Here is a 71,334-nt window from a genome sequence, read left to right as displayed (position 1 = left end):
AGAGTATAATAAGAGAGTGTGCTCATGTTGGATTTAGATGTTGAATTGAGTGCTAGATGTGTTTCTATTGGCTATGAGCTCCCGCCTTCAAACCTCTCTCCCTATGAGTTCTAGAAAGTTCACTTGTGGACAAGTAAAAGAACAAGTTTGGGGGAGTTGATATCTTGCATATTTCCATTGTGTTATCCATTCACCCATGTGCATTTTGATCATATAGACTAGGATTTAGCCATGTTTAGGTTGCATTTTGCATACATGAGTCTTTATTAGGTATTGGAGTACCACAAGGAGTTCTTGGAGACATTTGGGTGCATTTGGAGCTCAAAAAAGGTGATAAAGGTGATCATTGGACGAGCAGTGCATGGGAGCGACCCTACCGGAGCGACGCCATGAACTCGCTGTGCCCTACCTCTCAGAGCGACCTTACCAGAGCGACCTCACGAGGTCGCTCGCCATTTCATCGTTTTGGAGTGCAAAAATAGACCCGGAGCGACCTCCTAGAGCGACAACACGAAGTCGCTCCAGCTCCAGAGCGAGGTCACCACAGCGACACCCCGAGGTCGCCCGGGTTTGTGTTGATTTGAGACACGAAAAACAAGCCGGGAGCGACCTCCCGGAGCGACGTGCCGAGGTCGCTGCGCTTCAATTATTTGGTCGAACTTATGATTAATCAAGGGGCTTTTGGTCATTTGTTATGCACGTTTTACACTTGCTAAACCTATGTTTAAGTACCTTTTGTAAGCCATTGGAGGCGGATTATCTTTTATCTTAAGAAAACCACCAAAAACCTCTTGGAAAGTTCATCTCTTTGATTCAATTGATCATTTTTGTTATTGCAATCCTGTTGTTTTCATATCGATTCTCTGTATTTCTCTACATGATTAATCTGAAATCCAATATGGGTTTAAGAGGAATCATGGAGATTAGTGAGTAATCACCTTTTGAATTCATGGGTTAGGGAGATTAAGGGTAATTAGGTTAGAGCTAGGATGGCTTAGTGTAGACCATTCTTAGTCCTTGCTAGTAGAGTATTCATAATGCATCTTCTGAGTTGGCCTCTCAAAAGTTGATCTTTAGGCATTTTCCACCCAAAAGGTGGTTGATGAAATGCCTGAGACAACTCTTCTAAGCTTTTAGCATACTTTGCCAAAGACATTTGTTGTTAGAGGTGCTAAGATAGCTATTAGACTTGTTAGTAATAATTGCTTTCATATTATTCAACCAAAGACATTTGATGTTTGAAATGTGTTAGTAAATGAACATTCATCTAGACATAGAGCTTGTTTAGAACTGTGTCTAAGCTTAAGGTTGATAGTTTGATTGATCGTTTGCCATCCTTAGTTCGAAACTTGATCACCCAAGGTCTAATCCCTATGCCCATGAGTTCTCTTTTTCCTTAGTCAAGAAAGTTACTTCATTTATCGCTTTTATTATTCTGCAACTGTATTAGCATTTATCATTAGTTTAGAAATCTTTTAAATCACCGGTTGCACTTAGATTAAGTGAGTACTTGCATTCTCAGTGCTATGAAATCTCTTAGAATTGGTTCGACAATCTTTTATACTACATCATTTGTCTTAGGAGCCTTGAAAACTCCTAACATCATGGATCAAAGAATTGTTGAGTGAAATACTAAGTAAAGAAGGCGAGAAGGTCAAGCTTAGGATCGACAACAAAACAGCCATTGCTCTAACGAAGAATCCAATTTTCCATGGAAGGAGTAAGCATGTAGTCAAGAAGTATCACTTCATTTGTGAGTGTGTGGAGAACGGGCAAATCGATGTGGAGCATGTGTCGGGTGTTGAGCAGAAGGCTGACATCCTTACCAAGCCATTAGCAAGGATATGTTCAAGCAAATGATGAGCTTAATCGGAGTTCAAGAAATTGATCTTACTAATTCAAGTTGAAATTAAGGGGGTGAATGTTGGATAATTCTATGGAAACTTAACATATTATTAGATGTTTAATATGTTAAGATAAACACAATAAGGAAACCTAGAAATAGGAAAATGAATTTTTCTATTTAGGTTAAGTTTGTGTTTTCCATATCCCACATGTTAAAGGGAATTGTCTTTCATATAAATATAAGTCTAATGGAGAGGTATTCCATAAGATCTAAGAGTGAAACATTGACAGTTTTAGTTTTGAATAGTTTCTAAAGCTAATAAGAAAAGTTGTTCTTATAATTATTGTGTTTCTGGAGATTTGATTATCTCTTTACTAACCAAAAAGAAAACGGGTCAGATTCAGTAGGAAGGTTAATGAAAATCAATGTTCTAATAAAAAATTTTAAAAAATCGTTCATAAACAAAATGATTCTTAAACGATTTTTTAAAATCGGTTTAGGTGTTTATTTAGACATTTAATCCACTATAAATGCTTAATTAACACATAGTTATTTGTTGAACATTAATGAAATATTCATTGGACCAGTAAACATGGAATAATGATAACATAGGAAGGTTGGCACTTTTTTTGTTAGGATTGAACATGTGAGGAGAAGTGCACGTGAACTCAACCCGGCCTAGCTCTTCGCCTCGCCATTCAAGGATGTGACCGTCTGTGACTCCTAAATAAAGGCATTCACCTTGTAAATCAAACTCTAAACTCTAAACTCTAAACTCTAAACTCTTTCGTCCACGGCAGGACAAGAATTGTCCCTTTTTTTTGTCACGAGGAGTACGTCTTTCGTGCCCTTTAGGTGGTCTAACACAATGATTGATGGCCAGAAGAAAAAGCAAACGATGGATAAGACAACTGGAACTGCTGCAACCTGTTTCAGAACTCTCTGGCTAATCGGCATCCTCTCTTGTCTCTTAGTAACTAATTATATGGTTATATAATGACTCATTTTTAATAGAATAGATTTGTCATTTTATCAAAAGAAATACACAGAAATTCTCTATACAGTTTTTACATCACTCGACAATCGAGCTTTATATGTAAACTTAAGGAAAATTTAGAATATAGTTATCAAAATAGAAAAAAATACTTATATAATACGCTGACAAAAAAAAATTATGCTTATACAAATTCTCTCTCATATAAAATTTTAAATGCAAAATGATGCAAACCAAAGAGAAGACAACGTAAAATATCTTTTTGACAACCTACACGTATGATTAGACTCTTTTTTTTCTGGCAACCTACACGTATGATTAGTCAGAAATACTGCGCTTCTATAGCTACTATATTATTTTGAGAATTAATCATGCAAAATAATTAAAGCTCGGAAAGGGTAAAGGGGAAAGGGCTGGTGCTCCTATTAGATTATCAATTGGTAATCTGATAGCTCCCTCATTCCACATGATGATTACATCACCGAATCCTCGGACATCTTTTACAGACGAGAATCACATTAAAGTAAGAAAGAAATCTTTCTCCACTCACTACAGGTTTACAGCTAGACAAGTGGCCATTTTCATTGTTAATTACAATTTGTTTGGTTTTTGATATATATATATATATATTAATCCTTCTGTACTAGAAATATATTTTTTAAATGGCCTATAAAAATATGTTTTATGCTTTTATATATTTTATTAGTTAATTATGATAAGTTACAAACTTAAAAAATATTAATTATACTTATTAGCACTATTGATTAAAAATAATAATTACATAAAATAAGATATTTAGTATTAAAATTTAATCTATTTTTAGTATTTATAAAATCAATTAAACATACATCTTTTAAAAATAGATAATAGCTAAATCAGTCTAAAAATAGGAACATTTTTCAACATACAAATATTTCACTGTTATCTTTTATCCAGAGACTATTATATTAAACGGGACATAATTACTTCAAGTCACCGCCATAATCTTTTCGCAACTGATATCTCAACTAACAGTATTCACTTTTTCAGACGATGCATATTTCAAGCAAAGAAGTAAAGATAACAAAAGTTGGTTTTTGTGTTCACGACTTTCCTACCGAGAAAATGCTGAAAAACAACATTTTAAATAAAAAGATTAACAATTCCTTCGAAATAGGTATACAATATAAGCCTCATATCAAGTCAACAAATATAACTTTACTTGTGAAGAAGGATAATTGGTATGTAGTTGGGTGCACGAACAAGAAGCTTACAAACACTAGATACCAATCACCATTCATACGCCGAATGTTTAATTGGCCAGTTAACATTGATCTTTACAACCACTTTTGAGATGTAATCAGAAGAGCACATAAGGAAAACAGACAAAATCAGTTCAAGTATGCACATTCATAAAAAAGTTAGAGACACAACAAACCATCAGAAAAATTGCCGGAAAAATCACCAGAGATAGTTCGACCGTCAGACCAACCACTGATTATGTTGCACCAAGCACTAAAATTAATAACTAATTCTTTTGAATGTATTTTTTTCTTTCACTGATTATGTATTTTGAAAAAACAAAAATATGAGATAGGCTTTAGCATTTAGCAGAACTTTTTTTTTGCTAACTTTTGGTGGTGCATTAAATTTAAAAAGTGGCAGGAGCTTAAGTTACATTTTAAACTCTAGTACAAATTCACATTTAGAAGGTTAATCAAAACAAACTTCAGATCAGGAACCAGTGTAGTGCTTAATTATAGGATGCAAGCCAAAAAGTAAAACTAACCCAGAACCCTAACTAGATGTATATCATAAATCATCGTAAATCATTATATGAAAAAAACGTTAAACAGATTAATAATTAGAATATTGTTTAACCAATATATTAATTAATTCAAGTAAAGTCAAATCAAATATACCAATTCGGACCCTGGGGAACGGGGAAAAGAATCAATTCTAACCTCAACAATTTCCGTCGTGCCACTTTCTACCTGGATTTTGTTACCGTGCTTATTTCATCCCAGACTAATATTTGTTTCAAATAAACTATATGAATTATCAAATTCAAACCAAAATCAAACCTGGCGAAAATGATTTCGGTCAAATATCTATAAATATAAAAAGAAAAACAAAATACAAACAAAAATATATAAATACCCAAAAACCTAAAATAATACCCAAAACCACAAGAAAAACTTTAAATACCCAAAACCTCAAAACTATACTTAAAACCTCGAGAAATCTATAAATTATTAAAACTAAAATATATTCAAATAACCAGAATATTTAAATATATTAAATACTAAAATATACTCAAAACCTAAAATATACGAGAAACCCCAAGAAAGCAAAAATAATTTGAGATTTTAAAATCTATTGTGACACCAAAAATAATAATAAATTAAATTATGTATGTATTCGATCTAGTTTTGGTTTTTGGATATATTTTGCGATGTTGGATATTTATAGTTTATTACAGATTTTTGGGTATATTTTGATTTTGTGTATAGTTTTGGTACTAATTTTTTAATGTTTCCAAATTATGAGAAAGTATTTTGTTTTTTTTAATATATATTTATAGATGGTTGACCAAAATTTTTTCAGTAAAAATTGATTTCGGCTTTAATTTGATAGTTGAGATAGTTTTTTTGAAATAATTGTTCGTCTTGGATGAAATAGGACCCTTATAAAGTTCATGCATGAGAAAAAGCTATAGAAATTGTTGAGGTTGGAAGCGACTACCGATTGTTATCAAGACTAGTAATTCTTGGGTATCTTGTCACCCTTGTCGTCGAGTTTATATACTTGTCAAAGTTTCTCGAAGACATAGTCATGCCGGACAAACACAATTTTCTTTTTAATCACCTGACAAAATTTATAAAATCCCACAAAACTCCATTAAACAACTCAACTCAACTCAACCAAATTACTTCAGAATCAAAGTCCACTCACACAACAACAAGAAAATACAAAAGAAGATGCATGTCTTCTAACAAGTTAAAAAGAAGATCATACCATCAAATTACTACTTTTCGCTAGCTCATTTGAGACCGTAAACAGATTTATCAAGAACCCAAACGGCCGGCCAATACACAGACCCAATCCATAACTTGCCATCTTCTCTCTCATATGCTTCACTAACATACTTCATCGTCTTCCCTTCTGTCCTCAAGTATCTCAAGAATCTCTCCTGTCTCTCCAGAGAGTTTCACAACAATTCGATGAGGTTTCCCACCATTAAATTAAGCGTTTTGATGAAAAACTTTCCAACAAAAGAGTGACTTAGAAACACACGAGTAAACAAACTGTCTTTGGAGTGCAATGCCACCCAAAAATCTCCTGTCGGCGTGCGTCGGATATCGTCCATAGGACCCGGAATCTTGGCGAAAACCTCGTTGGTCCCGGCTTTAGGACCCTTGACCCATATTCTATGGATAGTATTTGTACCACTTTCGCAGGTGAGTACAAAGGATCCGTCCTTGCTTAGAGCTAAACCATTAGGTAAATGAAGTTTGTCCATTATAACTGTGGCCTCTTTCTTCTTCATATCGTATTTAATTACTCTTCCTGTCTTCTCCCCTGACATATACACGTAGAACACTTGCCTGTCCAACAAAACAAACATAATACATACTCAAGTTGGTTACAACTTACAAGTATATATGTTTGTTTGATATAATATATATACGATCACTTTTTAGATTTATTGGCTATGTTACACATTCTATTAATCTATTCTATATATAGATTATTTATTATTCAATTTATTTATGTTTTCATTTTCCATGTTTTGCTAATGTTACCAACAAGATAAAAAATATTAAGACCGTGAATCTAAATTAACGAAGATGTAATTTTTTAATTACTCGAAGTGGTATTTATCGCTGATTGAAGTAGAAAGCGTCTTCCTCTTGGTCTATATCCATTTGGTTCGCAAACATGACTTTGCGACCTTCGGCTTCATCAACAACTAACTCGGCCAAGCCTCCCTCTGGTCCGGCCTTCATGACTCCAAAGTAACCATCACAAAAGTACAGATCTCCTGTTTTCTTATGGAAGCTAAGTCCCAATGGTCTCCCACAACTTGGAACTACTTTATGCCTTGAACAGTTATCTCTTCACTCACCAAAAAAAAGGGGAGGAGGTCAGATTCATTAGCAAGGTTAATGTGAATCAATGTTCTAATAAAGGGATGCCTTCTTTACACCCCCCAAACTACTTAAACCCACACCAAACCCCCCTAAACTTTTAGGCTCATTAAGAAACCCCATAAACTAATCTGCTTCATTAGTTTTCTCCCTAAAGTATTTTTCCTGAATTAATTCCACATATCGTATGATTTCGACGTGATTGCGTTTAGTTTCATAAAACGCGATCAGACAAATCACGTTGACCATAAAACTACCCGATAATCTCCCCACCCAACCGTATGACCCGACTTAAGTTAAAAGACCCGAATATGAAACTCTCGACATAATTTCGCCCTCAATTGCTCTGAAACTAGGGTTCATACTTCATCTCTATGAAAAGAAGCTTAAGGAAGCTTCATAGAGATTGTTTTTTAGTTTAAGATTTGAATCTTACTTACAACGTAAAAGAGAGCAACGATCTACAATATTCTTTTTCTTTTTTTTATGAACACGATCTAAGGTATTCTATGTAAGTTTTCTTATATGTTTTTTGCTTTGGATTATTTGTGGTTTGGTGGATGTTTCAGTTCCCTTTTGTTCCAGGACCTATGTCTAAAGCTATATATTACCGAAGAACTTTAGTTACAAGCTCCAAGAAATTTTTATTCAATGCAAGTGGCAGATGAACCCGGGATGGTCTTAAAGGCTAGAGTTAGGGCGCTACAAGCTGCAACCACGTCAAGAAAAATTCTTCTTCTTTTGTGACTTTTACTATTGAATTTTTGAGATTGCACATTATTCTGTCCAGAGTTCTATAATCTCCATCGGGCTGTGTTCTGTGTGTTAGAAAATTTTGTTGCTTACTTATTTCCCATAAAACAAGAGAAAAGAGACAAAGGGATCATCTTGTTCTCGTTTGTAAGGAGCCACTTTGTTGTAGTGACATAGTTTGTTTTATATACATAAACATTTGTAAACTTGATTATGTTAAACGTAAGCCATCACAGTCATCACAATAACTTGAAGATTATTAGTCTATGTTTGTCTGAGAACAACAAAAGTGTCAATTGTCAAACAACATGTTCGCATGTCATCATCTGGATTCAGCGTAGACAACGTCTAATATAATTTTTCCTATAAAGGAAAATATTCAAAGTCAACACAAGGAAAAATGGTTTACTAAAAATTCTCAGAAAACATCATTTATAGGATCACAAAGTTATTAAAATAACCATAAGACGCAAAACTAAACAAGAATTATTAAAACTCCCAAAGGTCATCATTCATAGATTTGGTTTGTTATAAGAACATTCATAAATCACCATCCTTCCTTAGTTTATGCGTGCCTCATTCTCCATCTTTAATAAATAGAACCTTCACCTAGTAGCTCTGTCTTTCTCCAATTCGATACATGTGCTTTACGAGAGTGGCGTAAGGTTGTTTAAGGTGTACGTGTAAGGTAGGGTTTGTTAGCATAGGTTTTTTCTATTAACGTGTCGGGTCTTTTTGTGTGGATCATGGATCCAAAAAAAATTATTGGATCGGATAAAGAGTAATCGCTATTTTTAAACGTTTTTTTAATTTCTAAACGCATGTACTCTTATATAAGAAAAAAATGTGTAATTAACTTGAAATAAATAGTTTAGGTGGATATTTGATGAATCATTTAATTTTGTGGGGTTAGGAGAAGAGCTTAAAAGTCTAGGGGGATTGACTGTGGTTTTAAGTAGTTTGCGGGGCGTAGAGAAGTCAACCCTCTAATAAATCTGTCATAAATAAATTAGCCTTAAGCGAAACGATATTTATGAACTATTTTTCAAAATCGGCTTAGATAGCCTGTAGGCGTCCCATCTATACAAGTACAACTAATCCCCTATAAAACGTTTAATTACTACCTAATGATTTTTTGAACATTGATCAAAATCTATTAAACGACTAAATAGAACAATGAAAACATAGGAAGGTTAGCATTTTTTTGTTAAGATTGAACCTGTGAGGAGAAGAGTGGGCGAACTCAACCCAGCCTAGCTCTTCGCCGCGCCATTTGAGGATGCGACCGTCAGTGACGCCAACGTAAGGGCCTTCACCTTGTGAATCGAATTCTAAGCTCTCTGGTCCATCGCCAGGGAGAGGAATGGTCTTAGCCACTTGGAGAACGTTCTTCGTGCCCTTTAGGAGGTCCGGCGCGTTGATTGATGGCAAGAAGAAATAGCAAACGATGGCTAAAACAACCGGAAAGGCTGCAACCTGCTTCAGAACTCTCTGGCTAATCGGCATCTCTCTTGTCTCTGAGGAGAAGTTGTTATGTGAATGATGATGTGCACTTGATTACTCTATTAAATAGATAAAACTGATATTCTTTTTCAAGTGCTTTGGACACAACACACGTCACACACGTTGAACAGGTACATATTAGTGTTCTCTTTAACCAAAAAGGCTTATATGTATCAATCAGTGTTCTACCTTTTGTCTTTATACTGTTTCTTTTCTGAACAAAACTTTCTTGATCTTTGACCCATACAATGTTTTCTAGGCCACTAGTCTCGATGATACTAAACTATTCTTTCTCAGAAAAACACTCAGAACAAGGGACCAATGACAAGGGACCAATGACAAGGGACCAGTGACTCGTTTTTGTTACTGTACCAATAGAAAACACCACCGACAATTAATGGGGACGCAGATCAAAAAAATATACGGATCAAACATACGATGCATATCAAATAGAACAAATACCGATTAAATAAATTCGCAGAATAAATATAGATCGAACTAGTTAAACTAATTTACTGAATTATTATATTTAAACGAATTTAAAAAATATAAGTAAAATATTTAAAATAAAATTACAAATTCTTATATATAAACAGTAAATGTTATTATTTTATTAAATATGATCAAAATTTAAACATTATATAAAATAAATACAATTACAACATACAATTAAATTGAAAAAGTTAATAGAGAGTATTTTTGTTTGTGCATAAAATATTTGCAATAATTTCTCTAATGTTAGTTATAAGTTTTCCTTGTCGAAACTCCAAATATCTTATTTTTAACATATTAAAAATTTTATAATTCACTTAAGAAACAAATTGAAAATGTACTTTTATTTTTCAATTATTTTTGGGGTATATATAACCTGAAATATGAAAAACCAGTTAAAGAAAGGATAAAAATACATGAATGTCTCATAATATATGTATGTATGACACAAAAAAAGAAATTATATACAATATTTCATTGTCTAAAATATGAATGATAATAAAATAACTATTTAAATTTATAAATATAATCAATCAATAAAATGCATGAATTCATTTAACTGATTTCTATAAAAATCTTATAAGATGAAATAAAACCAACCATATATGTTTTCTATTTATTTAAATATTATATAAGATTATTTAGTGTAGCTAAATAAATATTTATGCAGAAAATTATGTTAAATTTATGAATATGTCAAGTAAAAAAATATATAAGTGTTTACAAAAAAATTATAGAATTTGTTTTGTTTATTAATGAAATAAATTAAGATGGGTGTAGTATTTATAAGAAAAAGAAGAAGAAAATTACCTATTGGGCCTCTATTTTTGGCCATCTTCTTTTTTTTGCTATGTTTGCGGGACAATTTTTTTCTTACATATAAAATTATTTACAAACAGTTTACTAAATATTATATTATTTTCTTTTTGTTCTGCATATTAATGATGAATAGACAAAAAGTGCATATAAAACTGAAGACTATTTCTCCTGTGTTTCTTCTGCTTTTGTACTGCATCATATTCATAGCCTTACATTTGGTTTGAGGGGGAATTTCATGTTTACCACTTTCATGGTACTATTATTTATCTTTACTACCACTAAAGAGACATTTTCAGAATTATTTTTTTCATTAAGTGGCAAAAGACTCTTATAACCATGTTATATATATATATAATAAATAATTATTTAAATAAAATATTAAAAATTAAAAAATAAAAATAAATTTTTATTTTTTATGTTTTCGAATTATACTTTTTCAAATTCGAACTTTTTATAAAAAAAAATTCAAATTGTTTTTTCAAAATTTCTTTTTGAAAATCAAAAATTATGTTTGAAATTTTTTTTTTATATTTTTTAAGGATTTATTTATATATTTATTAGAATCCTAAATTTCACATTCCAATAACCATATCCCACCTCTCAACTTTAAACCCTAATTCTAGATTAGTTAATTCTAAGGGTATAAATGTCTTTTACCCTTCATTAAAAGTGAGAGTAAAAGTGGTACTATGAATGTGATATTTGTGGCAATTTCCCTTGGTTTGAAAACATCACTTTATATTAACAATTATATATATATTTTATTTAATTATTACAACATATTTTAAATTAATATATTAATGTTTTATCCAAAATAATGTTTTAAATCTGTAAAAGTAAAACTAAGAAATTAAAAGATTTATAAAATAGTATAAATTTAAAGAAATTAAAAGATTCATAAAATAGTATAAATTTAATGTTTTAATTAAAATTTTGATCTTTAAACTAATAGTATATTTATTAATAAATATTTATAAAAGAATTATGTCCGCATGTGCGGTCAAAACACCTAGTATAGTATAAGAATAAAAATAAATCCCTGATAATTTTTGATATTTTCACAATTCAGTAGTATTCAAGTGTATGTACAACACCTAGCGAAATTTCGGAACAAGAGTATATTACCAGTAATGTTGAGTCGAAGTAAATAAAAAGAATTAAAAATTTAATTCTGTAATATTATTTGCATAGTAAACCGAAACAACTCAATTACAATGCTTAGGGATCAAGAATGTTCGATGTTGAAGAGAAAGGAACGACATAACTAAAAGAAACCAACCAAGTTATCTTCTAAAGAAACAAAATCCTCTGACTTAATTCTGTGCAATCCATCTTGTAATCAATATATCCCATTTGAAGATGCAAAGTGTAGAAAAGCCTTTCACCATGAGACCTTGGCGATGAAACATCCACAAGAACAAAACCCATCTTCTTCTAACCCACTTAACACATTAGATATCCAAAAGCTATGAATCTTGGACGATGAGATTTGGACCATCACTTCGTTGTCTCCAAGCCTAGTCACAGACACAGTCGAGACATAACGCACAACCACCTTTGGTTGCTGCTTAACGTGATGTTCAATGTCTCTTTGACCCGATACTCGCACCAAAAGTTCTTCCTTCTTTTGTATTAGCTTCTTCACTTCCTCTTGCAGCTCTGGTATGTACTTCAAGCTCCTCGAAACCGTTTAGGAATACTTAACTTCTTCTGCAAGAAAGTAAAGAAAAAAGTGTTAGTTTTATATTCTTCCTCTAAATAATATAGAGACATATATGATTTATCAGAGTAGCTACTTACCGATTGATCAGAGGCTGGAAGACAGGAACGCAGAGATGAGAACAAAGAGTTGATCTTCTTCTGACGGTCACGCTCGCTTGCATTGTGTTTAAGCTTCTTGGTTACAACCGGGTTCTTGTCTATTCCAATTACTTCTGACGAAACAGAAACCCCTAAGCACGTTCTGTTGATGAACCACTCCAAAAGTCTCCGGAAAATAAAAAAATGTGCCGTTGGTGAGGTACTCTCCACTACCGTAGTAGCTCTCGTACTCTCTCGTAGCTCTCGTACACTGGAGGGACCAATGCACACATTTTCTTTGCTTAATTAGAGACAAGTTTATAGCTTATGTTTTCTATCGAAGCTGTACTTTGGCTGGAATAAAAGTGTCTCCCGATTATATAGCGGATAAAGGATTTAAGAAAAAAATCTACGTTGTTAGATATTAATCTACAAACTATATAATAAAGATTTTTCAAAAAAAAAAACCTATATAATAAAGTTGTAATTTGATTCGTTCAGACTATATAGTTATGCGTTATATATACTTATATTTACTACAATGATAAATATGTAGGTCTTGGTAGCGGTAGGACACAGTTTGGCACGTTCGGGAGCTTATGTTCCACGCATGCACTAGGTCCAGTCATCCTTCCTTGGATATAATGTATAGGAATTGAAGAGGCATATGAAAACTATAATAACATTATTATTTACATACTGAAATATGTTAAAACACGTTTTTAATATGATGGTCGGAGGAGTGGACGGTGATGGCATGGACGGTGATGTTAGGTGGCTGAAATTATTGACGTTGGTTTTGTCAAAGATTGTGAGCTCACCAAACACCTTCTTCATGCTTATAAAATGAGAGATATGGTGAACCATTTCATTCATCCCAAAAATCAAAATCACAGAGAGAAGTGAGGAAGAAGAAGAACGTGAGAGAGAAAAAAAAAAAAATTTCTTACGGGTATTTGGGATCGGGTTGAGAGAAAATTATTTAGAGAGTTTTGGTATTTTCTCCTATTATAACGAGAAAATTATTAATCGATTTCTCCGTTATAATTGAGAGGTTGTAACTCCTATTATTTTTCTCGTAATAAATTCTTCTACCTTGTCCGTAGTTTTTACCCTTTGGGGTTTTCCACGTTAAATCCGGTGTTCCATTTATTACACTATTTCTCAAATTATTAGCTGTGATCCTGCTCTATCCGGTCCAGTTTTACAACAAGTGGTATCAGAGCATAGGTTCTGGAAGAAGCAATGGCGGCAAAATTTGAGATCGAAAAATTCAACGGCAGTAACTTTGCGCTGTGGAAGTTGAAGATGAAGGCTATCTTGAGAAAAGATGGTTGTTTAGCGGCCATTAGTGCAAGACCGGCTACATACACAGATGATGATAAATGGAACGAGATGGATGGGAATGCTATGGCAAATCTTCATCTTGCCCTTGCAGATGGAGTGTTGTCAAGCATAGAGGAGAAGAAGACTGCAAAGGAGATATGGGATCACCTTGCAAAATTGTACGAGGCCAAATCGCTGCACAATAAAATTTTCCTCAAGAAGAAGCTTTATACCCTTCGGATGGGAGAATATACTTCAGTGACGGAGCACATCAACACGTTGAATACTTTATTTTCTCAACTCACTTCGTTGAGTTATAAAGTAGAATCACAAGAAAATTCTGAGCTTCTACTTCAAAGTCTACCAGATTCATATGATCAACTCATCATCAACTTAACAAATAATGTCTCCACCGACAGTCTAGTCTTTGACGATGTTGCAGCTGCGGTTCTAGAAGAAGAAAGTCGGCGCAAAAGTAAGGAAGACAGACGGGAAAATTCTCAAATAGAGGCATTGACGGTGATGAGAGGGAGATCAATGGAACATGGCTCAAGTGGGAGTCACAAACATGGTAGATCAAAGTCAAGAAGTAAGAAGACTTTTAAATGCTACCACTGTGGCAAGAAGGGTCACTTGAAGAAGGATTGTTGGGAATTGAAGAATTCCAACCCTCAAGGAAATGTCGCAAACACTTCAGATAATGGAATCGCGCTATGTTGTGAAGCAACAATTTCAAGCGAAAATAGAAGAAGGTTCGCTGATATATGGTTGTTGGACTCAGGAGCTACATATCACATGACCTCTAGAAGAGAATGGTTCCATCATTATGAACCCCTCTCAGGAGGATCTGTGTACAGTTGCAATGATCATGAACTTAAGATTGTTGGCACTGGATCCATTCAACTGAAGATGTATGATGGTACAGTTTGTACTATTCATGAGGTGCGACACGTGGAAGGCCTGAAAAAGAATTTACTATCTGTGGGGCAACTTGATGATCTTGGTTGCAAAGTTGAAGTTCAAAATGGTACTCTAAAAGTAATTAGAGGAGCACTTGTGCTTATGAAAGGAGAGAAGATAGCTGCGAAGTTATGCATGTTAAGAGGAGAAACTCTGTCAGAATCAGAAGCATATGTTGCTTCAAGCAGTTCCAGTGAGAAAGCTACTACGGTGTGGCATCAGAAACTTGGGCATATGTCTGAACAAGGCATGAAAATTCTTGCAGAGAAGAAGTTACTTCCGGGTCTCACAAAGGTATCACTATCCTTTTGTGAGCATTGTGTGACAAGCAAGCAGCATCGGTTGAAGTTTAGCACGTCAAATTCTAGAAGTAAAGTTATTCTAGAATTGGTTCACTCTGATGTGTGGCAAGCACCAGTTATATCACTAGGAGGAGCGAAGTACTTTGTGTCCTTCATCGATGACTACTCCAGGAGATGTTGGGTGTATCCTATCAAGAGTAAGGCAGATGTGTTTTCAGTTTTCAAAGTTTTCAAAGCACGGGTGGAACTTGAATCTGAGAAGAAGATCAAGTGTTTGAGGACAGATAATGGAGGTGAATACACTGGTGATGTATTTAGCCAATTCTGTAAAGTAGAGGGCATCAAAAGGCAGTTCACTACATCATACACTCCTCAACAAAATGGAGTGGCAGAGCGGATGAACAGGACTCTGTTAGAAAGAACAAGAGCAATGTTGGGAGCTGCAAGCTTAGAGAAGAAATTCTGGGCAGAAGCAGTCAACACCGCATGTTATGTGATAAATCGGTCGCCATCAACTGCAATTGAGTTGAAAACACCGATGGAGATGTGGACAGGAAAGCCTGTCGACTATTCAGACCTCCATATATTTGGGAGTCCAGTGTATGTAATGTACAATAACCAAGAAACTACAAAGCTAGATCCAAAGTCTAGAAAGTGTGTGTTCTTGGGATATGCTGATGGAGTAAAGGGGTATCGCCTGTGGGATCCCACTGCCCACAAGGTTATAATCAGCAGAGATGTTATCTTCACAGAAGATAAGAAGATCGAAGAAGAAAGAAGCAGTTCAAAAGAAAGGTCAGAGACTGTAGCAGTACAAGTGGAAAAGGAGAATTCTTCTGGAGCAACACCAGAACACGAGGAAGCCGAACCTGCCGAGTTGGAAGAAGAACTTGGTAAAGGAAAACGTGTAAGAACTACACCAGCTTGGCACGAGGATTATGATCTGAACTGCAACGTTGCATATTGTCTTTTAACTGAGGACGGAGAGCCATCAAATCTCCAAGAAGCAATGAGCAGTCCAGATGTTTCTCAGTGGATGGAAGCAATGCAAGAAGAAATTGAAGCTCTACATAAAAATAAAACTTGGGAGCTCGTACCATTACCGCAAGGAAGAAAAGCCATTGGAAACAAATGGGTCTATAAGATCAAGCGAAATGGTGATGACCAAGTGGAGCGGTATCGTGCTAGATTGGTGGTGAAAGGATATGCTCAGAAAGAAGGCATTGACTTCAATGAAATTTTTTCACCTGTGGTTCGACTTACAACAGTTCGGATACTGTTGGCAATGTGCGCTACATTTGACTTACATCTAGAGCAACTAGATGTGAAAACAGCGTTTCTTCATGGAGATCTTGAGGAAGAAATTTATATGCTCCAACCAGAAGGTTTTGAAGAAAAAGAAAAGGAGAACTTGGTTTGCAGGTTAAACAAATCTTTGTACGGTCTAAAGCAGGCGCCAAGATGTTGGTACAAGAGATTTGATTCCTTCATCATGAGCCTTGGATATAGCAGACTTCATGCAGACCCTTGTGCATATTTCAAGAGGTTTAGTGAAACATAGTTCATTACTCTGCTGTTATATGTAGACGACATGTTGATAGCAGGCCCCAACAATGATCGTATCAATGAATTGAAGGCACAGTTGGCTAGGGAGTTCGAGATGAAGGACTTGGGACCAGCAAACAAGATTCTAGGGATGCAAATTCACCGAGACAGAAATAATAGGAAGATTTGGCTGTCACAGAAGAATTATTTGAAGAAAATCTTGCGGAGGTTCAACATGCAAGAGTGTAAGCCAATCTTTACCCCACTTCCTATTAATTTCAAGTTATCCTCCGGTATGAGTCCTAGCAGTGAAGAAGGAAGGATGGAAATGTCTCGAGTACCGTATGCAGCAGCAGTGGGGAGTTTAATGTTCGCAATGATTTGTACACGACCAGACATTGCACAAGCAGTGGGAGTAGTAAGTCGGTACATGGCGAATTCTGGTAAAGAGCATTGGAATGCCGTAAAAAGGATTTTACGGTACATTAAAGGAACCTCGGATGTTGCATTATGTTATGGAGGATCAGACTTTGTTGTCAGAGGCTATGTTGATTCAAATTATGCAGGCGATCTAGATAAAAGCAAATCCACAACCGGTTATGTGTTTGCACTTGCTAGCGGAGCTGTAAGTTGGGTTTCAAAACTACAGTCAATTGTGGCTACATCGACAAACGAAGCAGAGTATGTAGCAGCTACACAAGCTAGTAAAGAGGCGATGTGGTTGAAGATGGTAATGGAGGAACTCGGGCACAAACAAGAGAAAATTTCTCTTTTTTGTGACAGCCAGAGTGCCGTGCATCTTGCAAGGAATCCAGCCTTTCATTCAAAAACCAAGCACATACGAGTCCAGTATCACTTCGTTCGTGAGAAAGTGGAAGAAGGCACGGTGGATATGCAGAAGATTCATACAAAAGAAAATGTAGCAGATTTTATGACGAAAGCAGTCACTACTGACAAGTTTATTTGGTGTCGATCCTCTTGTGGCCTGAAGGAGACGTAAGCAACATGGAATGACAAGGTAGAAAGAATGGTGTGAAGATCCGATTGATCCTCAATCAAATCTTCAAGTGGGAGATTGTTAAAACACGTTTTTAATATGATGGTCGGAGGAGTGGACGGTGATGGCATGGACGGTGATGTTAGGTGGCTGAAATTATTGACGTTGGTTTTGTCAAAGATTGTGAGCTCACCAAACACCTTCTTCATGCTTATAAAAGGAGAGATATGGTGAACCATTTCATTCATCCCAAAAAATCAAAATCAGGGAAGTGAGGAAGAAGAAGAACGTGAGAGAGAAAAAAAAAAAAAAATTCTTTTTTCTTACGGGTATTTGGGATCGGGTTGAGAGAAAATTATTTAGAGAGTTTGGGTATTTTCTCCTATTATAACGAGAAAATTATTAATCGATTTCTCCGTTATAATTGAGAGGTTGTAACTCCTATTATTTTTCTCGTAATAAATTCTTCTACCTTGTCCGTGGTTTTTACCCTTTGGGGTTTTCCACGTTAAATCCGGTGTTCTATTTATTACACTATTTCTCAAATTATTAGCTGCGATCCTGCTCTATCCGGTCCAGTTTTACAACAAAATATGAGTCAGCATAAGATATTGTTGGAGGCGTGTGGTAATCAGGTGGAAGATGATTTTGGCTAAATCATCCTGATATCTTCTCAATTTGCATTGTTTTAACCATTCATTCTAGCATATGCTGACCATTTAGGATAGCATTTAGATATGTTTAGGATTGCATTGCATTACATATGTCCTTATCAGGTGATGGAGATTTCAATTGGTGACTTTGGAGCATTTAGAGATGGTTTGGAGGCAAAAAGGGGTGATTATCGAGAAGGAGACGCATTGATCAAGTGTCCCAGCGGCATAAGGAAGTCCCAGCGGCCTTTTGGCCCCTCAAGAAGCCGCTGCCAGCGCTGAGAAACGGAGACCAAGTATGGGAGCGGCCTTTCGCAGCGGTGTACCGAAGCCCTTGTAGACGCTCGAGAGATGAAGACTCAAGAAATGGAGACCAAGTGCAGGAGCGGCCTGACGCAGCGGTGTGACGAGACCGCTGGGAAAATACCTCGTTCCCTGCCGCGTTCGTACTTGTCGCAGCGGTGTGATGACGAAGCAAGTAAGCCACTGCGAGTGTCCCAACGGCTAGGCGGAGCGGTTTCACGTGGCCGCTGCGAGTCAAGAAAGTCAACATTTTCCGGGTTTGACCAGATAATTACCAATTTGTGTTTTGGTTAACCCAGGTTTGTTGGGTTAAACCAGGTTCGACTTTAAGCTACTATAAAGGTCCTTCAGACCTAATTGTAGGATCTTATCTTGTTTTCTATCAAATCACAAAAGAACTTTTAGGTGAAAGATCATATCTTGATCATTTCTCTCTTGTGATTGCTTGATTTTCTTGATCTCTTATCATGTTTAGCACCAAATCATCTTTGATTCTTGGGCTCATCATGGAGAGTAGAGAGTAGTCATCTTTGGATTCATGGTTAGGGAGATTAAGGGTGATTAAGCTAGATCTAAGGTGTTTAGGTATAGATCAATCTTATTCCTTGCTAGTAGAGGGCTTTAATGCAATTTTAGAGTTAGCCTCTCCAAAGTTGAGCTCTAGGCATTTCATACCCGGAAGGTGTTTGATGAAATGCCTGAACCAACTCTTCTAAGCTTTTAACATCCTTTGCCAAAGGGATTTGTTGTTAAAGGTGTTAAGATGGCTAGTAGACTTGAGATTAATGATTAATTAGGTAACATTCAACCAAAGGAATTTGATGCTTGAGTTATCTAGGTAAATGAGCATTCATCTAGGGATAGAGTTTGCTTAGGATTGTGTCTAGGCCTAAGGAAGATATAGATTGGTTAAAAGTTGACACCTTTAGGTTGAATCTTGATCACCCAAGATCAATTCCCATAGCCCATGAGTTCTCCCTTCTTATAAGAAAGAAAGCTTGTGCCTTTATTGCATTTTAGGAAGTAAGTTAGTTTCAAATCATCTCAAAAACTGGTAGCACTTAGATTAAGCATGGTCTTGCATTCCCTTTGCATCATAATCACCTAGGATTGGTTCGACAATCTTTTATACTACATTGATTTGATCTTAGACCCTTGAAAAGTCTTATATCAAATTGCTCCAAAGTCACCAATTGAAATCTCCATCACCTGATAAGGACATATGTAATGCAATGCAATCCTAAACATATCTAAATGCTATCCTAAATGGTCAGCATATGCTAGAATGAATGGTTAAAACAATGCAAATTGAGAAGATATCAACTCAATTTGATATAAGACTTTTCAAGGGTCTAAGATCAAATCAATGTAGTATAAAAGATTGTCGAACCAATCCTAGGTGATTATGATGCAAAGGGAATGCAAGACCATGCTTAATCTAAGTGCTACCAGTTTTTGAGATGATTTGAAACTAACTTACTTCCTAAAATGCAATAAAGGCACAAGCTTTCTTTCTTATAAGAAGGGAGAACTCATGGGCTATGGGAATTGATCTTGGGTGATCAAGATTCAACCTAAAGGTGTCAACTTTTAACCAATCTATATCTTCCTTAGGCCTAGACACAATCCTAAGCAAACTCTATCCCTAAATGAATGCTCATTTACCTAGATAACTCAAGCATCAAATTCTTTGGTTGAATGTTACCTAAGTAATCATTAATCTCAAGTCTACTAGCCATCTTAACACATTTAACAACAAATCCCTTTGGCAAAGGATGTTAAAAGCTTAGGAGAGTTGGTTCAGGCATTTCATCAAACACCTTCCGGGTATGAAATGCCTAGAGCTCAGCTTTGGAGATGCCAACTCTAAAATTGCATTAAAAGCCCTCTATTAGCAAGGAATAAGATTGATCTATACCTAAACACCTTAGATCTAGCTTAATCACCCTTAATCTCCCTAACCCATGAATCCAAAGATGACTACTCACTACTCTCCATGATGAGCCCAAGAATCAAAGATGATTTGGTGCTAAACATGATAAGAGATCAAGAAAATCAAGCAATCACAAGAGAGAAATGATCAAGATATGATCTTTCACCTAAAAGTTCTTTTGTGATTTGATAGAAAACAAGATAAGATCCTACAATTAGGTCTGAAGGACCTTTATAGTAGCTTAAAGTCGAACCTGGTTTAACCCAACAAACCTGGGTTAACCAAAACACAAATTGGTAATTATCTGGTCAAACCCGGAAAATGTTGACTTTCTTGACTCGCAGCGGCCACGTGAAACCGCTCCGCCTAGCCGCTGGGACACTCGCAGCGGCTTACTTGCTTCGTCATCACACCGCTGCGACAAGTACGAACGCGGTAGGGAACGAGGTATTTTCCCAGATGTCTTGTCACACCGCTGCGTCAGGCGGCTCCCGCACTTGGTCTCCATTTCTTGAGTCTTCATCTCTCGAGCGTCTACAGCGGCTTCGGTACACCGCTGCGAAAGGCCGCTCCCATACTTGGTCTCCGTTTCTCAGCGCTGGCAGCGGCTTCTTGAGGGGCCAAAAGGCCGCTGGAACTTCCTTATGCCACTGGGACACTTGATCAATGCGTCTCCTCGAGAATCACCCCTTTTTGCCTCCAAACCATCTCTAAATGCTCCAAAGTCACCAATTGAAATCTCCATCACCTGATAAGGACATATGTAATGCAATGCAATCCTAAACATATCTAAATGCTATCCTAAATGGTCAGCATATGCTAGAATGAATGGTTAAAACAATGAAAATTGAGAAGATATCAACTCCCCCAAACTTGTATCTTACTTGTCCTCAATTGACCTTGTAAGAACTCATAAGAGAGAGAGGTTTGAAGGTGGGAACTCATAGCCAAAAGTAACACTTCCTAGCACTCAACTTAACATCCTAAAGAAACATAGCAAATAGCATGAGCATTCTCCTTATTATACTCTAGCTTCTCTAGGCCTATCCATACTCTTTTTCCTCTACTCAAGTTGCAATACTTTCTACCAACAAGTCCCTTCAATCAGCTCTCACATTGATTCACACACACACACACAAGGTGAAGTCTCACAAATGGGCACATGATCTCAATCATTTGGCTAGGTATGCAATGGTCTAATATGAATGAAGAGATGGGTTCAAATGTTTTTTTATTTAAGGGTGGTTATCACTCAAAACAAGGAGCTTGATCATTATGCAAAATTTATCTAAGATTAGAAGCAACTCATGCATACATAGATTCATTCTCATCATTCTACCCCATTTTGTTATAAATGATCACAAGTTCTACCCTCTTTATCATCATCTCAAAAATCAATCTAAAACCCCTCACATCACTCACCCAATGTACAACTCTCTCCTTTTTTTTTTATGACCCACTCACTAGGGATTTTAATCCACTTTCCACAAGCTCTAACCCTTTTTTTTTTTTTTTTTTTAATTTCCTTCCCCAACTTCTTTTTGATCTTTTTTTTTAGGGGGAAGGTTCTTTGTTCCATAATCAAGAGCTTCTTATTATCATTTTTTTTTTTATATATATATCCCTAGGAGCTTTATTTTCATATCTCTCATCTTTCTCACTCTCCAAACCCAAGATATTGAAATTTAAAACACAAACCCCTCTCACCATCCCCAAATGCTAACTCATTGTGCTAGCAAGAGATGAGAATAAACCTATGTTGCCTCCAATACTCTCAAGATTTTGCACATGACAAGCTATCAAAAGAGGCCTCACTCATGCAATTCAATGTTTGGTCTCAAAGAATGGTTAGGGTTTTAGGGTATGGAGTGCCATTTGGGTTAACAAAGATAGGTATGAAGGAATAAGATAACCCAAACGTGTATGAGATCCATGATCAAGTATGCAAATGCCCATATGCAAGAGAGATTAAGTTCATTCAAGCCAAGTTTAGATTGGAGCTGATCTTAAGAACAATGCTAACATCAAGCAAGCAAACAAGTTTCAAGAAGAGTTTTCAAGGCTCGAAGCGTACAAGGTTTTCAAGAGATGCTTAAGCTACTTGATATGTTTAACTAGGGTGTCATTTTGAGTTCTAGACAAGGGTTCTTTGCAAGGCATTTTAAATCATTATTCCCAATGCAAGTGAATGCAACCTATATGCTCTAGACTCAATCTTAAAAGTGCAAGTGATGCAACTACATGTTTCTTTTTGTGTTTTTCAAATTTTTTTATTTTTTTTTGGTTTTTTCTATGCATATATGTATGTACAATGCGATGCATGAGACTCAATTCATCAAAGAAAACATGATCAAATACTTGATACCTCCCCCAAACTTTGTTCACACAGTCTCTGTGTTAGAAAGTAGAAGGAGATACCGAAAAGAGAAATAAATGCAAAGAAAAACTGATATATACAAAGGAAGGGTGATGATGAAACCTGGCTAAGCAAAGGAGGATGCTCCCTCCGTGTCGTCGTCGTCGGTAGCGACTGAAGGAGACTCGTTGGAGGAGGCTTGGGGTGGAGGAGCTGTGTTCCTGCGTCTACGACGGAGTCGGTACTCCGGGGAACGAGGAGGTCCATAGAAGACAGGGTATGGGAGAGTAGATGGACCAGCAGCTGCCAACACGTCATCCCGTTGACAACCAGAACCGATAGACACTTGAGAGAGAAGTGCAGTGACCTTTTTCATCTGTCTCTTAAGCGCTTTCACTGAGTTCTTCAGCTTGTGGATGGTGGAATCTTGCATCTTGTTCCACCGAAGCAACTTGGCGTTTTGAGAGAGAGCTTGGCGCAATGCAATGTTCGGTGTAACTCCACCATAAGGCTGAAAGTGGTATCTCTCTGTCCCATACACCGAGGCTGGTGTGGTCGGTCCTTCGTCATCAGCATCACTAGGACGAGCTGCCCGAGAAGAACTGGCCTTGGTCTTCTTTTTGCGCGCTTTGGTGATGGTCTCGAGTACACCAAAATCTGCGGGAATGAGCTCATGAGCAGCTGGAGCGAAGAGTACATGCCGAGGATCAGATAGCGTCGTCAATCTCTCACAAGGGAGGAATATCTGTAGCTGCTCAGGTTCGAGATCAGTGGACCAAAAGGGGTAACCATACCGATCGCCAGATTGGCCGGTAAGGAAATGGGTTTTCTTCAAGTAAGCGAGATCAATGGAGGCTGGAGCATGATCCTGAGGTCCCAAATCTATCCCAAATGCTTCCAAGATCGGAGTAATGAAGCTCCCGATAAACAGCGTCGGTTTTTCATTCGGAGTTGTCCAAGCCCAATCTCGGTAGTACTCAAACCGCTTCATCAACAATCCCACAAGTCCCAAATCCTCAAAATCTTCCGGATCGGTGTGGAGTAGCGTTCCTTCCTCAAGAATAGGGAGAAGTCCAAGAGCTAGAAGTTTGAGCTCATCATCGTTTGCTCCGCCCGGTTCCCTCCGTGAGTAAAAGGTGTGAGTAAGGACCTTGTGGGCATATCTCACTCCCGGGTTAGAGATGTCATTGCTCTTGTCCTCTCCCGCTGTACGCGACCACCCCGTAATCACTGTCCATATGTCATCCACAATTGCCGACCTAGCAGGTAGAAACGACCCACGGTTGTCCGAGAAACCGAGAATGGAGCTTAGCTTCTTGAAACCCACCTTATAGGTTCTCTCATTGATCTTAAAACTGATGCGCCCAAACCCCTCGGTCCTATGTTCGTCGCAATGGTATTGCACGAAGAATGTAGACAAAAACTCACAAGAAGCCTCCTTGTGAATCCCGTAGCTCATGCCAAGTGTGACTCCATGCCCATGTTCCGGAGAATCATCCTTACATCTTCATAGATCCCAAGCGCATGAAGAGCTTCAGCATCCGGAAATCTCATGGGGTTCCATTTGACATCATCATAAAGGCGCTCATAGAGTTGTGCTGAAGTCGGTTTGCTGGTTGGGGGCACTCTCTTCCGCTTCTTAGCTGGCTTGGGAGCAGGTGTTTCTTCCTCCTCATCTTCAGTATCAGCTCTAAGACCCTCTTTTATCATCTCTTCGATCTCTGCCTCCAATGTCGCTCTGTCAGCTGGCGACTTTTCTCTTTGCTGTGGAGCTCTGCGCCGGGAAACCTGAGCTGGTGGGTTTGGCTTTGATCGTCCTGCTCGTGGTGGGCTGGTTCTTGTCCCAGCTCGAGACGAAGTGCCTACATCCACAATGCGATCAGTTTCGGGACCGCGATCTTTCCCCGTGTCCTGCTATCAACAAGCTCGAAATTGTATAAGTGACATGATCAATAAGAAACAAATTAAAGCTTGGAAAGAGTTAATGAGTTCAAAAACAGCAAATGGCATTCATACTCATCTTCTATGACTCAATAAACTCAATTTTAACATCAAACAATCACTCCATTTCAAATTTCGAAAACCCCAATATGAACCCTAACTTTTTCAAATTCGAATTCAGGTCAATTAAACACGTTTTTCATCTACCCAACTCATCAATCAAGCATAAAAGGACATAATTAACGAGTATTGAACAAGAAATCAACCATGCAACCACTTTAAAAAAAATGGAAATTTTAAATCCGAAAATAAGATGACGATTTCTCTATACCTTAGCTTGTTTCAGATAAACAAGAGTAGAGAAATGAAAAGTCGAAGTGAAATCACGGAGATAGCAACTTGAATCAACGAATTTGGTGAAGAATTGAGAGATTTATGAGTTCTTATGTTTGAGAGAATGAAAGTATGGAGTTTTTGATAAGGGGGAGAGAGAGATACGATTTTGGAGAGGAAAAAGGAGTGTCTCGCGTCGGGTTTTGGTGATTTTGATCCGGTTCAGTTGAATTGAACCGGAAATCGACGCCGGTACGCGCAATTGAGTGTTGCAGCGGTCACCGTAAACCGCTCCGCAAGACCGCTGCGCCTCTCACAGCGGCTTATTGCCTTAAAATCTCCCAGACCGCTGCGACAAGTACGAATCGGGCAGGGGTAGAGTATTTTCACAGCGGTTTGATGAGACCGCTCCGAGATACCACTGTGAGACTTCAAGCATATTTCTCATCTTCTCGTTTAGTCACAGCGGTATGCGTAGACCGCTGTGGTTGGCCGCTGTGAGCGTTTTGAACCTCACCACACCTCGTTTAATGCCACAATCTTTCCTCTTGGACCTGAAGGTCTGATAGACACAGAAAAATAGCCAAAGACATACTAGAAATAGAAAAAAAAATAAAAATATGTACAAGGATAGACATGGGACTTCCTCCCAAGTGAGCTTGTTTTAAGTCTCTAGCTTGACTTCCTTTCTTCTTGGCTAGGCGAGAATGGGATCGGAGAGAGGAACCGAGGTTCTCTCATCCTCTGTTGTGGCTCCCATGTAGAGCTTAACCCTCTGTCCATTGACTGTAAAGTCTCCACCATCCTTGTTCCATAACACAATTGCCCCATATGGCCTAACTTCCTTGATCTTGAAAGGACCGGACCATCTTGACTTGAGCTTCCCGGGGAACAACTTCAGTCTAGAGTTGTAGAGAAGCACTTGATCTCCAGCACTGAATTCTCTCTTCAAGATCTTCTTGTCATGAAAAGCTTTGGTTTTCTCCTTGTAAATCCTTGAGTTCTCAAAAGCATCAAGTCGGATCTCCTCCAGTTCATTGAGTTGGAGAAGTCTCTTCTCCTTTGCACTCTTGATGTCAAAGTTCAGCAACTTAACAGCCCACAATGCTTTGTACTCAAGTTCAACCGGTAGATGACAAGCCTTCCCATACACAAGGTTGAAAGGTGTGGTTCCTAAAGGAGTCTTGTAAGCAGTCCTATAAGCCCATAGTGCATCATCTAGCTTGATGGACCAATCTTTCCTTGTAGTCCCCACTGTTTTCTCCAAAATAGACTTGATTTCTCTGTTGGAGATCTCAACTTGTCCACTTGTCTGAGGATGGTATGGTGTTGCAACCTTATGCTTCACACCATTCTTCTTGAGAAGACTTTCAAACAGCTTGTTGATGAAGTGAGAACCCCCATCACTGATGACAGCTCTTGGAACTCCAAACCTTGGAAAGATGGTGCTTTTGAACATCTTTATCACCACCCTAGAATCATTGGTGGGACTTGCCACAGCTTCTACCCACTTGGAGACGTAGTCAACAGCTACAAGGATGTATTTGTTGCCAAAAGATGATGGGAATGGTCCCATGAAGTCAATACCCCACACATCAAACACCTCCACTTCTAGAATTGGGTTTTGAGGCATCTCATTTCTTTTGGTGATGTTTCCTCTCCTTTGGCATGAATCACACCTAGAGACAAAGTCTTGAGTGTCTTTGAACATATGAGGCCACCAAAACCCAGCTTGTAACACCTTTGAGACAGTCTTGAAAGTAGCAAAGTGCCCTCCATAGGATGATCCATGACAGTGTGTGAGGATCCCTTCAACTTCTTCATCAGCTACTGCTCTTCTATAGAGTTGATCTCTACAAAGGATGTAGAGGTAAGGTTCATCCCAATAGTATCGCTTCACATCTTTGTAGAACTTCTTCTTGGCATATCCCTCAAGATTAAGTGGCTCTCTCCCACAAGCTAAGTAGTTCACCAAATCAGCATACCAAGGCCCTTTCTCTTCAGTTGCCTTCACTTCTTCAAGTTTCTTTCCAGTTTCACAAACTGCTACCACCGCTCCAATTGCCATGATCTGCTCTTCTGGAAGCCCTTCATCAATAGGGATCCCACTCTCAATCTTCAGTCTAGACAAGTGATCTGCTACACTATTCTCAACTCCTGGCTTGTCTCTAATCTCAAGGTCAAACTCTTGTAGCAGCAAGATCCACCTCAGCAGCCTTGGCTTAGCATCCTTCTTGGCCATGAGGTGTCTCAATGCAGCATGATCAGTGTAGACTATGACCTTTGACCCAACTAAGTAGCTTCTGAACTTTTCAAAGGCGTAGACAATGGCTAGCAACTCCTTCTCAGTTGTGGCATACTTCATTTGGGCTTCATCAAGAGTTTTACTCGCATAGTAGATCACATGAGTCTTCTTGTCCTTCTTTTGACCAAGAACAGCTCCCACAGCATAGTCACTAGCATCACACATGATCTCAAAGGGGAGATCCCAATCTGGTGGCTGCACAATTGGGGCGCTAACCAGCTTCTCCTTCAACTTCTTGAAGGCTTGTAGACATTCCCAATCAAAGACGAATGCAGCCTCCTTGCATAGAAGCTTAGTCATTGGCCTTGCTATCATCGAGAAGTCTTGGATGAATCTTCTATAGAATCCAGCATGACCGAGGAAGCTTCTAATGTCTTTAACCGTCTTTGGTGCAGCTAACCCAACCATCACTTCAATCTTGGCCTTGTCTACCTCAATCCCCCTCTCTGAAATCTTGTGTCCAAGCACAATCCCTTCCTTAACCATGAAGTGACACTTCTCCCAGTTCAGCACAAGGTTGGTCTCTTCACATCTCTTGAGGACCCTGCTAAGATTTGACAAACAAGCAGAAAACGAAGATCCGTAGACAGAGAAATCATCCATAAACACCTCCACAACATCCTCTATAAGATCAGAGAAAATAGACATCATGCATCTTTGGAAAGTGGCTGGAGCATTACATAGCCCAAATGGCATCCTTCGATAAGCAAAGGTACCATAGGGGCATGTGAAAGTCGTTTTCTCTTGATCATTTGGATGTATGGGGATTTGGAAGAACCCTGAATACCCATCAAGAAAACAATAATATGGATGATTTGCAAGTCTCTCAAGCATTTGATCAATGAATGGCAATGGAAAATGATCCTTTCTAGATGCTTTGTTAAGTTTTCGATAATCTATGCACATCCTATGTCCTGTTATTGTTCTTGTTGGTATTAGTTCATCCTTATCATTTTTAACCACAGTCATTCCTCCTTTCTTTGGAACAACATGCACAGGAGACACCCATTTGCTATCCGAAATAGGATAGATGACTCCTGCATCTAAGAGTTTTAGAATCTCTTTCTTAACAACATCCTTCAAGTTGGGGTTCAACCTTCTTTGATGTTCTATAGAAGTCATAGATTCATCCTCTAGATGTATCCTATGCATGCATAAAGAAGGTGATAGCCCTTTAATATCATCTAGTGAGTAGCCTATTGCCTTTCTATACTTTTTAAGTTCATTCAAAAGTTTAGACAATTCATCTTCACTAAGCTCACTACTCACTATGACAGGGTAAGTCTCATTAGGGCCAAGGAAAGCATACCTTACACCATGGGGAAGAGGTTTAAGCTCCACTTTTGGTGCTTTGAGTTCACTCCAATCATCCTCTTGGAGATTCTCTTGTTGAGAAGCTGGGGAAGCATGGTGATCCTCATATGAAAGCTCCTCATTCTGTTCTTCATCACTAATCTCTCTGTGAGAGTCCAGCATCTTCACATAAGCATCACTTTCCTTGTTCTCAACCATTTGGACCTCTCTCTCAATTGTTAAGGCATGTTGTAGAGAGTCTTCAAGTGCCAACTCCTCTAGAAGTTCATCAGCTAACACCTCCATCTCCTCAATGTAGAATGCTTGGCTTTGAGTAATAGGCTTCTTCATCACCTCCTTGATGTCAAAGTGAAGAATGTTTTCCTTTCCAATGTGAAGATCAATCTTCCCTTCCTTAACATTCACAACTGCTCCTGCTGTAGCCAAGAAAGGTCTCCCCAATATTAAAAGATCTGTTGGTTCTTCATCCATCTCTAACACCACAAAATCTGTAGGGATCTCACAATTTCCAACCATGACAGGGAGATCTTCTAGGATACCAATGGGAATCTTCACTGAGCGATCAGCTAGCACAAGAGAGAGTCTACACTTCTTGTATTGTGTAAAGCCAAGCCTTTTTGCAATGGAGAGAGGCATAAGGCTCACACTTGCTCCCAAATCGCATAGACACCTCTCAAAAGTAAATTGCCCAATGGCACAAGGTAAAGTAAAGCTTCCTGGATCTTCAAGCTTCTTAGGGATGGTTAGCCTTTGGATAATAGCACTACACTCATGAGTAAGAACCACCATGCCTTCCATCTCCTTCTTCTTCTTAGTTACAGCATCCTTGAGGAACTTGCTGTATTGAGGCACTAGCATGAAGGCATCAATTATGGGCATAGTAATCTGAACTTCACTCATTTGTTTCTCAAATAAAGCCTTGTATTGCTCCAAAAGCTGTCTCTTGAATCTACCGGGAAAAGGAAGTTTTGGTTCATAGGGAGGAGGATTGAATAGAGCTTCTTTTGATGAAGTAGCAACTTCATTCTTGTTCTCCCCCTTCTTTTCTTCTCCAATTTTACCCTTTCCTTTTGCTTCAACTATTTTCTCCAAGATCTCTTCATTGGTCTTCTCATCCATAATAACTACATCATCATCCACATTGATGACCACCTCCCCATCTTGCTTCTCATTATCCCTAATGAGAGTTCTTGGTGGTAGCTGTTTTCCACTCCTAAGGGTGATGGCTTTCATTGTCTCCTTGGGATTTTGCTCTGGCTTTCCAGGTAATGCCCCTTGTTGGCGACTTGGCTGAGAGTTCATTGAAGCAAACTGATTCTCCAAATGGCGGATCTTGTTGTTGAGCTCATTGTAACTTCCATCAATCTTGGAGTGAATTTTCGTGAACTCATAACCCATTGTCTTCTCATTCTTGGCCTGAAAATCCAAAAGTTTCTTGAACATTGCATCCACACTTGTATCTGAAGCTGGAGCCTGTGAAGAACTTCCTTGAGCTTGAGTAGACTGATTGTTGTTATTGTTGAAACCAGGAGGGGTGTTTTGCCTAGGCTGATAGCTCCCTTGCTGAGTGTTTTGCCTCTGCTGGTATCCTCCTTGCTGGTTGTTTGAGTAGGACTTTTGCTGGTAGTTGTTGTACTGAAAGTTAGGTTCCTTCCTGTACCAAGAACCATTGTTGTTGATGAAGCACAGCTCTTCTTGTCCTTCCAAACCATCAACCTCATTAATCTTGGGAGGAATCTCTTGAATAGGACCACCCACAAAGTTGACCTGCTCTTGTTTAGCTTGGTTAGAAAGAAGCAAGTCCATCTTCTCCTGCAGGGACTTGATCTCTCTCTTTGTCTGTTGATCATCATTTCTGTTGACCCTATCATGCTCCTCGCTGTAGACTGAGTCGCTCTTAGCCATGTTCTCCACCAGTTCCTCTGCTTCTTCTTCAGTTCTCCCCAAGAAGAAACCATTGCTGGCAGTATCAAGCCTGTTTCTGCACTGTGGTAAGGCTCCTCTATAGAAGGTGCTAAGCAAGCTCTCCTTGCTGAAACCATGATGAGGGCACTGAGACCAATAACCCTTGAACCTTTCCCATGCTTCACTGAAGCTCTCTAGACCTTTTTGTTGAAATCCGGAGATTTCGTTCCTGATCTTAGCTGTCCTTGAAGTAGAGAAAAACTTTTCTAGGAAAGCTCTCTTGCAATCTTCCCAAGTAGTGACAGTGTCACTTGGAAGAGTCTTCTCCCATTGGTGTGCCTTGTCTCCCAAAGAGAAAGGAAATAGCTTCAGCTTGAAAGCATCTTCAGAAACACCATTTGTCTTGGACAAGCCACAGTACTGATCAAACTTGTACAAGTGATCAAAAGGGTCTTCAGCAGCAAGACCATGATACTTGTTGTTCTCTATAGTGTTGAGCAGCCCTGACTTGATCTCGAAGTTGTTGTTCTCCACAGCTGGTGCTCTGATTCCCAACCTATGACCATGAATGTGAGGTTGATCATAGGCTCCAATGGCACGAGTTTGGCACTGTGGATGTTGTGGCTGGCGCTGTGGTCTAAAATGATCGGCTCTTGGACCATTGCCTCCTTGGGCTTCACCATCTTGAGGCAGATTCTCCATATCAAACCCCAACCCTTGCAAGTGAGCCTGTTGCTGTACTTCTCTTCTTTGTCTTGTTATCTCCCTCTCAAGTGCTCTAATGTCTTCAACTCTTGGAACTAGGTTTGTTGGACCTCTGCTCCTTGTGTTCATACACCTGAAATGCAAAGAGAGAAGAACAAAGAGAAGCAATAACACGATTAAATAAAAATTGAATTAGTCTCAAGCAAATGACTAAATCTCAATGTCACAATCAACATAGAATTTGGCAACGGCGCCAATTTGATATAAGACTTTTCAAGGGTCTAAGATCAAATCAATGTAGTATAAAAGATTGTCGAACCAATCCTAGGTGATTATGATGCAAAGGAAATGCAAGACCATGCTTAATCTAAGTGCTACCAGTTTTTGAGATGATTTGAAACTAACTTACTTCCTAAAATGCAATAAAGGCACAAGCTTTCTTTCTTATAAGAAGGGAGAACTCATGGGCTATGGGAATTGATCTTGGGTGATCAAGATTCAACCTAAAGGTGTCAACTTTTAACCAATCTATATCTTCCTTAAGCCTAGACACAATCCTAAGCAAACTCTATCCCTAGATGAATGCTCATTTACCTAGATAACTCAAGCATCAAATTTCTTTGGTTGAATGTTACCTAAGTAATCATTAATCTCAAGTCTACTAGCCATCTTAACACCTTTAACAACAAATCCCTTTGGCAAAGGATGTTAAAAGCTTAGGAGAGTTGGTTCAGACATTTCATCAAACACCTTCCGGATATGAAATGCCTAGAGCTCAACTTTGGAGATGCCAACTCTAAAATTGCATTAAAAGCCCTCTACTAGCAAGGAATAAGATTGATCTATACCTAAACACCTTAGATCTAGCTTAATCACCCTTAATCTCCCTAACCCATGAATCCAAAGATGACTACTCACTACTCTCCATGATGAGCCCAAGAATCAAAGATGATTTGGTGCTAAACATGATAAGAGATCAAGAAAATCAAGCAATCACAAGAGAGAAATGATCAAGATATGATCTTTCACCTAAAAGTTCTTTTGTGATTTGATAGAAAACAAGATAAGATCCTACAATTAGGTCTGAAGGACCTTTATAGTAGCTTAAAGTCGAACCTGGTTTAACCCAACAAACCTGGGTTAACCAAAACACAAATTGGTAATTATCTGGTCAAACCCGGAAAATGTTGACTTTCTTGACTCGCAGCGGCCACGTGAAACCGCTCCGCCTAGGCGCTGGGACACTCGCAGCGGCTTACTTGCTTCGTCATCACACCGCTGCGACAAGTACGAACGCGGCAGGGAATGAGGTATTTTCCCAGCGGTCTCGTCACACCGCTGCGTCAGGCCGCTCCCGCACTTGGTCTCCATTTCTTGAGTCTTCATCTCTCGAGCGTCTACAGCGGCTTTGGTACACCGCTGCGAAAGGCCGCTCCCATACTTGGTCTCCGTTTCTCAGCGCTTGCAGCGGCTTCTTGAGGGGCCAAAAGGCCACTGGGACTTCCTTATGCCGTTGGGACACTTGATCAATGCGTCTCCTTCTCGAGAATCACCCCTTTTTGCCTCCAAACCATCTCTAAATGCTCCAAAGTCACCAATTGAAATCTCCATCACCTGATAAAGACATATGTAATGCAATGCAATCCTAAACATATCTAAATGCTATCCTAAATGGTCAGCATATGCTAGAATGAATGGTTAAAACAATGCAAATTGAGAAGATATCACATCCCTGACATTTGGTTGTTTTATAAGCCTCTTTTTGAAAAATCTTATAATAAGCATCTTGATGTTGTAAGCCTATACATAAGCATTTCAATTTTTAATAGCTTTATCTTAATTAAATACGGTCTCGGTATTTGATACAAAGCCATTCTTTATAAATACTGTGGTCGACTTGATGGCTGTCGAAAAATAAAATATGTTATAGTTTAGTAATTCTTTCAAGAACGGAAAATTGTAAATGTGAATCGATGAGGTTTCATAGATTCCTATTGTGACCTGTATTAGATTAATATTAGCCGAATGGAGTTAAATACCTAAAATATTGACATGTTTGCACATTAAAATTAGGGAAATTGCTAAAATGTCATATTCGTAAAATCACTTTTCATGTTTATCTTAACCGTTTTACCATAACTTTTAAATAGCGAATAAGACATTTATAACCTTATGAGTTATCTTTAACTAATCTAGATATTGTATTTAGAGTTGTCAGGTGGGATATAGCTTTTGGAACGTGGAGTTTAGGATTTTAATAAATATATAAATAAATACTTAAAAAAATTGAAAAATTAAAAAAAAAATAGTTTCAAAAATGATTTTCGAATTTCAAAATAAAATTTGAATTTTTTTTTTTTATAAAAAAGTTATAATTTGAAAAATATAATTCGAAAACAGAAAAAAATTACTTTTTATTATTTTTTATTTATTTAAATAATTATTTATTATATATATATAAAGCAAGTGTATAAGAGTCTTTTGCCTTTTAATGAAAAATATATTTTTGAATATCTCTAGTGGTGGTAAACATGAATAATGATACCAACAATGTGGTAAACATGAAAATTCCCCTTAAAATTAACTATGTATTTGCAATTTGTTTTTTATTCTCTATGTATAAGAACATGTTTCAAATTTAATAAAGTATAGACAGGAAGTGAAATATTAAATAATGTTTTTTGTTTTTATTTTAATATTTTGATGGTCATTATTTGTTAAAAACTGATTTTTTCGTATTAATTTTGTTTTTTTAGTTTACTTATATAAAAGTGTTATATAATGAAACATACTTGTTATAAAAACACGTTTTTATTTATTAGGTTTATATATTTATAATTATATTGTAAATTTAGATTTATCAACTCCTCTAGAGAATATTACGCTAGATATTGTATTTAGAGAAATTCTTAAATTCTTAAGAAATTCTTAAAATCTCTAGGTTCACCAACCAATAGGAATTAGTTATTTTAGATTTAATACCTTTAAAAAAACTAAATAATAAGAATTTGTGAAATTATATTATGTTTATAAAATAAATAAAAATAGTAGTAATTACCAAAAAAATATATTTTAATATTGTTAAACCTGTTAGCAAAATACTAAACCCTAAACCCTAAATTGTAAACACTAAATCCTAAACCTTTGGGTAATTTTGATTTTTTTGGCAAACCCTAAATCGTAAATCCTTAATCCTAAACCCTAAACCAAACCCTAAACCCTAAACCCTTAATCCTACGGTTAAGGATTAAAGGTTTAGAGTTTAAGAGTAAGGGTTAGGGTTTAGGATTCCGAAGGTTGAGTTTAGTGTTAAGATTTTCCCGAAGTTTGAATTTAAGATTAAGGTTTAGGGTTTAGGATTTTCCCGAAGGTCAATGGCCCATAATAATTACATAACAATGTTGCCTTATAAATATAACGTAATGTTTCATTATAGCATTTATGTGATTTCTCTAATAATGTAGGTCCATTTAAATAAGGATTGTGAGGAGAAATGTGGTGTTGACATCTCAGCATTAAAACTTAATTTACAACTTAAAAATGTTTTTCTTTTAATATATAGGAGATAATACTCCGGAAGCTACAATTATGATCCTGTAAATTTATATTTTTAGCAAAACCAAATAACTGAAAATAAAAGTTTTAAAATTGTAAAACACTAAAAAAATGAAAAATAAAAAGGGAGACAACTATACATAATTAATTAGTATATGTTGCAACAAAAAAATACAATAAATTTGTAAAAACAAATTACGTATTCATTTGCCAAGAAATTTGTTAGATCGTCTTTTCTGTTAAAGATGAGAATGTTACTTTTCTGATTCAAATTTTTATTATTTTTTTCTTATAGTTTTGCAATCTGGCTAATGTGTCCTTCTCTATATATAAAAACTCCAAGATCAATGGATAACCATGACTTCTATTTTATCATGTATTCTAACGTCTCCTAACCTGGCCAATGTGTACTTCTTTATATATAAACTCCAAGATCAATGGATAACCATGCCTTCTCTTTTTACATGTACTCTAATTCCAGGACCATCTATTATCACCTGCACCAGATAGAGTCAAGCATTTAGTATATAACAAAATTCTATATTTTTCGCTCAAATAAAAAAAATGTAACTTTTTAATATAATGTTGTCCATTATATCATATTAGTGATACAGTTAGTTATAAGCTTAAGGACCACTTTTGTCTTTGTTGATTGGGAAAATTGTTTTTTTTAGGTCAAATAAATGATAACTATGTCCTATTAGGCAATTCTCAAATACTATATGTCATATTAGTCTAAATATTTTCAAAATGACAATATTGTTCTTAATTTCAATTAAAATTTTCAAAATTGCAATTAATAAAACATTGTTAAATATTAAAATATAATTTTAACTAAAATAATTAAAATAAAATATTAAAAATCTCCAAAAAAATCTAAAGTTCGAAGTTTTTTTTCTCAAAGGGATCGATCAATCCCGTAAGCAAAAGTTCGATCTAAACCGGTCGATCCTGATAAATTTATCCAGAACAACAAAAATATGCATAGCATATACTGATCGACCAAGCCCAGGTCAGTCGATCGCAGAAGCTCGATCCCACTTCGATCGATCGGTCGCGTCTTCGGGATCGATCGATCTCGTGCCTAAGTAAGTCTTCCAAATCGATTTCCTGGTTTTCGTCGGTTAAATCCGGTTTGATTCTCACCTGATTTGAACCGAACAAACACGAGGTGAACTCTTAAAACTCGATTTCTAATCAATCAAACTCATTTTTCTCTTCTCCTTGAAGAACAAAGGGGAGAATAAGATGGCATGAGAAAATTTTTCCAAATCGATGTTTTATTTTTTTTTAATTTAAAAATTAATTTTATAAATCACGACTTTTTTTAAAAAAATCGATTTAATAAATTTAAGGAAACTGAATATTTCCAAATATTCTCTTCCCATATTTTTGGAACTGATTATTCTTATCCGTAGAATCTTTATTCTAGTATATGTAGAACACATTAAACATGTTTTAAATCGATTTCTACTAGTTTTAGATTTATAGTAATGTGTAGATTTCGATTTCTACAGGTTTAGATTTATAGTAATGTGTAGATTTCAAATTCTACAATTTTTAGAATGATAGGTTAAGCGCGAAATGTGTTTTCCAAATATTTTTAGATTACTATTGTTTACGTAGATGACGTATTCCAAACATATTAGATTCAATGAAAAAAGTGGATTACATTTTCTACTGTGTAGAATGTCAATTCTATTTTTTGTAGAACAAAATTTGAAATTACGATTTAAACATTTTTAGAATTGGAAAAAATACCAATAAGTTGATATAAGTATTTCATCGGTGGTTACTATTTTTTGAATCTTTTTTGTTTGTAAAACTATTTATTTAATTTATTTTAGAAAATACTAAAGAATATTAGAGGAAAAAATGCTACAAAAGAAAAATTAGCCTAATAGGACATAGTTATCATTTTTTGGCCCGAAAAAACAATTTTTCCTTGTTGATTTTATTAATATACAATACACAACTAACTGTTAACAATATGTAAATAATTAAAAAATACATAAACAAAGAGTAGAAGACGACAAAAAGTTGGGCCCCCAAAGAAAAAAGTCTAAACAAAAATAAAAGTTTTCGGTAACATGAATTTCATAGTAATCAGTCAATATTCAATAGCATGTAAATGTAATAATCGATCATTGACTTCGACAAGAAAAATAAACGAAACAACTTGACTACATGGATGTTAGAGCATGTTTATTGCAGGTTTCTTAAATTGGGTCTCTTAGCGTAATATAAGATACGGTCTCTTAGCTTTTAACTAAAAGAAACAATAACAAATTATCATCTAAATGAGTTTTCACATTCCTCATACAAGTACAAAATTCTCTGGCTTAGCTCTTCGCACTTCAGTTTGTGATTATCTTTATTTCCCATTTGAAGATGCAAAGAGTAGAAGAGCCATTTTCCATGATACCTGGAAGATGAAACATCAACAAGAACAAACCCATCTTCTTCTAACCCACTCAACACATTAGATATCGAAAAGTTATGATTCTTGGACGATGAGATTTGGACCAGCACTTCGTTGTCTCCAAGCTTAGTCGCAGAAATGGTCGAGACGTAACGTGCAACGGCCTTTGGCTGCGGCTCAACATAATGTTCAATGGCTCTTTGACCTGATACTCGCACCAAGAGTTCTTCCTTCTTTTGTATTAGCTTCTTCACTTGCTCTTGCAGCTCTGGAATGTACTTCAAGCTCCGAGAAACCGTCTGAGGAATACTTAGCTTCTTCTGCAAGAAAGAAATTAAAGAAATTAAAGAAAAAAGATTCTTCCTCTAAATGGTATTAGATGTATGGACAAGCGTATTATAAATATCACATAAAAATAATGTAATGAGCAGACTAATTATCTAATTATTGCTATTTGGTTTTGAGGTGAAACTAATTAGACGATATAGCGGAGTAGCTACTTACCGTTTGATCAGAAGCTGGGAGACATGAACGGAGAGACGAGAACAAAGAGTTGATCTTCTTGCGACGGTCACGCTCACTAGCATTGTGATTAAGCTTCTTGGTTACAACTCCATTCCCCTCGGACGGAACAGAGACCCCCAACATTTCCTGAATCTCCTGATGATGTTCCACTCCATATGTCTCTGGTGCCGGAAAATCAAGAAACGTAAAGTCCTCGAGGTTCACTCCGGCCAGGTAGTTACTCTCGTACTCTCCTGTCGACGGCCACCCAAAGTTTGGGAACAATGGAGGGACTAATGCACACATTTTTGTTTGATTAATGACAAGTTCTAAGATTATGTTTTCTCTTGAAGCTGGGACTTCCCTGAACTATAGGTGGAGATATAATTGTGGAATATATTTATATCCGGATAATAGGATAAAATAAACAAATAAATCTCTAGTTAAATAAAATTTAAGAAACTATATAATAAGTGTTTCCGAAGTGTTATACGACTTACTTATACTATAAAGAAAAATATTTGGATCTCAGGACGTAAGTGGGCACACGCCAGAGTCTACGTACCACGCGAGAGCTATGTCCAGTCACAATTAATAAGAATATTGCAGGCATTAAGAGTACACTCATTTACACTAAAGAATTAGAGTTCACATACTGAAAGATGACTCAGCCTCAAGAAAGTGTTGGAGGCTCGTGGAAATCAGGTGGAAGAAGGTTCAGCCAAACAATTCTAATGTTGTAAGCCTATACATAAGCAAGTTGTCAGCATATACATAAGCATTTTATTTATTTGTTGACCTACCAAAAAAAAAAACATTTGTTGATAAATATATAAAGGTTAAATTCAATAAACAACGGTCGGTGATCTATAATGTAAAGGCATTATCGACCTAGGGTCAACTACAATCATTACCTTTAAAACAAGTAAGCAAATTATGCTTCTCTGTTTCAGACATCAGACTGATACTTTTCAAGGAACATGTCAAAATATTCCAAAATGGTAAAAATATGAAGGGACCAGTTTCCATAACTTTACTTTTCTGGTCTCTCTATCTCTTAATTGGGCCTATTAAAACCCTTCAATGGGTTTAAATTGGGAAAATTGGAAATATGCAACAAAAAAACTAGTATATTGTCCCTATGCCATAATATGAACTAGAAGTTGTCCATTTAGCATAATTTTTTATGTAAACCCAATTAAGTCCCTAATCTAAGCTTAAAACGTTTTCTTTTGTAAAATTAATTGTTAAAAAAAAAGTTAAAAGTTAAAAAAAAAACAGAAGGTAAATAAACAAAAGGGGATAATTCCAAATCGTGATTTAGAACCCTAATTTCGTCTTCTCCTTTGGCGATAGAGAACAAAAGACGATTTGAAGTCATCGGCGTGTCAGAGCTCACCGTCGCCGGTGTTCCTTCTGCCCCCTAGGACTCCAGTGGTGTTCTTCTTCTTCTTAATCGCAGTCTCAGAAACCACGTCTCACTTCGCATCTCGTTCTCAAGTAACTCGCCGAACACCACTGAAGCTCGAACCTCACCGATAACCGAAGCTCGTGCCTCTCCGATCTGGAATATACTCTCTCAGCTCTATTTCAAGCAAACCAATCGAGATTTTTCAGGTTTGTTTGTGAATTCTTTTTCATGTCTTTGTATCTTTAACTTGAGTCTTTAATCATAGTTTGACTGTCATAGGTTTCGAATTTAGTTTCTGTGAATGATTTAGGCTTCTATCTTATCAAAGTTGCATACTTTTTTTTATTGTTGGTTTGTGGCAATTGATCTCTTGTACCTGTTGTTGTTTCTCGTGACATTGAGGGAGAATGGATTCGTATTTGATTGGGTATTGACATCTATAAAGCATGTAAAGTATGTGGTTTGCATTTTTGTATGTCTTAGGTGATTTTGTTTGATTTGTTTTCACTAGTATGTATGTCTTTGGACGATTGTTTTATGATGAAAAGTGGCATGAACCGTGACTGTTGTGATTGTTTTTCTTTCCTTGTGCATTATTCTCAGACACCTCGACCTTTTCAGGTTTGTATAAGAACTGGTGACTTCATTTTCATGTCATTCTTTTTAAAATATATGTGTTTCGTTATCATAATTTGCACTTGATATGTATCGATTTTAGTTGAGATAGTTAGTGTTAATGATTTAGGTGTCTATGTTATCAAAGTTTAATTCTTTTGATGTTTTTGAACGCTAAGTAAAGTTTCATACTTTTTCTTGTTTGTCAACGCTTAAGTATTATGAACTTGTATTATGATGACTTTGTTTTATGAGTACTGACTGTGGTGATTGTATTTGTTTCATTGTATACAGGTATGGCGATGGATCAGTTGCCAAAAACCCTATTCAAAGAGGGAGCGGAAACACAAGTTGAGAAGGTCAACAACACATGTCGAACTTCCATACTTAAGAAGGTGGAGAAGTATGTTGAAGCAGAGTACAAGGAAGTGTTGGGTGATCCACTATTTTCTCAGGTTATGGATATTTATGTGCACAAGCTTCAGTATTCAGGGAGAGTGATCCACAGCTTCGTTTGTAAGCAGCTTCTGACCGCAAAGCGCCATGAGTTGTGGTTCCATTTTGCTAGGAGTGCTCTCAGATTTTCAATGCAAGAATTCAATGCGATCACTGGTCTGAAATATAAAGACGACGAGCCTGACTTGGATATTGATAACTGGAGAGGTGATAAAGGGTTTTGGAGTAAGTTGCTGCGGAGAAAAGGAAAAATTAGCCTACAACAAATCAGGAAGGTGCATCTGAAATCTTGTAATACATGGTCTCATGTTGATAGGCTGAGGATGGTGTATTTGTGTGTGATTGCTGGTCTGGTTATGGCGAAGGATGAGAAGGTGTGCATCCCACACAAGTACATCAAGCTGGTGATGGATTTCGATAAGATGAGAAAATATCCGTGGGGTCTTCACTCTTTTGATGCGCTTGTGACTTCCATTACTGAAGCTAGGGATAAAGTAAAGACGCAGAACATTTATGTCATAGATGGATTCTCTTATGCACTTCAGATTTGGTTGATGGAGGCTATTCCAGACATCGAGTCTCTTTTGGGTAAGAAGCTCAAAGAAGGGGTCACTAGCATGAGATGCAGAAATTGGAAAGGATCTGCTAAGGTTTCCTATGAGGATATTATTAGTATTGAGTCCGATTTTGCATCCACTGTAAGTTTTGATTCCTTTAATCAATGTGATTGAATTTCATGATTCTTAATTTTTGTGTTTAATTTTTGAACTTTGTTTTTTTTGTAGGGAGTTGTGTTTCCATACATCTCTTCAACTGGAAATGGCAACATCATTGTTGATGCTGGGTTTGAGCGAGAAGATGAGATGAATGACGAAAGGGTCGATCTGATCATTGACATGTACAGAAAGAAGTATGACTGGAGTAAGCATGTTTGGGGTTATCAGGAAACTGAACAACCATATGCGGACAGTTCTGAGGATGATGGTTCAAAGGAAGAAGAGGCTGGAGAAACAAGTGACTGTGGAATGGAAGAAGAAATAGAAACCGCCCATGTGTCTCCTGCAAAGAAGAGAAAGAACCAGTATCAGGATATTGGAGCCGAGTCAAGGAAGAAGAGGTTACTTTGCCAAAGATCAACCGACAAATACAGAGATCTTGAAGAGGGTATGAAGTCCTATATCCAGGGTATGTTTAAGTCTTCTTTTACTGCCTTAGGGCTTGAGGTCCGCGACTTAATTGAAGACCGGTTTACCAAATTAGAGCAGACGATCCTTTCATCTCAGACTCCAGTTGGTGTTCCGGCTTATACTCAGACTCATGGCGCTGCTCCGGCTTATACTCAGACTCATGGTGCGGCTCCGGCTTATACTCAGACTCATGGTGCTGCTCCGGCTTATACTCAGACTCATGGTGCTGCTCCGGCTTATACTCAGACTCATGCTGCTGCTACGACATCTACTCAAGCTCCTGGATCAGATTCTACTCTTTCTCCTACTCCTACTCCGGCGTCTACTCACACTAGTGCTCATGCTACTACTTTCCGCGCTCGAGCTTCCCGCAACAAAGCTTCGGTTCCTTCTCACACTGGTGGTCCTGCAATTGCTGCTAAGACAAGGTCTCAGACAAAGGTAAACAAGAAATAGATCTTTTCTCATGTATTTGAATTCTCTTCTTGCGGTTTGTATTCGGTTACTGTTCTTGCGGTTTGTAATATTATTGTATGGATGATGTTTTGTTAGATGTTTGTAATATTGATGTAAGGATGATGGTTTGTTTGCGGTTTGTAATATTTTGAAGTAAGGATGATGTACTGAAATTGCATGTATTTGATGTTGTCTTATATATGTTTTAAAAGTATTAATGTCATGTTTTTCTGTTTATAACCAGGATCCAGAGTTGTCTGATGTGTTTGGCAGCTTATTTGACACTATAGATTTCAATTTAGGGACCCAAGAGCACTTACAAAAGACAATGGGCAAGCTTACACAAGAGTCGTATGTTAAGGGGTTTGATCCATCTCAAGAGATCTTCAACCGACCATTCTTGAATGATATAGATGATCCAGAAGTCCGTTGCAAAGACAGCGACTATGAATTGGTTTTTGTTCCAGAAGACAAATTTTCCAAACTAACTGGATGGATCCTCAAGCCCAAGTAAGTAATATTTGTATTGTTTTACTATTTTTCTCAATTTTCCTCACAAACATCGTCTTACTACTGCTTTCTATTTACAAAGTACTCCAGATTGGGCCATATAAATTTGATGCAAAGTTGGTTTCGCGTATAATGGGGCCTAATGAATGGTTGAAGAACAATGTGAGTTTAGCTTAGACTTAATTTGCAGATTGAATTATGTTATTGGTTCTCATTCCTTAAAAAAATGCATTGTCTTTTTCAGGACATGGACGCCATGATGTATTTGTTTCGGGAAAAAACCTCATTGCGTCGGTGGAAGCCAAACCGAGTAGCATTTATGAACAGTATGTTCAGTAATCAGATCATCACCGCCTACGGCAAGTTTGATGGGAACAGGAGAGGGTACAAAGTCGACAACAACCTTCTCGAGTATGGAAGAGGTGAGCTTCCATATCATGGAAGCACAGGTTCGGTTTGGAGTGTTGATGTCGATCGTCTCTACATCCCTATTTGTGTCAACCAAATCCATTGGATCTCTATGTGCGTCAATCTTGTGAACCGGACTGTTGAGGTCTTTGATTGTGGGGGTAAGAAGAACAACAAGGCCGTGGAAGCATTTGCCGTCCTCATTCCACGAATCGTCAAGGTTGTCCAGTCATCAGATAAGAAGAAAGATTTCAACGTCAAACAGTATACTGTTTCATATGTCCCGATGCGCGCCCTAAACACGAGTGGCAATGATTGTGGTGCTTATTCGTTGAAGTTCATAGAGTGCCATCTACTTGGTTTAGATTTCTCTTTGGTGAATGACGAGAACATCCAAGAAGCCCGACACAAGATAACGTTTGATCTTTGGGAAGCAACAAATGATGAGGCCTTGCAGTATCGAATGTCCACATTAAAGCCTCCAAAGCGTGCTCCGGAGAAAACGGTTGAACTCTTTTGAGTTCATGATTGTTGTCTTTGATAGTTTGTGGTTTATCAATTCAGTTCATGCACTACTGTTATTGTTTTGAAACTGATCTACTATTTCAGTTCATGATTATTGTTTATGTTTCGAAACTGATATATTAATTGATTTAAGGTATAGGGTTTCAACCCTATCTAATTTATTTTAGTTCATGGTTAATTGTTGTTGTTAGTTATGATAATTTTCATTTTAAATAAGAACGGGTTGAAACCCCTTCATTCATTACGGCTCAAACTCCCAAATTCGATGTTGAACCCCTAAATTCGATTTGGTTCAAACCCTATACCCTAAATCATGTTATAGGGTGTAGTATTTAACAAGAGTAAATAAGAATTCTGTGTTTAACAATTTCTTTACAATATAGTATGTAACAAGACGATTTTAATTGATTACTAAGATATTTTTATAGATTAGTATTTTCAAATTTTGTTTTCATATAATTCTCAGAAGTCGATTTTTTTGTATTAGAGTGTAGTATTTTAGCAGCTAATATAAGTGTTATAGAGTATAACCCAATTACGGTTTATACCCACTAGGCCCACCCGAAAATGTTTAAAACCCGGGTCCACACAACCCCAAACACGTGAGTTTCGTTTCATTTGTCGAAACTTAAGAAAGTAAAGTAGAGAGAAAAGGAGATTAGGGTTCTTTATCTGCGAATTTAGCAAGGAAATCTCAATGACCAGTTCGTCAATATCTTCTGCTCGTTTTCCTCGAATCTCTACTCATGGTATGCCTACAAGATGTTGGTGTGGCGAGGGTATAACCACGTTTGGTTCATCGATGGCGGAGAATAGGTATCGACAATTCTACCGATGCGAAATCGCAAGAGATGTAAGTCCCTGTTTTGATTTCGTGTTGCAGATTAAATCATACTATATCACTTAGATTTACAGTTCATAATACAATACTGACTGATTTTTGTTTCTTTTGCGCTAGAGAAAAACTGAGAATCATCTATTTAAATGGGTTGATGAAGCTTTGATTGAGGAGATTCGGATGGTGGATGCGAAACATGAGAGGGTTGCTCAAGGGATTACGAAGTTTGAAGAAAGGGTTATGGAAAAGGTGAAGTCCGAGATGGTTAGAGTTGAACATCAGATGTCCGAAAAGCTTAAAGAGAAGGTAGACTTGGAGATTGCTAGAGTTGCACACGAGATGAAACATAAGCTAAAGATAGCAACTGTGGCTATGGTAGTTGTAGGAGCAATCGTAGGAATATGGACTTCTCTTAGTGTATGAGCAAGTTCTAGTGGTCGGTTGTTGTTGTGATTTTGATTTTCCTCAGAATCTCTTAAGTTTGCAGTATTGTTTTTCATTATTTTGACTAATATACACTCCTTGGATTCTTGTTTACAGTCGTTGGCTTTATAAGCAGCTTCAGTTCACAATATAAGTAATGTTTTTTAAAGAGTAAAAGTTGCAGAGAAACCTATTGATCAGCTTCGTTTTACGAAGGAATGATTGCATAAAATTAAGTAAACCATATCCAAGAACAAGAAAATCCAGAAGCAAGAAAACAAAGCAAATCAAGTAACCAACATCATAATGAAAAACAAGAAAATCCAAAACAAAGACATGTCTAAATAGCTCTGTCACACGTAGCCCTGTTATGATTCTCTTCGCCACATCGACTGCACCTGTGCCTCTTTTTTTCTTGAGCTCCTTGCGATGAACGGAGCTTGTCTTCAACAGTCTCATACATGCGTTTTCTTCTCCTTCCTGCTCCTCTTCTTGATTCAGGAGCTAGCACACTGGCATTCCGAACAGTATCTGGAACGACCCAACTATCCTCAGGAACACCTATTGGATTGATAGTTTCTTCATAAGCTGTTCTCCAATTGGAAGTCGTGAACATGAAATCCGTTAGTGAGGATGGGGCTCGGCCAACTGTTAAACCAGCCTTGATTGCGTGTCTACATGGGATTTTCAGTAGGTCGTATTTCCCACAAGAGCATGTTCTTCTGTCCAAATCAACCAGGCAGTCGATTGTATCTCCGCGAACCAAAAAATGATGCACGTTAACTGGCTGGACAAGAAACATTTTACCCTTGTTAATCCGTCTATCTATCTTTTTCTCGATGGCAATAGTTAATGGTTTTGTGTGCTTCCTGCTTCGTGTGCGTCGTTCGAAGAACCAACGGGTAAGCATTTCTTTGATGCTATCCAACAAAGGAATGACTGGATACTCTCTTGGTGAGCGCAAAGCAGAGTTTATTGACTCAGCCGGGTTTGTCGTCCTGATGTCGTACCTGTATCCTTGAAACTGACAGCGAGCCCACTTTGTAACATCTGCATCTCTTAAATATTTTCCAATAGCTGGACTAATATTGCACACAGCTTTGAATCGCTTCTGAAAATCAACAACTCTATAAGCTTTAGAAGCTTTTGCAATCAATCCAACCACTCATTTTCCTCTGTAATGTGTGACCACATTATTTAACAAATGGTGAATACAAATTCCATGTTGAGAAAGAGGATACACATTCTCAAGCCCCTTACAAAGTGAGTTATTTCTGTCCGACACAAAGGCAAGAGCACGCTCGTCCGGAACAACAACCTTTAGTTGTCTGAAAAACCAATCCCATGAACGATCATTTTCCGAGTCCACAACCGCAAATGCAATAGGATACAAGTTGGAGTTTCCATCTAAAGTCGTCGCAACAAGTAATACTCCTTTGTATTTGCTCTTCAAAAATGTCCCATCAATAACAAGAACTTTTCGCATGGATGTATGAAAACCTCATACTGATTGCCCAAACGAAACAAAGAGAAATCTGAATTTACCATCAACATCGGTTTCATAAAAGGTGTGTGTTCCTGGATTTGCTTCTTTCAGCATGTGCAAGTATTTCGGAATTTTTCCAAAACTCTGCTCGGGAATGCCTCTAACCAGACTAATCGCATACTCACGAGCGTCCCACGCTAATGATTTAGATATCTCGCATCCATGTTCCATTCTCATAATCTGTATGATATCATTAGCTTTGGGACCTTCTTTGACACCATCATACCTATGCATTATTAGACTCCCAATAGTTTTTGCAGAAGCTGTCTGACCACCATTATTCATACTTGACGCAGCACATGTATGATCCGCCACATATTTTTTGATGATGAAATATGTGGATCCTGATAACCCCTCAGCACGAACACTCCACCTACACTTGTTGTCCACGCATCGGATGTACCAAAGTTTTCTATCTGAATTCACAACTTTGTAATCGAAGTTATTCTTCATTGCTGACATTTCCAATGCTGCTTTCAACTTAGATTTGTTTTGAAACGTTTCACCCCTCTTCACAACATCCTTCAAAGAGAACCGAACACTTATTCCCTTATCCTCTTCTTTTACACTTAAGTCAGCATCTTCATCTTCTCCTGGGGCGTTCGAGTTACATTCGTCTTCACCATCCTGGCTCGATTCACAAGAACTACCAATGCCATCTCCAGGTGAAAATGAGGAAGGCTCACCTCGCTCTCTGCCAGACGCGTTAGATTGCTCCTTATCAAGCTCAATGTTGTCGTTGTTTGCATTGACATGTGAAATAGACACACACAACCTTGAAGAAGCTTTTCCACGTACATATGTAAGAAAATTCTTGACTTGCCGATCATTCTCAATGATAACTGGAGGACAGTCTATCGTATTGATTAACTCCATAGGTAAGTAGGTTAACTCAAGCTCGACATCGTTTTGGTCAATTCCAAAATCCTCAAAAGCCGTAGTCCTTAGATCTTCAAAGGAACTTGTCAATTCCACAGCAAGTACTCTTCCTCCTTTTACCTTATCAAAAGCAAAATCCCCATCCTTTACAGGGATCAAATTTCCACACCCCACAAGAGGCATAGATATGCATGTTCTTCAACAAGGGGTTCAAATTTTTGGGATGGTTTCAAAATTAATCAAGAACTTGTGAAGAAGAAGAAGAGAGGTCACGGTTTTTTTTTTTAAAACATAACTTTAGGAAACACGTAAAATTTGGGAAATTAAAGATTTACAAAATATTTTTCAACAGATTTTGGAAAGATTTAAGGAATATTTTCGAAAATAATTCGAATTTGGCAGAACATGCATTTTGTTGCCAGTAGATTGTATATATGATGGTAGATATGATGGCAGAATGTATAATCCGGCAGAGATAGGTTATAATATCTTAGTAGATAACGAAATATTACCATGGTAGAGTATTAGTAACTGGCAGATTCTATGATTCCGAGCCAGTAGATATATAGGAGACATTAGTTCATGAAATCTTTCGGGGTTCAGATCGTAAGCAAAACCGTAACCTTTTCTTTCTGCGGTAGTAGACATATTACGAAATCGTAGATTTTAACATCTTCAAGCGCCAGATATATATGTAGTTAACCGAAACTACGATCTACATATTCGTAGTTAGTAGATTTTGTTTTCTGCGATCTGAAGATCAAAATATGAAATTATGTTACACTAATATTTAGTCAGCCAAATTATTTTTCATATGATTGTTTCATGTTTATGTACATTTTGAATAATTTTTCATATTTTTCTGACTCTTAAAATAATTGATATGAATTTTTTAAGTTGGCCAGGGGTATCTAAGTCCAAATCCGACCAAAAAAGGATTTATGCTATAGGGACAATGTAGTTGGTCTTCTGTGGTGTTTTGACAATTTTTTCTTAATTTAAACACAAATGACCTTTAAAAAATTCTATGTTCAGTTTTTATAGAGAATATAATGTTGTCCATTATATCATATTAGTGATACAGTTAGTTATAAGCTTAAGGACCACTTTTGTCTTTGTTGATTGGGAAAATTGTTTTTTTTTAGGTCAAATAAATGATAACTATGTCCTATTAGGCTAATCTCATATACTTTATGTCCTATTAGTCTAAATATTTTCAAAATGACAATATTGTCCTTAATTTCAATTAAAATTTTCAAAATTGCAATTAATAAAACATTGTTAAATATTAAAATATAATTTTAACTAAAATAATTAAAATAAAATATTAAAAATCTCCAAAAAAATCTAAAGTTCGAAGTTTTTTTCTCAAAGGGATCGATCAATCCCGTAAGCAAAAGTTCAATCTAAACCGGTCGATCCTGATAAATTTATCCAGAACAACAAAAATATGCAGAGCATATACTGATCGACCAAGCCCAGGTCAGTCGATCGCAGAAGCTCGATCCCACTTCGATCGATCGGTCGCGTCTTCGGGATCGATCGGTCGCGTCTTCAGGATCGATCGATCTCGTGCCTAGGTAAGTCTTCCAAATCGATTTCCTGGTTTTCGTCGGTTAAATCCGGTTTGATTCCCACTTGATTTGAACCGAACAAACACGAGGTGAACTCTTAAAACTCGATTTCTAATCAATCAAACTCATTTTTCTCTTCTCCTTGAAGAACAAAGGGGAGAAGAAGATGGCATGAGAAAAAATTTCCAAATCGATGTTTTATTTTTTTTAATTTAAAAATTAATTTTATAAATCACGATTTTTTTAAAAAAAAATCGATTTAATAAATTTAAGGAAACTGAATATTTCCAAATATTCTCTTCCCATATTTTTGGAACTGATTATTCTTATCCGTAGAATCTTTATTCTAGTATATGTAGAACACATTAAACATGTTTTAAATCGATTTCTACTAGTTTTAGATTTATAGTAATGTGTATATTACGATTTCTACAGGTTTAGATTTATAGTAATGTGTAGATTTCAAATTCTACAATTTTTAGAATGATAGGTTAAGCGCGAAATGTGTTTTCCAAATATTTTTAGATTACTATTGTTTAGGTAGATGACGTATTCCAAACATATTAGATTCAATGAAAAAAGTGGATTACATTTTCTACTGTGTAGAATGTCAATTCTATTTTTTGTAGAACAAAATTTAAAATTATGATTTAAACATTTTTAGAATTGGAAAAAAATACCAATAAGTTGATATAGGTATTTCATCAGTGGTTACTATTTTTTGAATTTTTTTTGTTTGTAAAACTATTTATTAAATTTATTTTAGAAAATACTTAAGAATATTAGAGGAAAAAATGATACAAAAGAAAAATTAGCCTAATAGAACATAGTTATCATTTTTTTGCCTGAAAAAATAAATTTTCCTTGTTGATTTTATTAATATACAATACACAACTAACTGTTAACAATATGTAAATAATTAAAAAATACATAAACAAAGAGTAGAAGACGACAAAAAGTTGAGCCCCCAAAGACAAAAGTCTAAACAAAAATAAAAGTTTTCAGTAACATGAATTTCATAGTAATCAGTCAATATTCAATAGCATGTAAATGTAATAATCGATCATTGACTTCGACAAGAAAAATAAACGAAACAACTTGACTACATGGATATTAGAGCATGTTTATTGCAGGTTTCTTAGGTTGGGTCTTTTAGCGTAATATAAGATACGGTCTCTTACTTTTTAACTAAAAGAAACAATAACAAATTATCATCTAAATGAGTTTTCACATTCCTCGTACAAGTACAAAATTCTCTGGCCTAGCTCTTCGCACTTCAGTTTGTGATTATCTTTATTTCCCATTTGAAGATGCAAAGAGTAGAAGAGCCATTCTCCATGATACCTTGAAGATGAAACATCAACAAGAACAAACCCATCTTCTTCTAACCCACTCAACACATTAGATATCGAAAAGTTATGATTCTTGGACGATGAGATTTGGACCATCACTTCGTTGTCTCCAAGCTTAGTCGCAGAAATGGTCGAGACGTAACGTGCAACGGCCTTTGGCTGCGGCTCAACGTAATGTTCAATGGCTCTTTGACCTGATACTCGCACCAAGAGTTCTTCCTTCTTTTGTATTAGCTTCTTCACTTGCTCTTGCAGCTCTGGAATGTACTTCAAGCTCCGAGAAACCGTCTGAGGAATACTTAGCTTCTTCTGCAAGAAAGAAATTAAAGAAATTAAAGAAAAAAGAGTTAATTCAATATTCTTCCTCTAAATGGTATTAGATGTATGGACAAGCGTATTATAAATATCACATAAAATAATGTAATGAGCAGACTAATTATCTAATTATTGCTATTTGGTTTTGAGGTGAAACTAATTAGACGATATAGCGGAGTAGCTACTTACCGTTTGATCAGAAGCTGGGAGACATGAACGGAGAGACGAGAACAAAGAGTTGATCTTCTTGCGACGGTCACGCTCACTAGCATTGTGATTAAGCTTCTTGGTTAAGACTCCATTCCCCTCGGACGGAACAGAGACCCCCAACATTTCCTGAATCTCCTGATAATGTTCCACTCCATATGTCTCTGGTGCCGGAAAATCAAGAAACGTAAAGTCCTCGAGGTTCACTCCTGCCAGGTAGTTACTCTCGTACTCTCCTGTCGACGGCCACCCAAAGTTTGGGAACACTGGAGGGACTAATGCACACATTTTTGTTTGATTAATGACAAGTTCTAAGATTATGTTTTCTCTTGAAGCTGGGACTTCCCTGAACTATAGGTGGAGATATAATTGTGGAATATATTTATATCCGGATAATAGGATAAAATAAACAAATAAATCTCTAGTTAAATAAAATTTAAGAAACTATATAATAAGTGTTTCCGAAGTGTTATACGACTTACTTATACTATAAAGAGAAATATTTGGATCTCAGGACGTAAGTGGGCACACGCCAGAGTCTACGTACCACGCGAGAGCTATGTCCAGTCACAATTAATAAGAATATTGCAGGCATTAAGAGTACACTCATTGACACTAAAGAATTAGAGTTCACATACTGAAAGATGACTCGGCCTCAAGAAAGTGTTGGAGGCTCGTGGAAATCAGGTGGAAGAAGGTTCAGCCAAACAATTCTAATGTTGTAAGCCTATACATAAGCAAGTTGTCAGCATATACATAAGCATTTTATTTATTTGTTGACCCACCAAAAAAAAAAAACATTTGTTGATAAATATATAAAGGTTAAATTCAATAAACAACGGTCGGTGATCTATAATGTAAAGGCATTATCGACCTAGGGTCAACTACAACGACCTAGGGTCAACTACAATCATTACCTTTAAAACAAGTATGCTTCTCTGTTTCAGACATCAGACTGATACTTTTCAAGGAACATGTCAAAATATTCCAAAATGGTAAAAATATGAAGGGATCAGTTTCCATAGCTTTACTTTTCTGGTCTCTCTATCTCTTAATTGGGCCTATTAAAACCCTTCAATGGGTTTAATTTAAACACAAATGACCTTTAAACAATTCTATGTTCAGTTGTTTAAACATAGAGAACCCCCCCTCCCCCGCGTTTAAACTAGGGTATTGAACCACTCTGAATCAGTCACCTGCACACTTGAACGTCCTTTGCAAGCTCAGGTGTCTTATCTCTCTCTTTCATGTAGCTGTTCTTCATCAAAAGTTTCGTCTTTTCAGGTTTAGTTTTAAACTAATATTAATGCTATACAGGAATGTAATTTATTTGCTTTATGTAATGTGATTACTTTTCTGTATGTATTCATATCGAGCTTAGTACAATTGTGTTAGCCTCTTATTCTCTGCGAGGGTGAGGCTGTATGTGAACAAAGTAAACAAGAGGAAGGAGCGTCAAGAAGTATTTAGTTATTGAAACTGTACATGGTACAGTGGATGCATCTACTCTACAAGCATGTCTATTTTTAAATACAAGCAACAAACAAGAGACACTTAACTTACAAAACATGACTCCGTACATACAACAAACGGAATCACTCACTTGCGATCAAGAACCCATACGGCAGGCGTGAAAACGGACCCAAACCATATCTTACCATCATCTCTCTCATAAGCCTCACTCACATACTGCATTGTCTTCCCTTCTTTGTCCTCAAGTATCTCAACTATCTCCCCCGTCTCCCCGGAAATTTTCACGGCGACCCCATGCGGCTTAAACCCGTTCACTAACCCAATCAATAACTCTAACTTCACCGTCTTTTCAACCAACTTCCCTAACCACTGATTATTCACAACCAATCGTCCTAGTAAGTTTTTCTTACAGTGTATACCAATCCAAAAATCACCAGTGGGTGTCAAACGGATGTTGTCAGGATAACCAGGAACCTTGGCGAAGATATCACGAGTCCCGGCTTTAGGACCTTTAATCCAATATCGATGGACAAGGCCAGTGGCAGACTCACATGAGACTAAGAAAGATCTATCTTTGTTTAGAGCCAAACCGTTGTTACAACGGAGATTGTCCATGACAACCTTGGCCTCTTTCGTCTTCTTATTGTATCTGATCACTCTTCCTGGCCGCTCACCGTTGACAATCACGTAAAATACATCCCTGACCAACAAAAATTACAGTTAGATTTAAATTTTAGATTGTTCAAACGCTATTTTGTTTTGCGTTAGAATTTAGGTATACATTAAACTTTGTTAAAATGCAACCGGAAACAGCCTACAACTTCTATCCATTTATTTGTTATTTATAAATTGAAAATGAAAAAATAAAACTACGAAAGTTTGTGTTTCGTGGAGAAAAAAAACAGATTAAAACGTTAAGTAAAGCTTAAACATTAGGTAACACAATAAGTTAGGTAAAACATTTCGAAAATTGGTTGATCCTAAGTGCATATATATAAGTTTGGTAAAGCCTAAAACATACCTGAAATGATACTTGTCACTACTGTCATTGAAGTAGAAGACATCTTCCTCTTCGTCAATATCCATCTGGTTTGCAAACATTACTTTGCGACCTTCAGCCTGGTCCACTACCAACTCAGCCAAGCCTCCTTCTGGCCCAACCTTCATGACCCCGAGGTAACCATCACAGATGTACAAGTCTCCTGTTTTCTTCTCGAAACTAAGTCCTAGTGGACTTCCACATGTAGGTACTACTTCATGCCGGGAACAGTTCCCTCTACGTACAACATGGATAAATACATCATTGTTATTATTAAAAAAAACTTCCATAGTGTAAACTGTAAACATATTTATACTATTTTCCCGCACATGCGATTTTTTACGAATACATATTTAACTAATTCAAAAATTAACATAATAAAGTACTATTAATGTTTTCAAAAAGTTATCAAACATCAGATCATTATATATAACAAGTTTTTTCACTAAAATATATATGCTTATTATTGTGTTAATTTTTTTAAATCACTCACATATTAGAAATATTTTAGAAATATCTTTACACAGATTAATATTTTAAAAAATTTTATAATAGAAAATAGTATTTCTAGATAACAGCACAATATATAAGAATTATCTTTTTAAAGATGTATTTTTAGTTTTGAAATTTTTATTAAATTAATATATAACCAATTATCTAATATACCATAGAAATATAATATTATTAATATAATATTCGTTTTAATTATATATAAAATTTCATTAAAAGTATTATATTTCAGAATCGAAAATCACTTCGCAAAATAATAGTATAAATATATAAAAAATTTCTTTCTAATTTTATTGGGTAGAAGGGAAAAATATGAAAAGGCTCCAGAACAATACAGTAAAATCCTCATAGTCCTCTAAAGAAAACAAAATAAATAATCAAACAAATTGTTTTGTTTGCTTAAATTATTTGGTCACTATGCATGGTGCGTTCTAAGACCATGATTAACTCGGATTTTTAGGGTGAAGTTCTTAGTTTCGGCTGAGAACCGTTTCTTAGCTTTTAATTAAAAAAGCTAAGAACCGTCTCTTAAATAAGAGATATAAGAGCCAGTTCTTAGCCGAAAAGTGTTAAAAAAACAAACAAAAACAAAAAAGTGTCAAATCATGAGTTAAAAACCCCAAATTAAGAACCATGGTTAAGCATGCTCTAAGGGATTAACCTCGGTTTCTTAGCCGGAGGTTCTTAACTCAAGATTTGACAGTTTTTTATTTTTTTTTACATTTTTCGACTAAGAGACGACTTTTATATTTCTTATTTAAGAGACGATTCTTAGATTTTCTTAGTTAAAATCTAAGAAAACTAAGATTCGTCTCTTATTCGAAGCTAAGAACTCCAGTTAAGAGACTAGGGATAATCATGGTCTAATAAACGTTGTAAAAACCTGCGAGGAGATGTGTATGCGAACTCAACCCAACCGAGACCATCTCCACGCCACTTGAGAATACGGCCGTCCACAAGAGCAGCATAAGGACCTCCTCCTTGCGGATCCCACTCAATGCTCTCTGGTCCATCGACAGGAAGTGGTATGGTCTTAGCCATCGACAATACATTTTTGGTGCCGTTCAAATTGTCCGGCGCGATTAAGATCTGATAGAAAATTACGGAAAACACGGCTAAAACAGCCGGAACAACGGCCCAAGTTGGAAGTTTCTCACTAATCGGCATTTTTTTTTCTTCGCCGCAGACAAATATGATGGTTGAAGAGACGTGTGTAACACTAGCTGTTATTAGCTTACATGATCAACGTGACAATAGTTATATAAATCAGACGAAAATGGACAAAGTAGTGTAGATTTTTCTTTGTTGTGTGGATGCAGAAACGATATACACGTATTGCCATTTCTGTCGAAGTGTCAGCTGTAAAATATGAATACAGTGAATGAAATCCATGTGGAATCATCTAATGTAACGTTTTTATTTATAGAAAAAAGTTCCCTTTTTTGTACTATTGAAGGTTGTAGTTTCTGAAACCTGAGTATAAAAAAAGGAAAGTGTCCAAATCTGACATAGCCAAGCATATTTCTCTTGTAACGTCAGGCACAAGTCTTATCCTATGGCAAGAGAAATGCGTTTTGATCTTATCTGGTTATCTGTTATCTAGAATGAACAAATCGAATTTACATACATGCAAATTGAAATAATTTTTATTACAAAAATTAAATTCAATAATTATTCTCAGTGTTGCATATATTTAAATTCGATTATCATTTTTGACAGCCTACAGGTATGAATAGTTTCTTTTTGACAACCTACACGTATGATTAGTTATCTCTTATACATTATTTCTGAAGTAATTTGACATTATCATCACCACATTAATTTTGAAAGAAAAATAATGACATGGTTTATTAACAATGATGACATGGTACATTTATATTAAATGTTGATTTATAATTTTGATAAAATTTTGAAATATGATAATAACCCATACGTCATCAATAAATATAACAATACATACTATAATAGTATAAATAGAAATATAATAATATTTCACAATTTTTGAAATATTATTTTTATTTTATTTTTACAATTATATAATTTTAATTACAAAAAAAATTTCGAAACTTTATGCAGTTTTTTAAAAAAATGTAATTTCTAATCCTTATACCGTTAGTTTCTTTTAATATCTAAATTTTTATAAATATTATTTAGTTTTACGTTTTGATAATTTTATATCTGACAAAATTTTCTTTTAATTTTTAGAATTTGATTTAATATATTTCAACCAAAATAAATAGATAAAAAATCTTTCCAAGATTATAATTTTAAATATGCACATATATTATTAAATATAAATTAAAAAAAAAAAATTTAATCTTAAATTTTACATATAATTAATTAAAATATAAAATTAAATATTTTAACAAATAATAAAATCTAAAAATTAACGAATAATTTTTGTTGTAAATATAATTTAAATTTTAAAACTTTTATTTCTGCGCATGATGTAGAAAAACACATATACTGTAATTTCATGGCAACTATGATTTGGTTTCTCGCCTCTTTGACAGACAAATAAGAGATCGGATCTTCACAGACAAACCATTCGGCATTGTCAACTATGATGCAGCAATGGCTGAGTTAAGATCCCCACTCTCCTTTTGTTGATAGTATACGCCACTCCTCCGTTCACCACCAACTCCTCTTCAAGCCGATCACGACTCTTCCGACGGTTCGGTATTATCAAAGCTCCAAACTTTCCAATCTATTGGGTTTATTATTGGTTAACTTATGATTATTGATATGAGATTATGTAACTGGACTGGGCTCTAAAAACAAACTGAGGCCTCGTAAGGCGTGACATTTTATTTCTTTCCGCTTCTAGCCTTCTAATATGAAAAATCTGTTTAAAAAAAACTATAATATTTTGAGAACTAATCATGCAAGATAAACTAAGCTGTGAAAGGGAAAAGGGCTGGTGCTCCCTCTCGTTCTACATGATCACATCACCGGACACTAGACATCTTTTACCGACACGAATCACATTAAAGTAAGAATAAAATCTTTCTCCACTACAAGTTTAAACTAGACGAATGGCCATTTTCATTGTTAATTACAATTTGTTTGTTTATATATATTAATCTATCTGTATTAGAAAGATAAATGTTTTATAAGAAAGTTGTTTCAAAATATATTTTATATTTTAGATATTTTAATTAGTTAATAAATGATAAATTACGAACTTCAAAAATATTAATTATACTTTTAAAATACTATTATTTAAAATTATTTGAAATTAATAATTACAGAAAATAATATGTTTACTATTAAAATTTAATATGTGTAAAACCAATTTAACATACATTTTTAGAAATAGATAGAGTAGTATATAAAGCGAGGAGAAAGAGCTCAATCAGTCCACATCGTATGAAAAGGATTAATAAGTAATAACAACTTCTTTTGAATGTGTTGTTTTCGGTCATTGATTATGTAATTTAAAAAAATACCAAGGCTTTAGTTTAGCAGTGTTTTTTTTGCTAACTTTGGTTGCATTAAATTTAAAAATTGCAAGAGTTTAATTAGTTACATTTTAAACTCTCGTACTAATTCACATTTAGCAGGTTAATCAAACCAATTTCAGATCAGAAACCAGTTCAAGAACAGTGCGTACATGATGCTAGCAAAAAGGAAAAATTAGAACCCTAACTAGATGTACATCATAATTAAATGATCTTTTTGAATGAAAATGATCGTACATCGTTATATGAAAGGTAAAATAAATTAATAATTAGAATAGTGTTTAACGAACTTAAAAGTTCAGTCAAAAAGAACTTAGCCATTGTTATCAAGACGAGCATTTCTTGGGTACCTTCCCCCTTGTCGTCGAGTTTATAATACTTTTATCAAAATTTCTCGAAGACATCATGTCGGACACAACACAATTTTCGTTTTAATCACTTGACAAAATTTATAAAATCCCACAAAACTACATTAAACTACTCAACTGAACCAAATTTCTCCAGCATCAAAGTCCACTCACACAACAACAAGAAGATACAAAAGAAGATGCATGTCTTCTCTTTTTTTAAAAAAAAAGATGCATGTCTTCTATGTTCAAAAAAAAAAAGATGCATGTCTTCTAACAAGTTTGAAAAAAAGAAAACAAATATCATACCACCAAATTATTAACCGGAGCCTCTGGTTCTTGTGGTAAATGGTTCACAGCTGTGAGTACCGCCACCTGGCTTTGAGTCTGGTCTTTCGGAACGAAACGATAAAAAAAAGAATAAAAAAATTATCATACCACCAAATTATTATTTTTTGTTTGCGTTTACTAACTCATTTGAGACCGTAAACAAATTTTCAATCACCCAAACGGCCGGTCAATACACAGACCCAATCCATAACTTGCCATCTTCGCTTTCGTAAGCTTCACTAACATACTTCATCGTCTTCCCTTCACTGTCCTCAACTATCTCAAGAAGAGAGGCGGTTGTACAAGATTGACTACGGGAGCATGTGCCCCATACTACCTTTTTAAAAAATTATATATATATATATATATATATTTTTATTTATTTATTTATTTATTTATCTAGTTAAATATAATCGTGCATGGGCGGATGTACAAGGTTAACTACGGGCACGTGGCCCTACTTAAAAACAATATATATATCTAGTTAAAATATAATTGTGTAAATAGAATAATAAAGTGTGTTCCCGTCAACATAAAAATATAAACACAATTTTATACAATCACATATCTTCTTAGCCAAAAATAAAAAATAAAAGTAAGTTTTATTTTGGGGCGTAGATGATTCCATCGATTGACCGATATACTAGTTTCAGAGACATTTTCCATTTATATCGATTTGAGTTTTTCTGTGCCGTATGTTGATCTGTCTCTTCTTCGACCCGGAATTTCCATCAAATTGGGCATGAAATGTCTAATTTTTTGGTCAGAATCTCAACAGTAATGCCTCTCTTAGATTTTCGGGTCGAAATACGGAAAACTCCTTTGGGAAAACCCCATTCAGAAAACAATGAAAATTAATTAAGAAAGTTAAAATTTTGACCTAGCTATAAGCCCACGTTTATTTTTGTCTTCTTTTTCTACAAACTAGATTTTATTAATTTAGTTTAGTTTGCTTTATTAATAATTTAGTTTTGTAATACTTTTAAAAGATAAATATAATTCATTTATGCATATTTTTTTATAAATATAATGAAAATATTTTTTTTTACTTTTTTCCTATTTATATTTGTTTATACATTTAGAAAAATTATTACTTAGATATTTATTTATTTGTATTAAAAGAATATAAATTACAACTATTAACGTATTTATATTTTTATAGAAAACTAAAAATTTAAAATTTTAATATTATATAAATTTCTCGATTTATATACAATGCTATTTTTTATTTGAAAAACATAAATGAAATATCTACGGCATAATATTTAATTTTCTTTTGTTTTTTTGAATTTTTTGTACAATGAATGTGTGGGTTATATATATTGTGTTTAAATAGAAACTTTAAAAACATTTCTTTAATTATTCCAAGGGGATTAATAAATTTACTTCAAATTTGATACAACTTCTAAATTTATCTTTAAATAATAATTAGTTTCATAAATAACTTACGTACTTACGTTTATTGTTAAAAGAGAAAATTAACCTTTATAAATCATTTATAAATGTTTAAAATTATTATAGAAGTTTATAAACTCAACCCCACCCCCTATATACTAAACCAAAAAATAATCATTAAACCATAACCCAAAGTTAAAGTATTTTTGAATAGTGGTGTTTGTATTTCATGCAGTTTTTCTTATTTCTAAACAATATGTAATAGTAGAAAATTAAGATTTAAAATTTAATCATCATTACTATTTTATGAGCTTTAACTAATTTTAAATAACTTTTGTTAAATAATTTTATAATAAAAATAAATATAATTCATTTTAACTAATGTTAAATAATATTTTATTTAGTTAGATATTAATATAAAGAAAATATAGTGTTAGATTTCACTTCTACATGATCTAATAACTGTATATAATAGTAGTAAGGCTTATGTTACTTATAATTCTTTAAAATAGATTTGATATAAAAATTAAATATAAATTTATGATAAGCTAAATAATGTTTGTTTGATTTATCATTGTAATACCTTTTCAAAACTATCATTGGAATAGTTTCTACTTCCAATAAAAATTTAACAGATTTCATAGAAAACGTTGACATTTTTAACTGTTATAATTTGGAAAATTTTATTGTTTTTAGTTTTTTTTTATCAGCAACTTTAGATAACATATTATTATCTTAATAAAAGAATATTTTCTATTGCCCATATCAGGTTTATCATTCAGGCTGTAGTGATATTCTTCAAAGTTTAATATTAGAGTTTATACTTAAGTTAATGTTAGAAAATTTATAATAGATATTTAATATGATTTACCTTAAGTTAATATTATCAAGCATATACCCTACACTTTGAAATTTTTGTTAAAATTCGAAATATTATACATATTATTTTATGTTAAAATTCGAAATATTATACATATTATTTTAAATTTATTTATATTGTTTTTAATTTTTTTAGTTTGACGTATTTGATATATAATTTTATTTTATTTTTAAATATGCAATTTTTGGAAATATTTATATTTTTAAAAATGTTAAATTAAAATGAAGATTTGTCATAACATCATTGGTTGTTTTGATGTGAACAAGTTCAATAGCTTACAGTTTCAATTTTTATATAGTATAAAAATTATTTGTGAATATTTTCATTAACACATATAACCTAAATTTTGAGAATCATGTGTTAAATTTATATTTTTATAATTATTCAATCTTTTGCATTTTTGAATTAGTTACTACTTTCATTAGTTAATTAGATTTAAATTTTGAAAATTATACCGTTATAATTAAGTTAATTTATTTATAAGGTTTATATTTTTTAAATTTATCTTATTTGATATCTATTTAAATTTTATATTGAAATAAATGATTTTTTGGTAATATTGACATTTTTAGAAATAGAAAATTAAAAATATGATTTGTCGTAATATGGTTGATTGTATAAAATCCTATGTGGACGCCTTCAATGGCTTACGACCTCAACTTTATTTTTATAATTATTCAAAAAAATTGCATTTTTGAATTAGTTACAACTTAAATTAGTTAATTAGATTTTAAAATTCAAAAATTATACTGTTATAATTAAGTTAATTTAGTTAAAATGTTTATATTTTGTAAATTTATCTTCTTTGATATCTATTTAAATTTTATATTGAAATAAATGATTTTTTGGTAATATTGACATTTTTAGAAATAGAAAATTAAAAATATGATTTGTCGTAATATGGTTGATTGTATAAAATCCTACGTGGACGCCTTCAATGGCTTACGACCTCAACTTTATTTTTATAATTATTCAAAAAAAATTGCATTTTTGAATTAGTTACTACTTTCATTAGTTAATTAGATTTTAAAATTCAAAAATTATACTGTTATAATTAAGTTAATTTAGTTAAAATGTTTATATTTTGTAAATTTATCTTCTTTGATATCGATTTAAATTTTATTTTGAAATAAATCATTTTTTTGGTAATATTAACATTTTTAGAAATAGCAAATTAAAAATGTGATTTGTCGTAATACAGTTGATTGTTTAAAATCCTACGTGGGCGCATTCGATGGCTTATAGTCTTAACTTTTATATAGTATAGAATTAAATTCTCTCATAACTACAAAAAATATTCGCCCAAGCAAACACAAAGGTTGCGTATAACGAGTTCAACAAAAGACCTAAAAGGTAAAAATAAATGAAATTTTTTATTTATATTATCTAAACAACAAGAATCGTGATAATTCATAAAATATAGAATTGTGCTAAGTTACGGTTGATGTTGCTTATTCTTAGAATCACAAATAGTTTATCAAAGGCTCTTCAAAAGAAAGATCAGGATATTCTGAATGATATGTCGCTTGTGAAATCTACAAATAGCAATTGTATAAGCGCAGAGAAAATGGATGGGTATCTCTAATCAACAAAAAAAATTTCCTTTTGTGATAATTACAAGACTGAGTTGCTGGTTATGGATGCTGAATTTGATTCATATAATCCAAGAAAAAAACAATATAACCAGTTTGCATCATTACAAAGTGGAATGCTTTTACACTATGTTTGATATGAAAGTTTTGGAGTTTAATGACGTTTTGATGTGGTAAACACTGAATTACTTGGTTGCATGGATTCTATGATCCCCATGGATTCATTTCGTGAGTTTGATCAATTGAAAGTTATGAGATTGTCTGACTTTTATCCTGAAGATTTTAGTTCTATCGAGCGGATGACTCTTGAACATCAACTTGGTCTCTATATTGATAACATCTGTGAAGATGAAAGATTTTCTAAGTTGAAGGATCTTGGAGATCTTGCATGTATATGATGGTAGAGACAAAGAACATCTTTCACATCCTCTGGTTTATTGTCTTTTAACTAGCTTTGACTTTACTTGTTGCCACCACTACAATTGAAAGATGTTCTTTTGCGATGAAGATAGTGAAGACTAGCTTGTGGAACTGGATAAGTAATCTGTTTTTAAATGATTGTGTTGTTTGTTTGGTTGAAAATAGTTATTTGATAAAGTAACAAATGAAGTTGTGATAAAAAATACAAAAATATTGAATCTCGTAGGACAAATTTGTAAGATGTTTTATCTTTATTTCAAAAACTTTATTTTATAAATGAGTTCAGTTATAAATGATGTTGTGCCTTGGGTAGAAAATAGTTCTAGATCCGCCCTTGCAGTCATGTCTCTCCAGAGAGTTTGACAACAATTCCATGAGGTTTCCCTCCATTAATGAGATGAATCGCACTCTCCACCTTCAACGTCTTGATGGAAAAACTTTTCGACCAAAGAGTGACTCCGAAACAAACGAGTGAACAAACTGTCTTTGGAATGCAATGCGACCCTTAAATCTCCCATAGGCGTGCGCCGGATATTGTCCATAGGACCCGGGATCTTTGTGAAAACCTCGTTGGCCCGGCTATTGGATCCTTGACCCATATTCTATGGATAGTATTTGTAACACTTTCACATGTGAGTACAAACGATCTAAACCATTGGGTAAGTGAAGTTTGTCCATTACTATTACCAAAAAAAGAAAAAGTTTGTCCATTACAACTGTGGCCTCTTTCTTCTTCATATCGTATCTAATAACCCTTCCCGTCCATAGGACCCGGGATCTTTGTGAAACCTCGTTGGCCCGGCTATTGGATCCTTGACCCATATTCTATGGATAGTATTTGTAACACTTTCACATGTGAGTACAAACGATCTAAACCATTGGGTAAATGAAGTTTGTCCATTACTATCACCAAAAAAAGAAAAAGTTTGTCCATTACAACTGTGGCCTCTTTCTTCTTCATATCGTATCTAATAACCTTTTGATAGGTCCCAGTTATAGGATAATCTATTGCTGATCTAGAAACATGTGATTTGATACCAATTAAGGTCTCTTTTCAAATCAAAGAGAATTTATTCAAGAACAAATTAAGAACACACTAGAACACGCTTTTCTTTTGGGTAGTTATGACTACCTCTTTTTGTTATTTGCATTGATTTAAATAGATAAAAGTTACAAGAAGCAATTGTGGGATCATGATCCCTATAAAACGATGAAATAGGAAACGTGGGATGATTAAGTTCCTAAACATGAGGAAGAATCAGTCTCCATTATTAACAACTAAACTCATTAAAATAAATAATTAAAAGAACAATGAAACACTGAAAACCAGGTCCGGTTCGTTGACCAACGTTAACGCGATTACTATCTCATCAATACTCCGGCCGTCAAAGAACCTTGTCCTCAAGGTTTGTGATGAACTGAGGAAAGCTTGACTTGAGTTGCTTCTCTTTCTTCCATGTTGATTTTTCTTGCCAGTAGATGTCTTTCAACGCATTACAACTTCAAAGACCCATACCAAGCTTGTTTCCTTATTAGAATAAAACTGTTTTTTTTTCTTTTCCAATTGATACCAATTGATAGGTCCCAGTTATAGGATAATCTATTGCTGATCAAGAAACATGTGATTTGATACCAATTAAGGTCTCTCTTCAAATCAAAGAAAATTTGTTCAAGAACAAATTAAGAACAGACTAGAACACGCTTTTCTTTTGTGTAGTTATGACTACCTCTTTTTGTTGTTTGCATTGATTTAAATAGATAAAAGTTACAAGAAGCAATTGTGGGATCATGATCCCTATACAACGATGAAATGGGAAACGTGGGATGATTAAGTTCCTAAACATTAGGAAGAATGAGTTTCCATTATTAACAACTATACTCATTAAAATAAATAATTAAAAGAACAATGAAACACTGCAAACCAGGTCTGGTTCGTTGACCAACGTTAACGCGATTACTATCTCATCACCCTTCCCGTCTTCTCCCCGGACATGTAAACGTAGATTACGTGCCTGTCCAACAAAACAAACGTAACATTCTTAACATTTGCACTAAAAAACACATACACATGATAGTTACATAATGACTTAAAGGTTTTACAAATGATCAATGGAGCATGTGCACCAAAACAAATTATTTATATTGTAATTTTCGTGTCAAATAACAAATAAATTCTGTTAGAACAGGTGAAAAAGTTGTATTGTGCAAGTGCACCATAACAACCCAAGTTCGAATGCACCTTTCGACTGTTTCCATTTTATAATCGACACTTCACCCAGTAAATAAATATTCTGGATTCAACCAGTAAGTCTATATGTTCAAAATCACGTTTAGATCTATTAGCTACATCACATTATGGTTCCCCAATGCTACTAATATATTTTACAAATTATTATTATTGATTTTATTTATTTATCCGTTTTTCACGTTCTGCTAATGTTACCAACCAGAGAAAATACTAGGACTGTAAATGTAAATAAACGAAGGTGTAGTTTTAATTACTCGAAGTGATTTTTATCGCTGCTATCACTAAAATAGAAGACGTCTTCTTGATCTATATCCATTTGGTACGCAAACATGACCTTGGGACCATCGGCTTCATCAACAACTAACTCGGCCAAGCCTCCTACTGGTCCAACCTTCATGAGTCATGACCCCAAAGTTGTTAGGAAATATGCTGTCAAATTTTGCGGTAAACCAGAATTTATGGGAGCGGGAAAGAAGCACACAAACAAAATTGTTAACGGAGTTCGGCCAATATTGCCTACGTCTCCGGACCTGCTACAGATCTTTTATTATCAACCAGGGAAATTTTACAGGCTCACAACTCACACCCCGATCCCAAATACACTCAGAAATTACTCGTAATTTCTTAAAGAATATTTTTTTGTGAGAAAAAAAAACTTTTTTTTTTCTTCTTCTCTTCTCTTCTCTTCTCTCGTTCTCTCTCTGTTTTCTTGTTTTTGGGATACATTTCTTCTTCTCCTTAGCTCTCCTTTTATAAGCATGAAGAAGGTGTTTGGTGAGCTCACAATCTTTGACAAGACCAACGTCAACAATTTCAGCTCACCGTCCATGCCGTCACCGTCCATGCCGACCAACACGTAAAACGTGTTTTTTTTTCTTACAATCTCCCACTTGAAGACTGATTTCAATCTGTCTTCACACATTGATCGATGTAGCAGGTCTCCCCAGCTTGTTACTCCAACAAGCCAACTGAGGTTGCACACAACCTCAGCTTATCATACGGCACGACCTTTGTCAACATATCTGCCGGATTCTTGCTTCCTGGGATCTTCTCAAGCACCAACATTTCATCTTCCAACGCTGATCTGATGAAATGATACCGACGATGTATGTGCTTCGTCCGAGCATGGTAAACCGGATTCTTTGCCAAATCGATGGCACTTTTACTGTCACAGTACAACACACCTTTCCCTTGGTCATGGCCTAGCTCTTCTAGAAAAGACTGTAGCCATATCATCTCTTTTGTTGCCTCCGTTACAGCAACATACTCAGCTTCACAGCTTGATAGAGATACAATTTTCTGCAACTTTGAAACCCAACAAATTGCAGTACCGCCAAAGGTGTAGACATACCCGGTTGTGCTCTTCGTGCTGTCAATGTCACCTCCATTGTCAGCATCAACATATCCCCGCAATCCCATCTCAGACTTCGTGAAACATAGCGACAAACTTGGATTTCCTTTTAGATATCTGAAAATCCACTTGACGGCTTCCCAATGTTCCTTTCCTGGATTGCTCATAAATCTGCTGACGACTCCCACTGCATGTGCAATGTCTGGCCTTGTACATATCATCGCGTACATCAGGCTGCCTATAGCAGAAGCATATGGAACCTTATCCATACATGCCATCTCGTCTTCCGTCTTTGGAGACTGTTCTCTGGATAACCGAAAGTGACTTGCCAGGGGAGTACTGACTGGCTTCGCGTCATCCATGTTAAACCTCTTGAGGACTTTCTTCACATACTCCTCTTGTGATAGCTTAAGACCTTCCTTGCTCCTACTGATTCTCATTCCTAGAATCTGTCTTGCTTCTCCAAGGTCTTTCATCGCAAACTCTTCTGAGAGTTTCGTCTTCAAGCTATTGATCTCGTGCAAGTCTGCTCCTACTATCAGCATGTCATCGACATATAGGAGCAATATCAAGTAGGACTCTTCAAGCGTTTTGAAGTAACAACAGTGGTCAGCTTCACACCTCAAGAAACCAACGCCTTTAATAAAGTTGTCGAACCGTTTATACCACTGTCTTGGAGCTTGTTTTAAGCCGTACAAACTCCTTTTCAGCTTGCAAACAAGGCTTTCCTTCCCTTTGATCTCAAAGCCTTCGGGTTGCTTCATATAAATTTCCTCATCCAAATCACCGTGAAGAAATGCCGTCTTCACATCCATCTGTTGAAGATGCAGATCTTCTTGTGCTACCAGCCCAAGAACCGTTCTAATGGTCACCATCTTGACTACAGGAGAGAAGATTTCGGTGTAGTCAACGCCTTCTTTTTGTTGGAATCCCTTCACAACAAGCCTCGCTTTATAGCGCTTACTCCCATTAGGTTCTTCTTTTATTCGGTAGACCCACTTGTTATGCAATGCATTTTTCTCCTTAGGCAAATCTGCTAACTCCCACGTGTGATTGGATAACAACGAGTCCATCTCGTCGTTCATTGCAAGCTCCCACTTGATCGACTCATCAACTTGCATAGCTTCCTCATAACATTCAGGCTCGCCTCTGTCTGTGAGCAGAATGTAGTTGAGCGATGGAGAGAATCTTACTGGCTTTCTGATGATTCTGCTTGACCGTCGTAACTCCGTGACTGGTGTATATGGGACCACTTCAGAATCATCACTTTCTTCAGCCTCACCACTCTCGTCTTGAGAGATTTCTTCTTCTGCTGTTGCGGTATCCTGTGGCAACTCCGGTGTCAGGATATCTTCTAAGTCAACAGCTCCAGGCTCTTTCTTCTCCGAGCCTTCTCTTAGCTTATCCTTGTACAACGCTTCTTCGTTGAACACAACATTCTTGCTGCGGATGATCTTCCGATTTTCATCATCCCAAAACCGGTAACCAAACTCCGCGTTACCATAACCGATGAAGTAACACTTCTTAGACTTCGAGTCAAGTTTACTTCTTGCAGCATCATCAATATGAACATAAGCTAAGCATCCGAACACCTTTAGATAAGAAAAATTTACTTTCTTTCCACTCCAAAATTCTTCAGGGATCTTAAATCCCAACGGTACAGACCCTGTGTTTATTAAGAAGGCTGCGGTATTGATTGCATCTGCCCAAAACATCTTTGGCAATCCACAGTGCAATCTCATGCTCCTTGCACGCTCATTCAAGGTTCGGTTCATCCTTTCCGCTATTCCATTCTGTTGAGGCGTTCCAGGAATAGTCTTCTCCATCTTGATCCCATTATCAGCGCAATATCTCTTGAACTCGCCGCTGATGTACTCTCCACCATTATCAGACCTTAAACACTTCAACTTGAGATTCGTCTCAATCTCAACCATGGCTTTCCATATTTTGAAAACCGAAAACACTTCATGTTTGTTCTTCATGAAGTAAACCCACACTTTTCTTGTGGAGTCATCAATAAAGGTCACATAGTAGTACGAACCTCCCAGCGATGCAACAGGAGCGGGTCCCCACACGTCAGTGTGCACCAGCTCTAACTTCTCAGATTTTGGCTCTCTTCCTCCTTTAGAGAAACTAACTCGTTTCTGTTTCCCAAGGATGCAACTTTCACACATCTGATGATCCACCGTCTTCAGATCCGGAAGAGCACCATTTTCCACCATGAGTTTCATCCCTTTCTCACTCATGTGCCCCAACCTACAATGCCACAACTTGGTATGTTTGGCATTCTCGACAACAGCAACAGTGTCTTGATAACTCGTCGTCATATAAAGAGTGCCTCTTTTATGACCTCTAGCCACCACCATGGAACCTTTCTTGACTCTCCAGGCTCCACCACCAAAATTAACATCGTGCCCCGTATCATCAAGTTGACCTACTGAGATCAGATTTCGCATCAACTTTGGCACATGTCTGACCTTCGTAATCTTCCACACACGTCCGTCTGACATTTTCAGGTTGATATCTCCAATACCAACTATGTCCAAAGGTAATCCATCAGCAAGATATACCTTTCCGTAATTTCCCGCAACATAATTCTCCATAATGTTATGGTGCGGTGTGGTGTGGAATGACGCTCCTGAGTCAAGAACCCATGAATCGACTGGGCTATCAACATAGGATATTGACGCTTTGGTGGTACTTGTAGCTGCATCATGAGCTTCAATTTTCCTCGGGGAATCAACAGACACTACCAATGCATCAGCGATTTCACGTGTCACTACATTGGCTCCGCCTCTAGTGTTGTCTTCCTTCTTCGGTGGTGCTCGGCAATTCTTCTTAATGTGACCTGTCTTTCCACAATTCCAGCACTCTGCAGGCTGTCGGAATTTGGACTGACCCCGTCCATTCCTTGACTTCGATCTGCCATTACTCCGGTTATTTCTATCTGGGTTTCTCCCTCTGTTTTCCACGTTGAAAGCAGAGCTCGTTGATGCCTCCCCAGAGTCTATCCTTCGAACTTCCTCAGCAAGGATACGATCTCTAACATCATTGAATTTGAGCTTTTGAGTACCCACAGAATTACTAACCGCTGCCCTCATTGGCTCCCAACTATTTGGCAGAGATGCCAACAAAATCAGTGCTCGCACTTCATCTTCAAACTCGATTTCAACTGATGACAGTTGGTTGACAATCGTGTTGAACTCGTTCACATGTGCGGCAACCAGGCCACCTTCTTCCATCTTTAGATGAAAGAGTTTCTTCATGAGAAACACCTTATTGTTTGCCGAAGGTTTCTCATACATATCAGAGAGAACTTTCATGAGCCCTTCTGTGGTCTTCTCCTTCGCAACGTTGTGAGCAACGTTTTTCGACAGTGTTAACCTTATAACACCCAGAACTTGTCTGTCAAGGAGCTCCCACTCATCCTGATCCATCTTCTCAGGCTTCTTGCTCAGCGGTTGATGAAGCTTCTTTCCGTACAGATAATCTTCAATTTGCATTCTCCAAAATGCATAATTTGTACCGTCAAATTTCCCGATACTGTGCGCCGAACCGTCTTCGCCTCCCATCGTTTCTGGAACCACCGTGTATTAGAACACCTACGTCGACAAACCGATGTTACCGACAAAAATTCACTATTCACGAATTACTGTTCACGTGAATAGTAACTCCGCAAAAAATTTGACCGATCACCGTAACTCAAGCTCTGATACCAGTTGTTAGGAAATATGCGGTCAAATTTTGCGGTAAACCAGAATTTATAGGAGCGGGAAAGAAGCACACACACAAAATTGTTAACGGAGTTCGGCCAATGTTGCCTACGTCTCCGGACCTGCTACAGATCTTTTATTATCAACCAGAGAAATTTTACAAGCTCACAACTCACACCCCGATCCCAAATACACTCAGAAATTACTCGTAATTTCTTAAAGAAGATTTTTTTGTGAGAAAAAAAACTTTTTTTTTTCTTCTTCTCTTCTCGTCTCTTCTCTCGTTCTCTCTCTGTTTTCTTGTTTTTGGGATACATTTCTTCTTCTCCTTAGCTCTCCTTTTATAAACATGAAGAAGGTGTTTGGTGAGCTCACAATCTTTGACAAAACCAACGTCAACAATTTCAGCTCACCGTCCATGCCGTCACCGTCCATGCTGACCAACACGTAAAACGTGTTTTTTTTACTTACAAAAGTAACCATCACAAAAGTAGAAATCTCAGGTTTTCTTATGGAAGCTAAGTCCCAATGGTCTCCCCCAACTTGGAACTACTTTATGCCTAGAACAATTATCTATTTACTGACCAAAAAGAAAATGGGTCAGATTCAGTAGGAAGGTTAATGAAAATCAATGTTCTAATAAATCAATTTTAAAAAGATCGTTCATAAACAAAATGATTCTTAAACGATTTTTTAAAATCGGTTTAGATAAGGTTTAGGTGTTTATTTAGACATTAATCCACTATAAACGCTTAATTAACACATAGTGATTTGTTGAACATTAATGAAAAAATCATTGGACCAGTAAACATGGAATAATGATAACATAGGAAGGTTGGCACTTTTTTTTTGTTAGGATTGAACATGTGAGGAGAAGTGTACGCGAACTCAACCCAGCCTAGCTCTTCGCCTCGCCATTTAAGGATGTGACCGTCTGTGACTCCTAGATAAGGGTCTTCAATTCACCTTGTAAATCAAACTATAACTAAACTCTAAACTCTCTGGTCCACCGCCACGGAGAGGAATTGTCTTAGTCACTTGGAGAACGTCTTTCGTGCCCTTTAGGTGGTCCAACACAATGATTGATGGCCAGAAAAAATAACAAATGATGGATAAGACAACCGGAACTGCTGCAACCTGTTTCAAAACTCTCTGGCTAATCACCATCCTCTCTTGTCTCTTAGTAACTAATTACATGGTTATATAATGACTCATTTTTAATAGAATAGATTTGTCATTTTATAAAAAGAAAAAAACAGAAATTCTGTATACAGTTTTACAACACTTGACAATCGAGCTTTATATAAACTTAAGGAAAATTTAGAATATAGTTATTCAAAATAGAAAAAATACTTATAATATAATATGCTGACAAAATAATAATAATGTGCTTACACAAATCCTCTCTCATATAAAATTTCAAATGCAAAATGATGCAAACCCAAGAGAAGACAACGTAAAATATCTTTTTGACAACCTACACGTATGATTAGACTCTTTTTCTCTGACAACCTACACGTATGATTAGTCAGACTACTGTAATCTTATAGCTACTATATTATTTTGAGAACTAATCATGCAAAATAATTAAAGCTGGGAAAGGGCTGGTGCCCCCTCGTTCCACATGATCACATCACCGAATCCTTGGACATCTTTTACAGACACGAATCACATTAAAGTAAGAAAAAAATCTTTCTCCACTCACTACAGGTTTACAACTAGACGAATGGCCATTTTCATTGTTAATTACAATTTGTTTGGTTTTTGATATATATATATTAATCCCTCTGTACTAGAAATATTTTTTTTAAATTGCTCTTTAAAATTATGTTTTATGCTTTTATATATTTTTATTAGTTAATTATGATAAGTTACAAACTTAAAAATATTAATTATACTTATTAGCACTATTAGTTAAAAATAATAATTACGTAAAATAAGATATTTAGTATTAAAATTTAATCTATTTTTAGTATTTATAAAATCAATTAAACGTACATCTTTTAGAAAAAGATAATAGCTACATCAGTCCAAAAATAAAAATATTTTTCAATATACAAAGATTTGACCGTCATCTTTTATCCGGAGACAAATATGTTTAACGGGCATAATTACTTCAAGTCACCACCATAATCTTTTCGCAAATGATATCTCAGCTAACAGTATTCCTTTTTTCA

The 71,334-nt window shown here is 35.8% G+C and overlaps 8 protein-coding genes, 1 non-coding gene and 2 pseudogenes across 9 annotated transcripts; 3 read left to right on the top strand and 8 right to left on the bottom strand.

Moving 5' to 3' along the window:
- Positions 1 to 5,720: 5,720 nt before the first annotated feature.
- LOC106445248 lies at positions 5,721 to 9,397 on the bottom strand (annotated as a pseudogene).
- A 2,130-nt stretch (positions 9,398 to 11,527) lies between these two features.
- Positions 11,528 to 12,630, bottom strand: LOC106449160 (annotated as a pseudogene).
- A 12,256-nt stretch (positions 12,631 to 24,886) lies between these two features.
- On the bottom strand, positions 24,887 to 31,270 carry LOC125585165. Its single transcript, XM_048753748.1, has one exon. The coding sequence runs from the start codon at positions 31,210 to 31,212 to the stop codon at positions 25,684 to 25,686; it is 5,529 nt and encodes a 1,842-aa protein (XP_048609705.1). The 5' UTR covers positions 31,213 to 31,270; the 3' UTR covers positions 24,887 to 25,683.
- On the top strand, positions 30,641 to 30,747 carry LOC125586528. The gene has a single exon (XR_007323062.1). It is a non-coding gene; the product is annotated as a small nucleolar RNA R71 (small nucleolar RNA).
- Positions 31,271 to 36,891: 5,621 nt separating the features above from the next.
- On the bottom strand, positions 36,892 to 38,357 carry LOC125585164 (transcription factor ORG2-like). The gene is made up of 2 exons (XM_048753747.1): positions 37,697 to 38,357; positions 36,892 to 37,512 (listed from the first exon to the last, which is right to left on the bottom strand). Exons 1-2 carry the CDS (start codon positions 38,000 to 38,002, stop codon positions 37,063 to 37,065), a joined length of 756 nt encoding a protein of 251 aa, XP_048609704.1. The 5' UTR covers positions 38,003 to 38,357; the 3' UTR covers positions 36,892 to 37,062.
- A 1,661-nt stretch (positions 38,358 to 40,018) lies between these two features.
- LOC125586023 lies at positions 40,019 to 42,335 on the top strand. The gene is made up of 3 exons (XM_048755797.1): positions 40,019 to 40,876; positions 40,964 to 41,806; positions 42,066 to 42,335. Exons 1-3 carry the CDS (start codon positions 40,019 to 40,021, stop codon positions 42,333 to 42,335), a joined length of 1,971 nt encoding a protein of 656 aa, XP_048611754.1.
- Positions 42,336 to 44,066: 1,731 nt separating this feature from the next.
- On the top strand, positions 44,067 to 44,525 carry LOC106407484 (uncharacterized protein At4g04775-like). Its single transcript, XM_048755796.1, has 2 exons — positions 44,067 to 44,117; positions 44,223 to 44,525. Exons 1-2 carry the CDS (start codon positions 44,067 to 44,069, stop codon positions 44,523 to 44,525), a joined length of 354 nt encoding a protein of 117 aa, XP_048611753.1.
- Positions 44,526 to 44,865: 340 nt separating this feature from the next.
- LOC106373972 lies at positions 44,866 to 46,011 on the bottom strand. Its single transcript, XM_048755794.1, has 2 exons — positions 45,786 to 46,011; positions 44,866 to 45,668 (listed from the first exon to the last, which is right to left on the bottom strand). Exons 1-2 carry the CDS (start codon positions 46,009 to 46,011, stop codon positions 44,866 to 44,868), a joined length of 1,029 nt encoding a protein of 342 aa, XP_048611751.1.
- A 15-nt stretch (positions 46,012 to 46,026) lies between these two features.
- On the bottom strand, positions 46,027 to 47,133 carry LOC106447886. Its single transcript, XM_048755793.1, has one exon. The coding sequence runs from the start codon at positions 47,131 to 47,133 to the stop codon at positions 46,027 to 46,029; it is 1,107 nt and encodes a 368-aa protein (XP_048611750.1).
- Positions 47,134 to 49,682: 2,549 nt separating this feature from the next.
- Positions 49,683 to 51,080, bottom strand: LOC106449161 (transcription factor ORG2). The gene is made up of 2 exons (XM_022700365.2): positions 50,381 to 51,080; positions 49,683 to 50,185 (listed from the first exon to the last, which is right to left on the bottom strand). Exons 1-2 carry the CDS (start codon positions 50,684 to 50,686, stop codon positions 49,736 to 49,738), a joined length of 756 nt encoding a protein of 251 aa, XP_022556086.2. The 5' UTR covers positions 50,687 to 51,080; the 3' UTR covers positions 49,683 to 49,735.
- A 768-nt stretch (positions 51,081 to 51,848) lies between these two features.
- Positions 51,849 to 54,666, bottom strand: LOC106449162 (protein STRICTOSIDINE SYNTHASE-LIKE 9). The gene is made up of 3 exons (XM_013890959.3): positions 54,304 to 54,666; positions 52,893 to 53,147; positions 51,849 to 52,571 (listed from the first exon to the last, which is right to left on the bottom strand). Exons 1-3 carry the CDS (start codon positions 54,585 to 54,587, stop codon positions 51,998 to 52,000), a joined length of 1,113 nt encoding a protein of 370 aa, XP_013746413.1. The 5' UTR covers positions 54,588 to 54,666; the 3' UTR covers positions 51,849 to 51,997.
- Between the last annotated feature and the right edge of the window lie 16,668 nt (positions 54,667 to 71,334).

This window comes from Brassica napus, chromosome C4 (assembly GCF_020379485.1).
Source record: "Brassica napus cultivar Da-Ae chromosome C4, Da-Ae, whole genome shotgun sequence".
Classification (NCBI taxonomy): domain Eukaryota; kingdom Viridiplantae; phylum Streptophyta; class Magnoliopsida; order Brassicales; family Brassicaceae; genus Brassica; species Brassica napus.
Note: the sequence above shows the minus strand (reverse complement) of the source record. Positions and strands in the feature narration are given on the sequence as shown.

Coding starts and splice junctions, on each gene's coding strand:
- LOC106449161 (XM_022700365.2), bottom strand. CDS start 50,686: ATGTGTGCATTAGTCCCTCCAGTGTTCCCAAACTTTGGGTGGCCGTCG. Junction 50,186..50,380: donor TCCCAGCTTCTGATCAAACG/GTAAGTAGCTAC, acceptor TCTTTCTTGCAG/AAGAAGCTAAGTATTCCTCA.
- LOC106449162 (XM_013890959.3), bottom strand. CDS start 54,587: ATGCCGATTAGTGAGAAACTTCCAACTTGGGCCGTTGTTCCGGCTGTT. Junction 53,148..54,303: donor GCATACACATCTCCTCGCAG/GTTTTTACAACG, acceptor TGTTGTACGTAG/AGGGAACTGTTCCCGGCATG. Junction 52,572..52,892: donor AGTGACAAGTATCATTTCAG/GTATGTTTTAGG, acceptor TTTGTTGGTCAG/GGATGTATTTTACGTGATTG.
- LOC106373972 (XM_048755794.1), bottom strand. CDS start 46,011: ATGCGAAAAGTTCTTGTTATTGATGGGACATTTTTGAAGAGCAAATAC. Junction 45,669..45,785: donor GGACAGAAATAACTCACTTT/GTAAGGGGCTTG, acceptor TGATTGCAAAAG/CTTCTAAAGCTTATAGAGTT.
- LOC125585164 (XM_048753747.1), bottom strand. CDS start 38,002: ATGTGTGCATTAGTCCCTCCATTGTTCCCAAACTTTGGGTGGCCGTCG. Junction 37,513..37,696: donor TCCCAGCTTCTGATCAAACG/GTAAGTAGCTAC, acceptor TCTTTCTTGCAG/AAGAAGCTAAGTATTCCTCA.
- LOC125586023 (XM_048755797.1), top strand. CDS start 40,019: ATGGCGATGGATCAGTTGCCAAAAACCCTATTCAAAGAGGGAGCGGAA. Junction 40,877..40,963: donor AGTCCGATTTTGCATCCACT/GTAAGTTTTGAT, acceptor TTTTTTTTGTAG/GGAGTTGTGTTTCCATACAT. Junction 41,807..42,065: donor AGACAAGGTCTCAGACAAAG/GTAAACAAGAAA, acceptor GTTTATAACCAG/GATCCAGAGTTGTCTGATGT.
- LOC106447886 (XM_048755793.1), bottom strand. CDS start 47,133: ATGCCTCTTGTGGGGTGTGGAAATTTGATCCCTGTAAAGGATGGGGAT.
- LOC125585165 (XM_048753748.1), bottom strand. CDS start 31,212: ATGGAGAATCTGCCTCAAGATGGTGAAGCCCAAGGAGGCAATGGTCCA.
- LOC106407484 (XM_048755796.1), top strand. CDS start 44,067: ATGGCGGAGAATAGGTATCGACAATTCTACCGATGCGAAATCGCAAGA. Junction 44,118..44,222: donor GATGCGAAATCGCAAGAGAT/GTAAGTCCCTGT, acceptor CTTTTGCGCTAG/AGAAAAACTGAGAATCATCT.